Below are 59,079 nucleotides of genomic sequence, written 5' to 3' on the forward strand. Positions count from 1 at the left end.
ATAGTATGAACATTTGGTTGCTTATCTTGAACTACAGCTTGATTGGTTCTATTTTGCGAAAAACAGTTTTTGCTATGTTGTACATTTGTGAGATGGAGACAACACATTTTTCTAAATTAGCTCTGCAACGTGTTAAATTTTTAACAGATTGTTGATACAGCTAAACAATAATTTATTCCATTTCCAAAAATGTCTGATTGAAGTATTGAGAATTATCATAATTAAAGAAATAATTTGATTTTCATTTAACAAAAATAAAAACATAAACATTTTAAAAATAAGTTGTATTCATATTTAAAAACATATTTGTGAAACTACTATTATTATTATTATTATTATTATGATTAATGGACAATATTGTTTTATAAATTAAATATTAACATTCAATCCACACAAAATACTTTTGAATTAACTTCAGTTATTATCAATATTCATTAATTTATTTATATTGTAATTATTATATTAATATTTTTCATTAATAGGTTTGAAATAAAATTTTAAAAGAACTTTTATTTTGAATTTATCTATTTGATAATAGATTGACTGCTCACAAAAATGTTATTATTGCAGCAACAGAGTTATTACTTATTCGAGTATATTGTAAAGATAATATAAATCATATTTAATGCAAATTAATGAACTTAAACATAGTATGAAAATATTTAATTAATACTAATAAAACAAATAACACTATTATAAGAATGTGCATCTATAAAATCAAACATGTATTTCTGTACAAGTTCAGTTCAATTATTTATGTAGAACACATTTCACACTAATTAGAATTTTTAAATTCATCATAATTGTAATGTTTGATTGGAAGATCAAATTTAATAAATCCCCAATCTTTGGCTTTTTTAACGGCAACTATCAAATTTTCATGTTGTTTCTGGCAAATTCCTGTTAATCTGTAAAATAAAATATTATATTATACAAATTAGTAAGAAAATGATCAGTTAGCCATTATTATTTAAAAAACAGTTATCATATATAATATATTGGGATATTTTTACTTGTATAATATAAACAAAAAATAATTTTATGCATAGGGGTATTTTAGGCCAATATAGTGATCTACTCCATACATATACTTGTAAGTATCATAGAATAGTGTTTAATACTTTATTTTCTCATATCTATAAAATGTTAATGAAGCATACCAAAAATCTAATATTAATATACAATAATTGCAGTCGGGTACATAGATATTTGGAATTTTATAAAAAATTATATGTATGTAATAATAATATATACTCTCAAGAAACGTAGATAGCGACCAATTTTTGTTGGATTGCAGTCAAGCGTGTCTTACAAAGTTACAAACACATGTCATAGCAAATTTTTGTTCAGCAAAACCAAGTTAGTTAGCAGGTTTCTAAATTAGCTTTAATATTAGAATTAATTGACCTAATGAATTATGGACCTATCATCAAACTTAAAGTAGTTAATACATTGATTTTTTTATATTTTTATTTGAAAGCAAGTTGTGAAACATTTTTACATGCCCATAACAGTCATCTCAAATAAAACTATTGAAATAACTGCTGTAAGACCCCCCCCCCTCCCACATACAAACACAGACAATGTTCTCAAAAGGATGCTAGTATTTTTGTCTCTTTTTTATACAAGTGCGTAACATAGCAAATTTTAATCTCAGCAGATCCTTTAGCTCCGTTAGTTTAAATATTAGAGTAAATTGACTTCTTATAACATTTAAAGTTACAATTATCTAAGCTTAGACATCTAATAAGCTTTTTATGATATTTGAATTTTAAAGCAAGTTTTGAATATTTTGAATAGGACAGACAATTTACCATTGTAAAATATTGAAAACTTGGGTTGAAATTCAAATATAACAAAAAGCCTATTAGAAGCTCTAGATAATCTTACCTTTAAATTTTATAAGAAGACAAATCACTCTAATTTAGAAATTTAGAAACTAAAGGAGTACAACGTGATCTACTGAGTGTAAAATTTGCTATGTAATGTGTTTGTAAGACGGAGACCGAGCTTGTAGGTGTAGCATTCTCTTAAAAAAAAATTAATAGCAATAATTTATAATAATCCTTTCAACTTTTATTATTAAAATAATGAAAGTTGTAAAAAAGATCAAATGGATTTTTTTTTTAATGTAAATTCAAATTATTATACGTACTTATAGGATAATAGTTTTCCAGAATGAGGAGATATGAATTGTTTGAGCAAATCCACATTTCTGTAGTCGAGTATGAGATATTCGTCACGACATACTGGACATGGATTACCAGTTGCAATCATATCAGATCTCTAAGTATGAACATATATGAATATAATTTATAACATAGACTATATAAATATCAACTTAGTATTAAATTTATTTTACAACTCACAATACACGTTTTCCTAGTTTTGTTGGGTGGAATACTTCCTTTGTGATTACGGCGATATTCTTTCCATACAGGATTATCTCCATAAGTGGATTTGTATGCTATAAAAAATAAAAAAAATTATACTAATTCATTTAAAATGTAACAACAAAAAATATGATGAACAAAATTCCAATAGACTATTGTAATAAAATTAATACTTAAAAGACTATTTCAGTACTAGAATCTATTGTTCCGTAAATAATATTAAATACTTTTCACTTATTATTAATTGTAATGTATTTGTAACCATGAAATAAGTATATTAAAAATTAAATAATCCAATAACATAATTACAGGAATGAATATTTTTTTGAAATGATATCATAAAGAGGAAAAATTTTTCAAAACCACTTAGAAAAGGTACTGTACAGGAAAAGTATTTTCTCGGATTGATATTTACAGGAATCTTAAAAAACTAGGATGAACTAGGATAATATTACTCAGGAATACAAAAATCAGGATCAATATTAAATAAGGATCTTATTTTAGTTTTAATCCTGCTAATTAGTATCCAATTTTTAGACACCCGAATATTAATGTATATATAAAAGATATATATCATTAATACTATTCCTAACCGATATAATTCTTGAAATTTATTTTACATTTTTTCGATTCTAGTAAATACCAGTTAAAGAAAATACTATTCCTGTATTATTCATTCCTAAATTAACTTTGAAAATTATATTCCATACTAAAAATGTTCCAAATATTTTATTCTTATTTATAAGTTATTCATTTATAGAGGGCTTTATAACTTACCAAATAAAAATTATTAGAAAGAATTTTTTTTTTAAGTAGTCTGTTTTAAAATGTACTAATACCCAACTAAGATGCTTTTGTTGTTATTAAAAATTTAAGATTTAAGGCAGTAATGTTAAATGTATTAAGTTTTTCTAGTAAAACTAAACCAACATTGAATATAGTTAAATAATTAAATTAGAAACAATAATGGTATTGAATGTCTTTCTTAAGGAAAACTGTTAGTTAACATATAAATCCTAAAAATATTTATTAAAAGTAAACTTATATAAATAATAACACAAGTTTATAACTTGTTTATCTAGAAAAAAAAATGTTTCTTGTAGATTACTGTCATTAATTTAATAACTTAGAAGCAGCACTTTTTGATTAAAAATATGAAAAAATCAACTTAGCGATAGAATTAATAGATTAGATAGAGATATTTATTTATTTTAGAAAAATAATAATAGTTTCATACCATCACTTTTTAGATATTCAATACTAGTTTCAGCCGGAATCACAGTAGACCTATCTTTTGGCGAATCTCGTTCCACTTCGTCTTTAGTTGACAATTCATTATATTTGACCACACTTGTGTACACATTTCTTCCATTTTTCTAATTAGAAAAATCGATAAGAACAAAGCTCAATTTAATACCACGTATATAATTTATTGAAAAATAATTAATATAATGTATGGATGTAAACTTACAGGCACAATATGGTTACCAGTTGATAGACCACTTGATACTTTGAAAAGTGAAGACGACAATGTACGAATAGTATTCAAAAACATTTTTATAGTGTACTTAAAACCTAGTAGCTCAAGTAATAAATTAAATAGAAAATATATAACAAAAAATTGTAAAATGTGTTTCTGGCTTACTCGTCGTCTCTTATCTGTCATAAGTTCCTAATAGATAAGGTAGAAATTTGTTATGAACAACATTTTGTTTGAGACGACATTTTCGCTAAACACATATTTTCCCAAAACCTCAATCTACCACTATACGGGTGTTCGTTAACAGTAAAATTTAAAAGAGACAATTCTTCGCGTTCGCGTTTATTATGTTTCTGAGCAGTACTTTTGCATTGATTAAAAAATGTAACAAATAATGTCTACAGCCCTACAGCCTACAGGGCATGGCTTAATAACTATTTAATAAATAAAGCTTAGAAACAATAGGCAATGGCAATGACTAATGAAGAATCTATACGACTATAAAATGCTGCAGTGTTGTTTGAATTTTGTTTTAAACTTAAAAGTATTGATTGATTACAATTTTCATTTATTTGCAAATCCAAACAAATAAATTTTGATTAATTGCTTCAAACCACCTATATAAAACTTTTTCTGAAAGAGATTGGTTTTCTCTTATTTTTCGAACTATCCGTATCCTTTTCATTGAACATTTTTACAATTTGTTCAGCTTGTCTTTTCATATCATCTCTAGTTAAGATGTATTCAGATTTTTTTGGCATATCTGCCGCTTTACTTTTTTTTATTAAAAGGGAGAATTTCATTTTTTTCATCATTAACTCTGCCTGTATGAATTCTTGAACTTTATACACATACATCGCACGAGCAAAATTCAATTGTTTGGAATCAAATTCATCCGGAATTATCAAATTACACCATCTAAATTTTCCATTAATTACGACGATCATAGATTTTATATCTTCTATTGATGTCATTAATTCTTCAGTAGCAGTATCTATTGTATTTTCTTGTGAAGTAAGATTTTTGATAAATTCTAATTGTTTAGAATCGTCAATTGTAACCTAAAATATCGATAGCATTAAACTGTTAGACATTTTAAAAATATTGAAATACAATGAAACACTTACATCAAGTTTTTTAAGTATGATTTTAATATTGTCCAAGTAGAAATACAAATCATTAAACAATTTCAAATAGTGAGCTTTGATATTTTCAAGATCAGACATTTTTTTATTTTGGTCACCAATGTATGTTTTGAAACTCTCCACTTGTTTAGTAAATTCAATATCTTTGATAGTCAAAAGTTTCAATTTATCTATAGTTTCTTTTTTACACAACCTTTCCTTCAATAATAAATTCCGTAAAGTTGTTCTTAAAGCTGACAATTTGCTTAAGTTCATTAAATCATTTTTGGTACACTCAACATATTTTACTAAATCTTCTATATTATTATATTCTGATTGATGTAATATGTAATCGGCGGCTAATTCATCATTTGTTGGTTGAATATCACTAAGAGTTACATAATTAAAGATATTTTCAGGAAACTTATAGTCGATGGATGAAGCATTTATATCATTTTTTAAATTGTTCAAAAATTTAGTTTTGTCATCTGGATGGACATAGTACATTATTCCAAATTGTGAAATATTACTACACCAATTACTGTTATTATTTTTTGTTTCTTTAGTTTTATCATTTTCAGCAATGGTATCAGCTTCATCAGTTGTATCAATTGTCCACGGAAGTTCTGAATAAAATCTTTCTTCAATTTTTGTGGCTGGTTTTTCTTGCATTAATGACTTTCTAAATTAAATAACAAATTTAGTGACTTGATTCATTTGTTAATGATAAGTGACTACGAATTTAATTAATAATTAAAAAATCAATTTGTTTTTCGAATGATATTTCATAAAAAGTAAATGAAAAATTGTATTCAACAGTGGTATAATAGGTATATAGTAAATAGTAATACTGTATTTTACTAAACATATACAGTCAAAACTCTTTATAACGAAACTCTTTACAACGAAAAACTCTATATAACGTAAACATTACATAATAATGGTTGGTTTGCTATATAACCCATTAGACAATTCATTCTCTATAACGTATTAGTCACTCTCAATAACGAAACAATATTTTATGTTTCATAATACAATTTACGTGTTATCGTATCCATTACATATATAAACTATAAAAATAATCGGCAATAATGCCGAATAAAAAAGTCCAAACTAAGAAGACAGACTATTTTAAATAAAGTATAAATATGTATAGTATAAGAATTAAATTATATTTAATAAGTATGTATAATAATAATAATAATAATTTAATATAATACGTAAATATATATAAAATAATGTAAAAATAATGATGTGTTTGATAAATAATTAAAATTTTGTTTTTTTTTAAACCCTCTCTATTACGAAAACTCTCTATAACGAAAGAAATCTCTTGGTCCCTTCAGATTCGTTATAAAGAGTTTTGACTGTATTTATATTCGTATAATGATCGATTGTAGTTCATTTTAAAATCTTGGGTACCTACACTATTTTATAAACTTTAAAAATAAATATAATATAGTTTACCTACTGCGTTCCATTGAATCCATTATTGCATTTATTTTGTCTATGTAAGACGTGTTTGTATTGATGCATTTTTCATTTGCATCCTTCTCGGCAAAATAACTTTTAACATAATTTACTGAGTCTTGGTTAAAATTTGTACCAGTTTCAATTTCTTTCATAATAATCACGGCCATTGATTTAGCGTCGCTCTGTAATTGTTCTATTACTGTATCATACTTGATTAAATTTTGTTTAACACCATCCACCATTTTTTTGGTCGTTCTTTTGGTCGAGTCGACCAATGCAATTCTCTTAACTTTGTTTACAATTTTTCCCATTGTTGCTTCCATTTTATTTCTTTTGATGTGTTGCTGATCATCTTTCTTCGGATTCGGGTATCTATGTATATCCTCCAATTTTTCTAATGCTATTTTAAATCGCTTAACTCGTGCATTTGATGTATTAGCAATTGTGTGTATAGAGTTATTCATGCTCAATTTTATTTTATCTGGATGTAAATGTCTGTATCTTTCTAACAAAATCTTACTTCCAGTCCCTGATAAAATTAAATCTTTAAAGTCTCCATTTACCACTTTAAATTCTTCATAATATTTTCCAATATTTTTTTTCAAGTCTTGAAGATGATTATTTTCATTTAGCAATTTGATATCCATTTCTGCAAGACGATCATGTTGCTCTGCATCTCCCAATTTTGTAATATTCTCCATAACGTCACATTTCAAAATATTTGTCCATCTCTTATCTTCCATCATTTCCACTCGTTGGTATTCATTCATATTTTTTTTTTCAGAGAATTTTTTATATAAATTAAAATTATAAGCGCTTTTAAAAATATTTCATAGGCGTGTATTATTGAAAATTTGTTTATATAAGGTTTGTTGTGTAACTATAAAATATTATAATCAGATATAATATCTCGTAACCGTGAGATAAGTAAATACCTATTATAAACAGCTGAAACAAGTTTAGTCAAACCTCATTAAAATGTACTAACTAAACAAATATAATAATTATTATAGATATCGAAGACAATGGTAGGTATACAGACTACAAATACAAAGACACCACGACGGCACTGATATGCAATTTATATGGCAGTACGTCAAACACGCATCAATATTCTGAAGCTGAATAATAGAAGGATATATAAAAATGTTTATGTAACATATATGTAATTTCTATGTTTGATGAAAAATTTAAAACTTTTAAATTTAAAAATAATAAAGATACATAGATAATTTCTAATATTATTGAAAAAAAAATACAAATATACTTAGTTTGAGTAAAAATGAATAAAAATAAATTAATTAAAAAACTAAACATTAAACATTATATTATAAACCAATACTTAGTATATTGTAATGTTCCGTTATTTTTACAAAATGAAACCTATTTATTTCACCAGTAGTAAACTTGAGCTAATTTTTCTGAATGTAGTCAAGTTTTTGATGTACATAATATTACTATGTCACTACGGTACAAATATATTTTAAAACAAATTTCTATACAATATTTGAACATTTTAATTTAGAGACGTATACATTTTAAGATTAAAGTTAGAAAACAACTTGAGCTTTTAAGTATACCTACACCTTTTTCCAGTTTTATTGTTAAATAATATTGATGCGCTAATGATGTACTACCTTCTAAACAGTTGATGCGCAAACGATGTTTACCGAAAATCGAACGATGCGTAAATGCAGTCTCATAAAAAAATGTAAAAATTAACAATAGTGATGCGCAAACGACAACCGGTAATTTATATTTTGCTTTAGTAAATTTTTTTTGATATTATGATTTGATTAGCATTTATTACCGTATTTTATTAAAAATAGTATATTGTATAATATGTTATGCTGTATAAATGTATAATACATTAATATTAAAATGAGAAATTGAGAATTTGATTTCGTAAAAATAACCGAACATTACAATATACTAAGTATTGGTTTATAATATAATGTTTAGTTTTTTAATTTATTTATTTTTATTCATTTTTACTCAAACTTTAAGTATATTTGTACTTTTTTTAATAATATTAGAAATTATCTATGTTTATTTATTATATTTAAACTTAAAAGTCTTAAATTATTCGCTATCCATAAAAATTACGTATTTGTTATATATAACATTTTTATACAATTCTATTATTCAGGTTCAAAATATTGATGCGCATTTGATGTACTATATTTTGGCACAGCAGGCAAACAGACGATGCTCAAAAGATATACTGCCATATAAATTGCATATCAGCGCCGTCTTGGTGTCTTTGTATTTGAAATCTGTATACTTACCATTTTCCAAAACGACAATCAGTTTGTATTCAATTTCATTATTTGAAAGACTTGCTCTTTACCTAACCGGCATAGGTATTTTCAGTGTCTTATTTTAGATACTATTTAGTATTTAATTATTTACCCTATTATGATTATTATAGAGACGATTAGTAACTAATAACTATATTATTTATATATTCAGCAACCGTAGAAAATGTTTTAGGTTTGTATCAGGTATGTACACTATTCACTTTAAAAGGGTTATCGAGTTAAGGGCCGGCTATACACATGATCCTTAGCAACAAAGTGCACTACGCATTTACGACATATTAATGCCATTACAGAGACGATATATTATTTCGTCGATGTTTTTGAAACTTGATCTACAACTACTACGATGTATTGGAAGCCCGACCAGAAGAGGTCAGGCAATGTTAAAAATTAATTTTCTACACTCCTTCAATTGCTCCCCTCCACGGAAATCTTTAGTAAAAGGCGAAAGATTTTTTCGATTTGAAGGGGAACCGGAGTTATGGATTATCCGGCGTTTGGTTCCCTATATGCAATCGGACAGGTCACCCCGCCGTGCAGTGGGCCAGATTTCATACAACACCGTTTTCCTTATCGGCAAGTTCAGGAAGGGTCTGTGCGCTTGCGGACCGCGGGCCGGTGCAAACTTTCGAAGTCGGTGCGACGGTCGACAGCGAAAACTTGTGGTATTGACTCGGTCGAAACGCTGTGCTACCAGCAAGTTACCACGTAGGCTAACAACAGCGTTCACAAACGCCATCTATCGAATGTTTTCCGATCAAATCCTTGCCGTATTATTTTATGTTAAAAAGTATGACGAAATAATTGAATGGGTCCGTTCTTTTATGCTCTCCGGCGGTGGTGGCAAGTTCAAACAATGGATCGTACGTAGTTATTCTTGATAAAAAGTTTTTTATTTGGCTCCCGTAAAATAATTCTCATTTTGACTAATTTTCGAGTCGATCAGCATTCAGCGTATACTAAGTATCATTTTTTTTTTTTTTTTTTTTATTATAGCTTCAAGTTTACAACAAACTAAGTATCATTATATAGTGATATTTCGCTCTTTAGCCGATGTACCACACTGTTCTTTGATTTCTATCCGAAAACGTTAAATTATACATAAACTGAATTTAGTGCCGGACCGTAGAATTCCAAAAGCCGCCGTCCTTTACATATGTCGTATAAATACATGATAATAAAATTGTGGACCGATCGAACACGTAGTCTAGGTAGGTAATATTATTTTTTTACGTGACGTATATATTAGTTTTATGACGACGGAAGACGAACTATACATTTTTTGTTTAAACATTTATTTGAATAGGTACCTATATGGCTATATACAATCTGCGATGATAGATAGAATGACCATACGAGTGGAATTATAAAAGTTGGCCGTGAATGGGTGAAGGCCGGAGGAAGCAGCTACCCAGCAGTAGCACTCGACCGAACTATACATGAACATTAAACTATTAAAGTGTAGTTATTTGTACAACAATATTACAAAGATCATTATAATAGTGTACATACATATATGTAAATTACATATTATTGTTATTATTAACTAGGCAACTTTATGCCCATACAAACTCACTGTAGAATGGTTTTTTATTCCAGTAATTCAGTAAATAAACTCATGAATTATAAAGAATCTTGTATCAAATGTTCAAGTACCTACACTCGTATAGTGTACTTATGACTAATTAAAAATAATTTACCAATATTTAGCTATTATTTATAATTTATAATTATAATACCTACTGTACAATATTCTTAAATATAAGCTGTTATATAGTCTAAATTTTCAAAATATTTAGTTTAATTTTAAGCTATGGACTATTTATATTTTGTACGGTATATTGCCTACTGCATGTTTGTACTACTTTTAGTAAAATAAGTTATTATGATGGCAATATAATATGTTTAAAAGAAACAAATATGTTTAGTAATACAGGCCGGCGGACCGTCTAGTCGCTCAAAACCTCAACCAGCAAAGTAACTTCCGGTTTTTTTGTCTTATTTTTTTTTTAAATTATAATGAGCCACAGCTATATTGTAATTTTAAAAAGAATAATGTTTTTTGAATTTTGAGTTTCTCACATTATGCTATACGGAAATATATCCGACAGAAAAATATAGCGCAAACATCGGACGATCACTACAATGACTACAAGGGGGCGCTACCAATAGGTACACGATCGTAGCCCACGATGTAGATAAAATTACAGTAGGTATAATATTATTATAACCGACAGCTGCCGAAGTCGAATAATTATTGTATCTACCTGTGCTCAGGGTCTCAGACGACGTTTGTTGTAGTACCTATTCTAAGTAACGACGATACTGATCGGATCTATTAAAAAACGGTTAGTTGCAAATTCGTACGTACTACATACGCACCTACTGCGTAATACGTGTACTGTAAAACAAAAGCAAAAAATAAATACTTGCGTGAAATAGACAACAGAATAGCCTGTTATCAACAGAATAATGTTTTTTTCATGAAAAATATTTGTTTTTGAGTTTTCAATATTGCTTCGTGCTCAGATCACTTCGACTTTTACATAATTATAACATTTAAAACATATCTTGTCATAGTCAAACTGCAGATCATGGGTATAAATAATAACTAAAGACCGGATTTTGCATAAAATGCATGTTGCTATTTTCAACATCATAGACATGCAATCAATGAGTCTCCATAAATCATTACTTAATTGATTAAATATCAAATTTTTATAGTGCATATTTTTGCATATTCTGACGTTGTGCATGTTTTGCATATTTTTGCATATTTCATCAAACAAATAAACACCTAACGATCAAAAAATATGTTGAACAAACATAAAAAAGAGATTATAGGTACGTTTATATAATATTAGAATAATATGGAAATATTACGATAATATTTCAATAAAAATATGAAATATTTTACATCTCAAAGAATAGTCGGGCGCTAAAAATAGGTTAGATTATTGTTTTTCCAATTAACATACTACATTAAATTTTTCGTACTTGTTTCCTATTTATATAACTATATCACCAATGTATCTATTATTTAATTTTTTTACAATATATCAATGATTAAAAATTAAATTACAATTTAACAAATTATATTGTTGTATTACATATTTGTTAAATTATACATCTTACTTTTTGATTATGAAAATGTATATAAAACTAATAAATAACTATTACTATAAAATTAAAATCAAATAAAACATATAATATGAAATTTAATTTTGCATATTTTGCATCTTTTTCTTGCATATTTTGCCTTTTTTTAGTGCATGTTTGCATGCATATTTTAAAATTTTAAATGCATATATCTGGTCTTTAGTAATAACCGTTGGATTTTAGCATAGACCACAAATGGCGAAAGGAACCAACTTTAGAGATTTACGATGAGAGGGTAAAAACGTAAAGTAGGTATACACATTGAGCCTTGGGTATAGTAAATCGCACTAGTCTAATTTGGCATTGTGACAGGCGACTAACGGAACCCCACAACGATCATAATATTACTGATTTTTTTTTTTTTTTTGAAATAGAAGAATTTTGTGTAAATATGAGACAAAGTATAAGAACATTTCTGCAAATAAAAAATGTATTCGGTAGTTGTCACCGTTTTTGTATTACGTGTTTACATTTTTTTTTTTATTTGACTTACATATTATTTCTATATTTCATAATCTCATGTTGTATCAACGGTGTGTCAGTCAAGCATACGTGTAAATAATATACAGATTATAATAATTTTAAAAAAAATGATAAAAATCGAAAATATCTCATGACTATAAAACTTGTTACTTCCAGGTAAATTTTTTTTTGTTTAAGGTACACCAACTTATGAGCAATCTTGCATTAATTGTCAAGCTTTTTTACCCAATGTAAAATTGTAATTATTAAGAATAAGTTTATAAGATTTGAAAATATCTCAAGGCTTTAAATAGTTCAAAAATATTCAAAATGAATTTTAACATTTCATGAAAATTTCAAATGTCCATGGTTATTCACTTTTGAGTTACAACGAAGTATAAAAAATCGATTGATTGAAATTCGTTAAATATTTAATATCTTAAAAATTTTAAATTAAAACGCTTATGAAAAATAAATATTAATGTCCAGTAATTTTTTTTTAACGAGAAAAGCTTGTGCGTAATCTACTATTAAATTTTCCAATGCCTTCCCCCCTCCCATCATTACAGCTCAAACCATCCTTGTCACTGGTATTACGAATAGTAAAAATCGTTTTTCGTATACCTGCAATGATTTATCATTGAGTTCAAACTGTACGCATACATTACAGTGACTTGCTCTAGGAGACTCGACACCTATCGTACATCAGAGTAGTTACCTACTTTTCCCGTTCACCTTTTTAAACTTAAAACTGTTTACATTTTTCCTAAAAATTCTCGCGATCATCTGAACTTATCGCACGGGCCACAGACCTGTGGTGACGTAGTGACGTGTAGCACCAAAAGCAACTGCCGACGCAGTGTCGCAATCCCAAAAGACGATAATAACGACAATAATTAATTGTTGCTGTTGTTGTTGTTATTATCATCTATCGGTAATTGTTGCGGTATTCGCGGACAAAACGATTTTGGGCGGGTCAGCAGGTGTGTTTCCGCTGAAGTCTGAGCGAGTAGTCTGTTCGAAAGTAAGCAAATAATAAAAATTCAAATTATTATCATTATTTTATATTATTTATTCAGTGTTCATTTTCTTCCTGCCGTTGTCGCCTAGGCAGTGGATGTTCGTTGATAGGCATTTTTTTTCGTGAGTAGTCATTAGGTTTTTTACTGTTAGTTTAGGTATTTTGGTCTGATCGTCGACGAAACAAAAATGAACTACGGCAGCAAGACAACGTTCATCGGTTTTGACACGGACAAACGCAAATTGCCGCTGTCCAAGAGGTTTGTGATGTATGCCTACGATAAGGACACTGGAGAAATATTTGGTCGCACGCCGTCCAGTTGGGGTAAGAGTAGTCTCTTCTTTCCTTTTATGTCTTTTGCTCTCTAAAATGACTAATCGTTTAATAGGACAGTATTGATCTGTTCAATCGGTTCAAATAGACCATTGTGCTATGATGTGTTTGGCTCACACAAACAATTGAAATCCTGGTATAGAGTGATAAACAAGTGATGATAGGATTTTTTTTTTTAAGTTGTATTAAAATATATTAGCTGGTTGTTAATATAAAACTTAAAAATGATAATAATGTGCAAATGCCTTATCACTTATTGATGCAGGAATTAGAGGGTCGTTCTTTTTAATTGGAATAGAAAAATACTGAAATTTATGTGGGTCAAAACTAACCATATTTAAAATAAATAAGCAAACATGGTTTGATAACCAGTACTTTGTGAGTGTATCATTTTAGTACTAAAAAATATTTAGAACAAAAATTAAATTGAAACATTCAATGATACAGTGGTCGATTTGCTATCCCCTATATTATATCAGTATGTAAATATTTTAACTTATGTGTGACGGCCAAGTTTCTGATGTATATTTAACTATATGAGTTACATTGCATATTTTGAGTGTTGTAAAAAATACTTTTAAAAAGTGATTAAGTAATCACTTAAATACTGAAATACCTACTTTTAAAAGTATTTAAAATACCATCCAAATACATAGCATATATCTATTTATACTATTGGACAAGCAATGAGTGTATTAAAACTATAACAACATAGAGGGCGCTTTTTGATTACTCGATTACTCTTACGCACGGTAGTGCAGAATAGTAGGGTGAGTTCATTGATATTTAGATTATTATATATTGTCGTATTGACAGGCTTCATCACTCTGCAAGATGTTGTTACCCTGCTCGTAATGCTGTTGTTAAACACAGTGCTTGTCTAGTAGCATAGATTCTAAAATTAGTAAATAGTAAAGTATTTAAGCAATACTCTATTACTTTTTAAAAGCAGGTGTTTGATATAATTTTCATACAAAAATAAAAATCCATTTAGTCTGAAATAATTTATTTTAATCAAATTTTATTGCAATTTATAAACATGATTTGTTCATAAATAAAAATACTGATCAGTAAGGTCTGAACCTGTTGACCTAAAAGTCTTGAAAAATATATAAAATTACATTAACATGTTTAAAAATGAAGTACATTTTTTATTTAATTTGAAAAAAAATATAAATTCATTAATACCATCAAAAAATTACCTTGAACTCAATATTTGATTTAGATTAAAAATATCACACAAATATAATAGCTTAAAATAAATATTCTTTCATTTTGGGTTTTTTTCTTGTTTCTTATTTTTTTTACTAATTAAACTGAAAAAAAATAGAGGAAGTTAAATTAGTACTTAACAAATGAATATTATAATGTTTTCTTACCATTTCCTAAATGATTAAATGTGTTATATTAGACAGTTGAAGTATGCGCATAATATTTCATGCATACTGCCGGATTTATGTACAATTATAGCTCAAACTTTAAACCAAAAAATGCAAATATACCTACATTAGGTTTAAAAATGCATACAATGCTCCAAAATTTATAAAAAAAAAAAAGATGCAAATTCATCAAATTCTGGTCCTATTGATAGATTGATCAGTCATGTTAGGTCTTTTTTTTAGTGAAAGTTGCATCACCAACACTAAACACTCTACAGAGAGTGTACCATACCATCATGGATCGTTATAAACAATAATGATAATTAATAACTATTTTCTTGGTAAATAGGTTGTATTAATAAGTAATAATATTTTTGTATAATAAATCATAAAGTATAATATATCAAAGTCATAAAAAAAGTATTCAATAAAATAGTAGTAGAAAATAGAAGTATTTCAATACATTTAAGACAATTATTATAACAGTAAACATTTTATAAGTTTTTGATCAAAATGTATTTAAATGTAATTTGTGAATTTTAAGAAATAAATGTTTTTGTTTTCCTAAGACAAGTGAATTATTGTTTTTTTAATTTAGAGAAAATATTTCATGTAATGATTGCCAAATTAAAATAAGTTGTAAGAAATAGAAAAATAAATTCTATTTAAATACTTTCAGTAAAAATATATTTAATGCATAGTACAAAAATTGTTCAGTAAGACTATTAAAGGTACCCGTAGTAAATAAATGTCGAAAATATTCAACAGAATACTTCTTCCTCATGAATAGGGTTTGGATGTTCATGCACTAAAAAATGCTAAATATGGTTATAAAAATCGAAAAAAAATGTATTCAACATTTTTATTTTTTAAATATTTAATCAACATTTAAGAAGGTGTTTAAAAACAATAGATAATTATTAATTTATTACAATTTCAAGTTCCTACATATAAATTTCAAAGTTATCGCAGTTGAAAGACAGATAATATGATTGTTTGAATTGATGAGTTCTACCGGACTTTCTATGTATAGCTATATATCTGCAAATAGTAATTTCCTATTCCCAACAATAAATAAGCAATATTTTTATAAAATTTTTATAAAATACTCATATTATATAAACATTGATTCGGTTTTAGTGAAATACTTATTTTTTTTATTTTGTATTAAAAACCAGAAAAAAAGCCAAAATATGCACTTTTATAATAAATAAAATTGTGATATTTGAATCTATAATCTGTTCAAAATAAGATCATGACCTGGTGGCCGAGTTTTACGCATAAACATGGCTTTGTTCCAAAGTACTGGTCTTGCACCTCAACTTGGTAGGGGAAGTGTCTAACAATGCTCCTGACACCCGGCGAAAACCGGTCGCGGCTGGGTCATGATCTTATTTTGAACAGAGTGTAGACATCATCAAACAAATTTCTATATAAGAATACTTGAAATAGAACAACCTATAAAAAAAACACGCAATCTAAACCTACTGATAATATTATTAAATTTAAAATTTGTCCCAAACAATGTTATGTATATTTTTTATAAATTAATAAATAAAAATAATTTGATAATGATTTAATATTAAATAACATTTTGCAAAACAATTCAAATGACTCCACTCTATTTACATTGAGAAGCAACCTTGTTAAGCAGCAATTCAGACTACACCTGTTTGTTGCCTCAACCAAGTAAACTATCTTTACACTTGCCATGTATTAAAGCCACATCATTATGCACAAGTTATCTGCCTAATATGAATTGAGTATAAAATACAATTTTAATTTTTGTCTTTTTACATTTCAGCCAAAATTGGATTATTTTATACAGCGTTTTATTTATCGCTTGTTGCTATGTTTGGAGTAGTTTTGTGGTTTTTTTTCCAAACTCTTGATCCTCGTACTCCAACTAGACAACTTGAACATTCACTAATTGGAACAAATCCAGGTACTTTCATAAGATCTTAATTCTTTAAGTTAATATTAAAATATTAATATTTTATTGTGTATGTTCCCCCTAGGTTTGGGATTTAGACCTATGTCTAATGAAACTCACAGCACTTTAATTCATATCAATAGTAAATCTGTTCAAGATTATTCAGTGTGGACAGAAAGACTCGTCAAATTTTTAGATGGTAAAATTATTTTTATTAAACATGTTAATTTATTGATTTTATTTTTATTTTTAAATGATTTAGTGTACAAGAAACCAGGTTTGACACCAGGAAGAGGTCAAAATATCGCAACTTGTAATTACGATAAACCTCCTGGAAAAGGAAAGGTCTGTGATATTGATGTGAAAGCATTTAATTCTTGCACGGAAGAAAATCGGTTCAATTTTCATCGCCAAGGACCTTGTATTTTTCTTAAGCTGAATAAAGTAAGAGATCCAAAAGTTATAAGAGAAAATATATTGTTCAAATAATATTTAGAACTTATTATCAAAATAAAGCTGGCTTATAGTAAAAATATTTCATTTTTACCTTCGTCTCATATCTTAACCACATATCTCAAAATCTCAATATATTCTCATTAATCATTATCAATTAGCTATCCAAATTTAAATAATTAAATTATGAATTAATATTTGTAATATTTTAATAGTTAAAAAAAAAGGATTTATATTTTGGAATTTGTTTCTACATTGCCTACACTATATTTATTTTTATTTAACTATTCAAAAGAATATTATTAACATAATCTTTTGGGTGTACCAGCTTATGGCTATGGATGAAAATAACTGTTTAATTTTAATGAATGATTATTTATTTAATAATAGAATCTAAAAGGGTTGATAAATTGATATGATTACCAACATTATTCAGGCATATGAATTTTTATAGCTGTATAATAATAATTTTAATTACTATAAGTTATACAATATTTGGTTATAATTTTGCTTCAAAATGAAAAAGTTATTTTGTTTTAAACCAATAGAATTTAATTGTTTAAGTTAAATAGTCAACAACATTTTTAAATCTTATTTTCTAGATTTATGGTTGGAATCCTATATTTTATGATAATCCAAATGACCTACCACACGATATGCCAAAAAGTTTGAAAGACCACATCAAAAAAATAACCAATCCAGAGGAAGTTAGTATTTTTAATGTAAAACTAAAATATCCTTGGATAACAAGCCATGAGTTTTTTTTGTTATAAAATAAAATAATAATTGTTAAATTTCTTCTAATTTGTTTTCAGTTGAGAACTGTATGGGTATCATGTGAAGGAGAAACTGTGTCAGACAAAGAACTCATTGGGCCAATGGCATATTGGCCCATTCCTGGATTTCCTGGTTACTTCTTTCCATTCGAAAACTCTGAAGGATACCTAAGCCCTTTGGTTGCAATTCATTTCAAAAGTCCAGCAAGTGAGTGGATTTATATTTAAAGACTATATATTTATGATTTTTAATACCTTTTTTTTACTTACTTGAATTTAGAAAGTATTGTAATCAACATTTTGTGCAAAGCATGGGCAAAAAATATTGTTCATAAAAAAAATGGCATAAACAGAGGATCTGTGCATTTTGAATTGATGATGGATTAACATATCATCATACATTTTATAATTTTTAAGTACCAAATTTATTTTTAAACAATGTTACAAGATTTGCTTGCTTTGATTAAAAGTTGGACTTATTGTTTATTTATTACTTTATTCTCTACAACGATGGTGTAACAAAAATTCTTTGTTTGGAATTATTGTATATTAAGTATTCCATGTAGTTTTGCTGGTTACCAGTCTTACAATTACAACTCTTAAGTTACATCATTGTTGATGATAAATTATGAATTATTAATTGTCTTTTACATTATTTTTTTACATGTCAAACTATGCACATATCAATGATAAAAACTTCGGTTTTAAGTACATTATTTCATTAATTTTATTCTATAACTTTTATCATATGTTTAAACTATATTTTTTTTAACCATGTTATATTTATGATTCGTCCAATGTATACCAATATTATTAATTATTATGTATCTCGTCATAACACAAAATCCAACACATATTGAAGACTGATTTTTTAACAAGACATCTTTTAAACTAATAAAAATACTCCTCCAAGATTCATATGTAATAATAAGTTATTTTTTTTACAATTACACATGTGTTGTCAAATTATAAATACTATTGTGTGTGCTAGAATAATAATTAACAATTTGTGTTCAATAAGTCTAGAAGTTAAGCAATTATGATCTGACTATTAAATTATGCTTTTCTAAGCATTATTTAGAATTAAGTATAACATTGTTTAATGCATGGAAATAATTGACATAATTTAAAAACAAAGAATTTTTGGAGAGCTATTAACCAATCTGAAACAATACATTTTATGTGTCTAAATATATTATAGTAGTATCATTTAGGAAAAAATACTTGAAGATAAAAATTAATTGTATTGTGTAATACATAATACCATATGATATAATGTTTAATAGTTATAAATACTCTGATTTACATAAATATTTACTTTTATTGAGGTATATGATTAAACTATTATTACTGTATTACTTATTACTTATTGAAGCAACAATAATTATATTGAAACTATCCAGTATTAAATATTTAAATATTATTAAAAGGTTCAAAATACATATTATATTAAATTATTCGATATTATGTTAAAGTTTTTATGTGAACCATTTAATGTATTATTAATTTTTTAAATAACTAAATTTTGTTAGTTTTACGCAGTTATATTTTTTTTCATACATTTATACTATACTAAACACAATAAATGATTATCGATTTTAATGAATTTGTTATTTGATGAAATTTTACTAACTTTTGTCATCATTTTACATTAAAAGTATGTCAACTCACTGTTTTTTTTATGGTTTTGAGTAATCTAACACAATGTTTAACTTAAGAGTGAATTTATTTATTATCAAATGTATAAATAAACATTTTAGTCATTGATATAGGTTTTTTACATTTTAATCATTTTAAAACAATTTATAAGCATTTTAAAATACTCATAACCTGTTTTAAAATTAAAATGTAAAATAAATGGTTCAAATGTCATTGACTAGATCAGTAGTTCTCTACCGTTATGTCGCCAAATAAATAGTTGAATTACATTGAATGTGTTCAAAGTATAAATATTTGCCATTATTATGGCATTATGAATTGATTATAAAAACCACAGAAAAACAATTGTAAACATAGTCTCATTCTTAATTTACCTACAGATTATAATTGTTGTTTTTCAGAAATCCATTAACCACTAGAAGTATGTGGCCATTTTTAAGCATCTAAATTAGGGTGCTGTTGTAAAAAAATTGAGAAGCTTTGAACTAGATTATATTTTTACTTCTAAATTTGGTAATAGGTCAGTTAATTTTAAAATTAAACATATCAGAGTTAAATTAATTATTTAGAATGTGGTATTTGCTATGTTGTAAGACGGAGACAACGCATGCCATACTGGTATGGTATTGTTTTTATATTTGAGATTTGTTGACACACACAATTTGAATAACACCAATTATTCAAACTATTTCAATCTTCCGGTAAAGTGGTATAATCAAAAAAACAATAGTTTATGATTTTTGGCTATTTTTTTATTTATTTTTTTTAAAAGTAGTTATTATAAAGGAAGTTTCTCATTGCCTAAATGAAAAAAAAGTTTGATGTTTGTTCCTACCAAATCTAATTCTTTTAAATTCAAATTTAAACAAGATCCACCAGAAGGAGGTTGTTCTCGTTAACTCCCAACAATTATTTCAAATGTATTTCATTTTAATTTAGTCTTATGCTTTTATATTTGTCCGTCTTATAACAATTGTATTACTATAATTACTTAAGTTCTAACACAGGTACTATTTTCAAGAATTCCATACGAGTAATTGTTTTAGTTTTATACTTAGTTATTGCAGTTGAGAATATGTTAATTAATCTATTTTTTTTTTTATCTTTGGTTTGTGGATATTTAATTTACTATATATATTAAATATATTTAATTTATTTTTATTTATATAAACATAATTAATTTGAACTTTTGAAATTAACATTTTTATAAAAATACAGTATGCTCTTGATTATCCGCGTAATAGGGTGGCCCGGATCCATGGATAAGCAAATCCTGCAGATAATCTGCTAAATTCAATAATTATATTATTAAAACATTATAATTAAATCTAGTAATGCTATATATGTAGTATTTAAGGAAAATTAAATTAGAACACTTTATTTTATATAAAAATGCATATAATATGACATAAAATTTATTATTTATACTACATATTTATGTTTTGACAAAAAATCGGTAAAAGTGGTTGTTTTTTGTTTAAAATCACTTCTTATTAATCTGTGGGTGGGAACATACTATTTTTGGAAATATAATTTTCAGAATACCATAAAACAATAACGAGTTACAACATAATATAATCTCAATTATGTCAAGTGATTTTCCAAGCTCAAAAAAATAACTTTGGTAGAAAATAAGATCTAGCAGAAACAAAAATGGAACCTTAGTTCAGTTTTGCAGAAACAATGCACTCTAATAATAAATAGATAGTAAGTAACCTCTCTATTTTGAGTAGGAAAGAACATTTTTTTTAGTCATATCTCCCCTTTCAAAAAAAATTCTAAATACTGGCTGAGAAACAAACATTTTCAAAGTATAAGCGTATAAATCAAAAATTTATTTTAAGTATTACAATGTTCACAACTTTGATCTTATGATGAAACATAACTTAAAATGTAAGAGTAATAAAAAAAATTATATCTATTCAAAAACTAAAGGGGACTGTGCAAAACTGTGGGAACTGAGTTATCTATCTTGTTTAATATGCCACAAATGTTGTCTACTCTCAAAACTGCATCCACTACTTTTTCTGTACTATCAATTTTCAACCTTCAAAAACTGTATTATTATTTGTCTTATAGGTACCTAAACTATTTTTTTTTTTTTTATAGAAATATAATAAGACTTAAGAGTAGTTTAAACTAGTATAATATTAAATCTATAGTTTAGTTTTTCATCTGGAGAGTGTTGGATTTAATTTTAAGTAAAAAACATTTATGTTAAACTTGAACAATTAATTATTTTTTTTAATTAAAAAAAAAAACAGTGTTAACAATTACAAAATGTTGGACAAAAACAATTTAACTCCAAAAATTATGAGACTATTAGCTCACATTTAGAAGAAATTATAAAAATTAAATTAGTGAATACTAAATTTTTTTTTTATGGTCTCATATGTCGAAATATTTTTAACTTAATCAAGTCTAACTATAAATACAATAGTTTTATTTCTTGAAAGGTTTTGAACAAAGCCTGATAATGCACAGTCCCCTTCGTATTATAAGATAAATAATATTGATGATTTCATATGACTTAATTATATTAAATATTATGAATTTTTTCATACATAAACAAATTTAATGTTTGATTGATACAAATAGTTATTAAAAATTAATTTAATATATTCAAACATTGATGGTAAAAAAAAAACTTAAAAAAAGGATACAACTTATTTGCCTAGGTACTAAGAGTCAACTCGACTAATTAAATTAAGTAAGTATTTATCTTACAACTTATGGATGAACAAAATCAAAATGAAGTTTTTGTGAAAATAATCAATGTAGATGAATAAGTCATTTTAATAAAAACAATTTGTTATTTGATTAATTATTTGTAACTAACTCTAATGAATACATTTTGTTTTTAGAAGCATTCTAATGACTAAAAAGAAAAGGAATACATAACTTAACATAAAACTATTCTTATCATATTTTGAACACTTCTTCCATTACTTTTCCTTCAATTTTTCTACATCACTGTCGATAACGTTTACCTGAAGTGGTTGCAAATCATCATTGTCCAGTGAAGCAGTAGTGGTAGTAGGAGAGACGGATATTGCACTATTTCCTTGTTGTTGAGTATTAGAAGTTTGACTATTGGCATTCTTTGAGTTCTTTGATCGGATTTCAGCCATAACCTATTTAAATACATAAATTAGTTCTGTACTTAAGTTCAAAATTAGATTGAAACTTATTATAATAATTATAGTGATGAACATCGATATGAAGAGGATCATATAGTTTTGTAAAATTTTAAACGCTCATAATTTTCTTCAAAATTCATACATAAAAAAAAAATAGAAATGGATAATATTCTTTAATTTCTCTGATCAAAAATTTAAATTAGATAATATATCAATTCACTTTAATGTTAAAATTAACAGAGTGGAATGAATGGATTATTATGAACCAAAAATTGGTATCTTATGGATTAGTAAGATAGAGACAAAGAATAATGGGTTAGATTACTCTTTAAAAAATTTGATATCGCATAAAAATACACAAATTATTTTTTGTATTAATTTGTGTCAAACAATACTAAATTTAAGTTAGGTTTTAAGTCATCCATAAAATGAATAAATCGATATTAAAATACCTGATCATGCAAATTCTGGAAATCTGAAAGCTGGTCTTTCAATGATTTGTTTTCCTCTAGTAATGAATGAATTTGGACTTTCAGCTTAAACATTTGCTTAGCATCCTTCTAAAAATGGACATATTTTATTAATACGAAACTTTAAAAATTTTTAAAAATGGAATTACAATGAGTAGCTTACTTCATCAAAATTGAAGTCATCTGTGAATACTGTTCGATTTTGCAAAAGCTGTTTTTCAAGATCGGCAAGTTTCTTGTAAAGTGATACACGGTATTTGTTTGTAATATCTTCTGCAGATGTAGTACCTAAAATGTAATATTATAAATAGAGACATTAGTGTTTATGAGAAAAAACATACAATCAAGTAATTTATTTCTTTTAATTTAATATATATTCATATTCTTATATTTATTTGTATTTAAATATATTATCATAACTCCCAGCTATAAATTTTGAAATCTATTCAAAAAACCGTTTTTTATTCATACATTTTCTTAAGATAAAAAATAAGTGGTAATTAGATTAAATTAATTATATTTATATTTGGTGAAAATAGCTTTTTAGCATTCAACAAATTCAGTTTTATATATTAAGTTAACTTTATGTATAACAAATATAATGCGACAATCATTTATCTTACATAATAAATTATAAAATTACGAAATAACTAATATTCGAAAATGAAGTTATTAGTTTAGCACTTATGAATACCTCAAAAGTATTTCTTTTAAAATCAAAATGTAATTCAAACTTTTAGCTGCACAAATAAAGTTATTTTTCTAACAAATTGAAATTTAGCACACAATAATATTTTGTCGGGTATTAAAATATATAAGTTAATGTTTTCGTAAAATAAAAACAATAAAAAAATGACCAAAGTACCTCTTCTGAAGTCCTAAGCAATAATCTATATGAATTATTTATGTACCATATTTACTATCCTTGTTCTATTAAGCACATTGACACCAATGACCATTCACCAAAATAGTATTTACAAAATAATGTACAATGGTGAATTTATACAATATTTGCATGAAAATTAGATTTTTAAAGTTATAACTATTGCATTTTCCAAAAATGTTAGAGTTTAAAATTTTTTATACTTGAATACAGAATTGTTTACAAGACATTTTTGGTCTTTTAAAATTAAGTGTTATAATATATTAATTTATGTTACATACATATTATATTGTAATTTGGTTAAATTCCTTATATAAAAAAAATAAGGATTTTTTCTGAAATTGTTTTTCAATATGTTGTACTTTGTAGGATTGCACATTTAATCATTCTTTTTATACCCCCCCCCCCCTCAAATAAACTGGATATATATAGTGTATTAGTATGCACATTGCTTGTATAGCAGTTTGTACTGCAACACTTTGAAACTCAACAACATTTTTGTTGTACTCATTTAAGACATTTACCTTTTGATTGATCCGAAGTTCCTACCATCAATCGCTGTTTCTTGGTAATTTCAAGCAACATATCATTGGTGTCGTTTAACCTTTTATTGTCCTTTTCCAATTTGGACTGCTGCTGTTCGAGTTGTTCTATTGCTTGACTCATGGTGGTGGACAGCTATAATAAATAATAATACACAATTTTAAACATCAGTTGGGTAGTTAATAATAAATAATTATAAAGTGAATGATTATTATACTGGTAATATTATAGTCATGTATACAATATTGGTTTAAATATAAAATATACGTAACGCTTGAAATAATATGCGCAACTCACATCCTTGAGTGTTTCAAAATTTTCCTCTATTATCTTATGAGAGTTGGACATGATGTCGCCACCGCCGTCCGCGACCGAACTAAATACTAAAATTTTACTCGTACGTTTTCTAACTTTACACAAACGTGTATAATATTTATAAATGTAAACTCTAGCTTTATTAAATAATACTTATAAACACTGTAAATCTAATAAGGCTGACTATAATATATTGGAAACAAAATAATAATATTACCTACACGAAATAATATACTGTTGCAACAACACTACCTGTTTGATACACTAGGCAGTCACCTACAATATGCCGATGCACCGCGCACGTCCAAACGAGACAGTCGCACGAGCGATAATAACAAAAATAATAATATATACAATGTCCGCGGCGGCCGTAGTAGGTACGTTACATAGGCCTAAGCATATATTATTATTATTTGAAAACATTTCATGGTGTTTTTCCCCTCCGTGCGCCTACCCATCTACCCGCCACGCAGTTCAAATATTCGTCTATTGCCCGCGCCGTAGGTACCGCTGTTATAACATAATATACCTATATAGACGTAGCCATCTATATTACTCTTCGCAGCACGCCGGTTACCGCGTCCCCTCGCCACACTGCGATCTCCTACCCAACATCCGTGTGCCCCGCCGTGCAGTGACCGTTCTATAATATTATTTTGAATTAAACAATAGTTGGCGCATAAAAAGCCTACTGCTATATACCTATACGTGATATTACATATAATATATGCCTATGACTATGCACTCGCGTTTTAAGTTATAACCGCGGAGCCGTAGAGTATATAGAAATAGACAATACTGTTAGGTACGAACGCAACGAATATATTATATATTATATACATGCACGTAGCGATCCAGTGACGAAGTCTCCGCCTCTCATACGGTAGATCCAGCTATATGTACGCGTCGTGTATAATTCGATTTTAACCCCGCCAGATGAGCCCGCAGGAGGTGTAAAAATTTGTTTTTTAAATTATATAATAATATATTCACTTCAAAACAGCGATTACATCATAACATAATGTTATATACATGTATGCTATAAAACTGTTCAACTATAACCGATAGTGTTGTTATTTGTTGGTAAATAGGTAGTTATTATAAAATCATAATATTGGTACGCATACGTTTAACGTATGTTGAAACAGTCGTGTAATTTACTTAGGGTGCCATTTAAAAGTTGACAATTTAATGTACTGTATTATTATTTATTAGTTATTACTATAATACTTAAGAGCTGTACAATTTATACAAAGGCTGAGCATTAAGAGGACCCGCATGCTTTTTGTCAGTCATACAAACACATAGGTAACATACCAAATTGAACGAACTAAACAATTCATTCAACTCGGTTATATTATTATAGTTAATCTTAGAGTGAATTGACCTAATGTCAAATTTAGAAATAAGAATATTATCTAGATGATGACATAAGTTTTTATGAAACTTCAATATTTTAAAGCGAGTTATGAGAATGAAAAGTTAAAGTTAATTTTTTTTAATACATAGACCACTCAAAATTTGAAACAAATTTTGTTTTATAAATTGAAAAAAAAAATGTTGTGAACAAGTTGCTGGATCAGCTACAAATTCGAATCACAACCTAACAAGTTCAAAATTAAAATTGTAATAATTAAAAATAAAACTGTAATTTACTGCATAATTATGATTTCCTTTTACATACAATATTTCATGAAGATTTTGAACTGAGCATAATATTTGTTGACAATTTTTTCCACATGAAAACGTATTTGATAATTGTAATAGAAACGTCGCCAATATAAAATAAAAACCTGTTTAAAATTAGACAGTACAATAATATTATGTAATTTACGTTCCCATAATACATTGGAGTTTGGGTTAATTTAAATTGTTATATTCTCGAATACGCCACCGGATCTGTAGAAATATCATGTTTATTTACGGAATCATTCGGTAATAAATAATAATTACAAGTATTCGTGATATAATTTGATGAATTATTTTATATTTTCCCACTTCAAAATTGTATAGTATGAGCTGTCTTTCAGCACAAGGTTTAGATTCCTAAATGATTTAAGGCCGTTTTTATTTCGAGTATTCACTTAGGTTATCCTTCTCCCCTTCTTTTAAATATTATTTCTACCAAAATTTTTTTTTGAAACGTAAAAACAAATAATGCATATTTAGAGCATATTTCAATAGATTTATATGCTCTGCAACTTATGTGTATATAAATAGGGACCTACTAAATTGTACCGTCGAAGTGTTTAGCGCTTTTTCTAGATTCTATAATACTGGTCAAAATAACGTACCTATATAAATATAAATGTATATTTTTTCAAAATATGGGAAACACTGAAAATAATAAATAAGGTGTACTATTATTAAGTATACAGTCTAGTAAATAGTAATAATGTAAGTTATAATTAAATTACTCGGGTCGTTTAAATATGATTATTATTATCATCGTCGTCCGAGAATTAATACATCGAAACTATGAACTACGCGGTTTTCTTGTCGTTCATCCGGTCATGGCAAGTATAAGTTCTCTGTGCGTTACTCTGTGTTACGCCTTAAACATACATAATATTATATATATATATACATATATGAATATAGTAAATATAGTACATACTACATAAACATAATATATATATAGTGCATATGTAACTGTCTATCGTTCGCAACGATTGTCCCGATGTATTATTGGTCGGTATTATGGGTATATCCGATATAGTTATTATTATGTATTGTTGAAATATTAAAACGAAGTATAACCTGCGGGCTGTGGCAGCCTATATGTATAAATGGATAATTTTATATTTTGTACGCCTGTCGAGACGCGACCGTAGTTGAAAATCAGTTCAGTGGGTGCCAAATAATTATTATCTGAACCTGTATCATGCTAACACGCTCTCCTCTGTAATTACAAATCACTCCTCCGAGGACAACACAATATTTTTTATTAATATTTTGAGTATTTACTAGCTATACTTACATAGAATAATATAGGAATGGGTATTAAATAATTTATAAACTTTACGTTTTTGCTACCAAAATATTCATTTGAGCTTCAAAAAGATCTCGGTCGATGATATATCCACAGTACAGCGTTGTAATTCCGCATACTCATTATATTATTATAATATTATGAGTATAGTAAAATGTTGGTAAATGGAATCTATTCGTTTGTCATTTAAATTTTTAAAATATTGAAAACCTGTTTATAATCCACGCACATAGTTTAATGTCAAAATTATAATACTTGCAGAGTTGCAGCCTATACCCTATAGATATATAAACATTACTATTTCAATATAAAAACGGGTATGAGTGACGACGAGAGTGGTCTACTGGCCACTGCCGAGTATAAAATGTGCCATTTACGAGTATAATGTAGATTATATAGCGAGTTCAAACAATTTGGAAAAGATGGTTTTCTTTTAAGGTCATGAAATGTCTAGATACTACTTTTTGGCGTTTTTGCACATTAACAAGAAAAATATTTTTAAAAAAATTAAAAATTCCCTTTTCCGTGGGGAGAAGGAAGGTATCACTTTTGATTTTGACATGGCGATATTTTATTTTTATATTTTAAATCAGTTAAAATAAGTAGAAAAATAAAAAATGTTCAGTAACTTTTGAAATAGTCGTAAAAAACAAGAAAAATGTACGTAAAACAAGTTTTTAACAAAATCGTTTACGTTTTTATTTGTTGTACTTAATTCAAATATTAACAAATATTATATTTTCACAAAATATTCATAATAGCATTAGGTAATATGAAACATTATCAAAGTATTTTGATTGTTTTTGAGTTATTTCTATAAAATAAATGTATTTTATCTATATATTTGAAATTGTTAACTTTTTTGATTCTTCATTGATTGATGCACAACACTTTTATTTGTGAGTTTATTTTTTTAAATCTAAGTTCAAATTTTTACAAAATTCAACAAAATTACGATATGTTGCTAAGTATTTTGCAGTTTAGTATTCATAAAATGTTTTATTTTATCATCAAACAGGTTCCTACGTTTCATATGATATGATATAATTTATATAATTCTTCATAAGTTTACTTGTTGATTCCAACTCTTAATTCTCATGTCTACAGTTAATGTAATTAAATTAAATATTAGTGATTCAATAATTTTCATAATTATTATGGCATTGAATTTACCACTACAAACTACCAACAACAAAGTATTTAAGCTTAACCATTGAAAATGAAACAGATTATTATGATATTTTAAACTCTTTAAATCTATTCAACAAACATAAATGTATTATACTATATTAATATGTATATCATTACTAAAACTTCAAATGTTCATAAAGAAATTTCAAATTACAAAAGGTTTCAATAGTTGGTGGAATTGAAAAATATAATATTGAAAATTCTTGATTACAATTATAATGCAAATTAAATCATATTAAAAATTAGTACATTTCATCACAATATTAACTTAAAGAATGTTTTAAAACTATTGACAATTTACATAATATTTCATTGGGAGAAACAGTGAATCTTAAATAAATAAATTGCTTCTCAGTTTACTACTGATAATGTACATACTATGTATACATATTGTCTTTAAAAAAAGCATATCATCTAACAATCTATGTCAAGTACGGGCAACTCCAACCTACTAAAGAACAAATTTTTAAAAATGTAAAGTATAATTTTTTTTATAAAAAATTGAATACAAATTGTAAATTGCAGTACGGACTGAAAAAAAATAGTATAAGAAACCAGCTACAGTCTACAAGTTATCTATTTTTATTTTCAGCCTATTCTCTAATCTAATAAATCATATTTCAATTTTTTAAGATTACGATAAGACAAAATTTGTTGCTTAGTTAGCAACAAAATTAATTGGATGAACAGAAAACCACTTGCAACATGCAACAAATTCTATTCATATAACCTATTTGTCTTAACTATACATACATATATACCTAGGTACATTAATAAGAAACAAAATAAAATGAAATATGTCTAAGCTAGTCAGTACTATGGCTTAGATTTGTAAGTATTTAAAACTACAAAACATATAACATATTATAAGTAATAGACAATTGATAAAAATGTAATAACAGTTATGATTTAAAGATAATTAAACATTTCTGAACGATCTATCCATTTTAAAAATGCAAAATACGAAGATTAGGTACCTACTTAAATTATTAAAAACATTAAAAAAATACTTGTTTTGGTGACAAAAATGTTTTAAATAATATTATATTATTTATAATACTTAATGATCCTTATTTCAATTGCAACATAAATGTGGTATCTAGAAAGTTCTGGATGAATCCACTACAGCCACAAAAGAACAAATTATATCATTGATTGGTAAAAACGATGTTGAACAGGACATACGGTAGATATTTTTCTCGTCCATAAAGAACTGGCAAGTTTAAAACCATAATTTACTTTTGTGCAACCAAAAAAGTTCTAGAATTCTTCAGATTATCCTTTTTTTAAGGTACAGCAGTGAAAACATATGTTTTACAGCTATTTCTACAGTGGCGTATATACAAATTATTTTCACTATGGGCCGATTTATCAATTATCACTAGTCAAGCAGCATAGCCATAATTATACATTTTTAAGGGAGCAGCTGTTATATAATTAAGAATTATGACATATTATACAGTTCAAATAAAAATTGCGCAATTCAATTTTATAATTATTATGTAAAATTAATTTTTTGTTTCTTTTTTTAAAAATATTGACAGTGTCGTTTGTATATTTTAATGTTATCTTACTATGAATTTAACATCAAAGTCAATAAGTCATTAAAGCAAGTCCCGTCAATATATCTAACATTTCCTTGTAGATTACTCAAAATGATTTTAATCAACCGGCTAACTTAATCATGGTGAAAAACTGTTAACAGTGTAAATATACATGCAATGCTTTAATTAAACCTGCAATTTCACTATGGGCTCTGGCCTAGGGGGCCTCCCCCCTATATACGCCACTGGCTTAGAATCAAAACACACTCTAAGATCAACAATAATCACTGAATGTTTTCAATAAACCTAGAGTAATATTGTCAATTGAAAGACAAATGAGTGTCCATCGATCAACAATCTTAATAATATGATTGACTAGTATGTAAACACAAAAGAAACAGATAAATATATTTTACTCAGTAAAATGTTTAGACACTGTAGCTTTTTTTTTTCAATTACAACAATTATTTTATGAGGTATTTTGGTATTTAATCAATATTGTTTTCATCCATACAGTTCATCTTGATACTCAGCAACCATTGCAATTAAAAAAAAAAAAAAAACAATGGACAAAAACTATATTATACGGAAAACAATATAGTTTTTGAATCACATTTTTTTTTAAAATTGTAACGGTTGCTGAGTGCCAAAAAAATATACGGATTATATTAGAAAAGAATATTTAATTTTTTTAAAAATGAAGTATCTTAAAGAAAGTACAAAAATCACAAGATGTAAAACTACTCTATCATAACGTTAAAACGTCATAAACGTTAAAATGTCATGACGTTTTACCGACCATAATACAATGGGACCACTCAAATATTTATTTTGAACTAGACACCAGAGATGACATTGTGCAATGAGTTGCAAAAGAGTTATGGACATTGTTAGGCTCTTAAAAAAGATAAGCCTACAGTGTTAAATTCCCTCAAAATTAAACAACCAGGTTAATAATGATTTGCTCACATATTATAAATCAACCATTTAGTTTAAAGTTCAAGTGTTTAAACACAAAATAAGAGTCTTTACTACATAAAACCAAACAAAAATGTAGAAAAGTAGCGAAGTAAGTACAGTTTATAGGTTAACCAATCATTGGCCGTCAAATATTATATTATTTTATTCACAATTTTTTTGAAATGTATTTTCATATTATACATCGGAGCCCTAATTGTAGGTACCACCTACAATTATTAAATACTGGCACGAATCCAAAACATGAAATGCATAACAATAACTTTGAAAAATAATAAAATTTATTAGATACTTACATTCCGGCAATTATTGAATCCAAAGGTCTAAATCCCGTTTTCTTTGTCTTGTGCAGTCGTGCAGTATTCGTGATATTTGATTGTTATGTTATTCGTAATTACCGTAATTAATGATTTAACTATACAAACTTAACACGCTCGAGCGCTCAACCGTGATATTGACACAAGAATCAGTTTAGCTCATAAATCAATATCATAGACGGTACGCGATACCCTGATACGCAGTAAATATGTTTAATTATGTCTGGGTCTACGATAAATACGCGACGGTGTACAACAGTTTACGCATGTGCATTCGATCTCTGGTGGTCATTTAATCAGTGACTCGTCGTTTAAATATAATATAGCATCAAACACTAAAGTACCTCCATCATTTGACCTCCAAGAAACCGCGACCGTATAAACGACATTCAGAGGTGATAACAATTTGCTTATAACACTGCATAAGCTCGGCCAGAAGTTAGTAACGAGTGACGACTAACGATTTGTTCCACCCATTGAACTATATTATTATAATCTAAATACCTACCTACTATTATATAAAATTGTAAGGGGTTTTCTACGACCGCGTTTACCGAGAAAACTACAGAACCGATTAGGCTGAATTTTTTTACTGTTATACTCGACACTCTGTTGAAGGTTTTAGTACCAATTTTCTTCGATACAAAATAAGTATCAAGTTATTATCAATTAAAATAAACTTGTAAATTGTATGCCATAACTTTTTTAAATAACAATCAAACTTGACAACCACAGATGCTTCTAGGCATGTCGGTATCGACGTGGAATAATAAACAATAAATTGGTATAATTATTTAGTTTAGCAAAAAAAAAAAAAACAATTAATTTTATCTGAATATCTATTATTAGTATTTATAATCAACGGTGTTACATTAGTTACCTATTGGTAAAAAATACCTAACTAATAACTAATCGAATTTTCACAAATTGCTTGCTAAAATGGTTGAGTTGTAATTACAGCAAAAGAAAGCGACTTCATTTTATATAGTAGTATAGATTTACCTAGCATGGGATACGATACTACGATGATAATAGTATAATATAATATAAAATCCTACCTGATAATATGTTGCTTGCATTATAACAAGCGAATCTTATGTATAAATTTGGCATTTTCAACGGGCAACAAAGTGCACCGGATCAGCTAGGTAGTAATATATAATTTAGTTATTATAGTTCAATGGTTCCCACCTTGCTACTTTATTTATATCATAGACCTATGTAGACTTTACGCTTAGTTTTAATTACTAAGCTGATATTTTTGTTGAAGATTTTGATGTATCCAAATCAAAATTCGAATGGGCCTTGAGTTAATATAAAATAACTTTGTGTGCTAAGGACAATATGTCTATGGTAATCGCCAATGAGTTAGGACTTAGGTAGATAACTTAACGGGGCTTAGACGATTTAAAAAAAAAAATAGTAATTACTATTGATTTATCAATAAAAATACTATAAAGTTTGTGAAAATTATCCAAATATAATAAATACTACATCAACTATAAAAAAAATAGTCATCTAATATTACAATATTATGCATTTTACATTTTTATAAAACCATTTTTTAAGGATTAGTATCCTTAGTATAAACACTTGAATAACTCAGAAACTACTCTAGAATTGTTATTTGGATACATCAGAATTTTCAAAAAAATCATCCGCTAAATAATTTTCAGTAAAAAAGTTGGGTTTTCATTTGAAAAATACAAGTTTATGTCGTTATAGGACACTCCTTAAGAAGTACCTACAAAATATATCAGAAATTTGAAAATATATTTCTTAGGTATACATACAAATTCTAAAAATTAGAATTTTAATTAATGTACTAAAGACAAAAAGTGGAAGTGAGGATGCTTAAAAAATTACCCTGTATATTACAAAAAATTCTTACTGTAAATATTTATGGGTTGTATTTTAAAAAAAAAATGCATTGTACAGTTTTAGTTATATTTCGACTCATTTATTTATATTTCTTACATAATTTACTCATAAATCATATTAGGTACGAGGTACCTTAGTACCTACTTATAAATGTACAGGTATGGACCGGAATCAGGATTAGAATGAAAAATACGTGTTTTGTTATCTGAGTGATCGCTGTGTCTGAAATCTGCATAAAGTACCATTTTTTTTACTTCAATAACACAATCGATTTGTCATCATAGAATTTAAATAATTAAATGTGAAACTTTTGTTTTTCATTTTACGTCGTCTTTCATCTTTATAATAGATTGTATTATTGTGATAATCTTAGGTAAGTATAGGTATATTTCCCCTGAAATGTTATTCGTTCAAAGTGCATATTATTAATTATTTATGCATTTCATGAATGTGGCCGGTTGTATTCTATATATAAACCGAACCTACAGAAAAATGTGAAAAAAATATGGATTTCAATTCAAAATGGTACTTTTCTTTATTTGAAGAGAATAATGTTTCGTAATAATATGATAATAATATTATGTACAACCCGTGTCCTTATCGGTCGTTGTTTGTTCTGGTTGTAGGTACACTTTTTGTTATTTTTGGTTTAGTCTATAGATATTGTATTTTATTAAATTACAATATATTATACCTACAAGTTATACAATATACCTACAACTGGCGATGTAGTTTCAATGTAAATAGTTAACCGGAAAGAATTCACTAGTCCCTGAGTTTTACGACCAAAATAAATTAATTGATCATTAATTGCTATCCAGGTAAAGTGTAGAAGCATCGAGATCGAGCGTATTTCCACACGTGTAACTAATTTCAACTTTAGCTATTTACCATGCGTAGCTTTTCCGTTTCCACGAGTGTGAATGACCTGGACAATATGTACCCATACAACAAATTTAGAATGAAAGTACCAATGCTTAAGCTGTTTGTCATTATTATTATAATTAGTTATTACAATCGGTTGGTACCATTTTTTCATGCTCCTTAAACTACCAAACAGTATTATTTTATTTCACTCATTATTTAAAAAATTTAGATGATCAAATTGAAGACTAGTCTAGTTGAAAAATTATGAATACTTCTGATATATTAGTAGGTAGCTAGGTAGGTACTAGTAATCTTAAAAAATATGTGTAAAATCGTATACTAAACAAATACCTAGGTACCTAGGTGTCTACCGTAATAAATAGATAGGTATATGGAAGGGCTCGGAACTTAATGCACTTAAAAAGTACTGAATATGCATGCAGCATGCTCTTATGCGCTTAAAAAAGTACAAACATGCAATTATTTTTTTACACAAAATTTTCATTTGCAGAAATATTTTATAAAATTATGAATATGGAAAAAGCAAAGTAATAAAAATATTTTTTATTTTTAATCATAATTTAAACAACAAAAAAATTATATGCCTATATAAAATGCCTCCAAAATGTTCTTTGAATAAAATAAATACGTATAAATCGAAAGTGACCATAATATCTAGGCAGTAAGTCAATTAATGCCATCAGCCCATCAACAATTATCATTTAATTATTTCCCCACAAAAGTATTTATAGAAAATCATCGTATTTCTATTGTTGCTGTCTCTATTTTATATTTATTCAATATTTATATAACATTCTATTTTAGATAAATCAAGCTGTAGTTATAATTTATAAATATTTATATATTATATTAATCAATAGAGGAAAAACATTGTTTTTGATGCCAAATGGAAATTTAAAAAATACGATACAAGAATATCTAATAAATTCTTTCAATATGAATAAATTAATTATTTCGTTTACGAATCTTCATGTATAATAAAATACTCTAAAAAAATGTAAAATTAAGGAATATGCTTTAAACTCTAAAAATCATTAAATATGCAAAAATATGCACTATAAACTTTTGATATGTTTTTCATAGTGTCTTAGAATAAATTTCTAGCTCACTTAGCAATAAATCTAACGGTCCAAAAAAAAAACATGCAAATGCAACAACTTCCGAGCCCTAGATCTATGTTATCATGCTTTTTTTACTGGAGTTTGTAATTTACACCATAATAAAGATATGTAATTTGCACCACTGCAGATAACCGAAAATAGTGTTTATAATTTGCACCAAAATAAGTATCTATTGACTAATTTAGTGATGGGCACTATCGATAGTTAAAATTATCGAATAATTTAAAGGACTATTCGAATAATAATCTTTTTTGACGTCGTAATAGCGTTACATCGCGTTATAAGTTATAACCAGGGTTCGTGACTGAAAGTATTTACTTATTTTTATGGATTGACTTAAAATGTAGCAGATCGCTATGGAAGTGTATGTCATGTTACAACACGTTCAATTATGAAATTTGGAATTGCTTTTTTTTTTTTGCTTTTTTCAGCGATTTTTTAAAAAAATGCTCATTTCCAGTTTTTATGATTATTTTCTCTTTTTTGATCAGTTTTCTAGTTTTTTATGGCTTTCTCCTGCAAAGTGGTTTTTGATAGAATTAAAATTAAAAATAATTCTTATCTACGTTGCAGCGTATTTAATTAATTGAAATCCCGCCTATTATCACAATCGACACAATTTCGCAAAAAAGCTAAAACGCCTCAAACCTTAACAGGTTGCTTAATAATTATCAATGTGTATTCTGGATTCTAAACATAATGTGTATTTTAAATAAAAATGATAACATTTCTTTGTACTAACCAACTTTTAATTTTTTAAATTTTTAATAATGATATTAAGTGTTCAAATTCTCAAAATAGTATACAATCATTTTATATGAAAATATTGTTTTTTTCAGGGTTGTTTTAATAGATATACCTTAGTGGGCCGATTTTTTGTTACATTCCCGGTAGAAACTTTTGACCCAGTCAGGCTCTATACTATTACATTATCCATCAATTTATTATTTCTACCAAATATTAACTTATCCTTTAGTCTTTCCGCTTCATCATAATAGATAATATCTTCCCGTGCAGTGAATTTTTCATGTAGAGAAGTTTTTTCACATTATGGTAGTTAAAATAGTAAAAAATAATCGTAGGGAAGATATGTTAGAGTACAATAATTATACTTTTTATGTTGTATATAAAACGAATAGTACGGAGAACGGACATAATTCGTTGGCGAAGTACCTACACGGGCTACACGAAGAAAATTGACGAGTGGTGAAAATGAAAGTTCACACATCAATCACGATGAGAAAAACTTATATATTCTTAAATTACAAAAAACATAATATTTATAATTACATACAAAGACAAAAAACCTGTAAGTATCAAAACAGTGAATTATAAAAATATGCAAGTTAACTTTTTTTAAACAAAACCTTATTATTTCCAATAATTACAGTTCCTAAGATAAAATCCTATCAATGCAACACAAATTTATTTTTTTTTTTTTAAATTTATACTTATGTATTTTTAAATGACTTTAATAGACTAACTTTTTTATAATATTTATTTAATTCTGGTGCACTGTACGGTGTAGGTAATTAATAATTACTAATTATTATGTAAGTGAAATAACCATTCAAAATCTATAAACAGAATATTCTGTGTCTTTAACATCTCATATATCAATATATAATACTATCAAAACTTCTTCGGTTATTCTTTTAATAGTACTCTTAGTACTTGAGATGGTGCAAATTACATATCTTTATTTTGACGTAAATTACAAACGCTATTTATTAATGTTGGTGCAAATTACACTTGTTCTAAATATTTAGGGTAAATTTTGGTGCAAATTAACTACACCCTATTTTAGAAGATATCTTCTGGTCTGTGTCTTTTTTATTTTAGATACTATTTAATTATGGTCAAAGACATAGCTTGGGGGGGGGGGCTTGGGTATTTAACCCCCCTGACATTTTGCTCCTAATAAATGTATTATTACGAAAACTAAATAATTTAGTTTAATTTATACTTAACCCTGCTCCCCACCATTTCATAAATATGGCTCTGGCACTGGTTATGGTAAGGTTTTGCATCGTCAAATAGTAGAACAGCACAGTGTTATGACCGGTAGTTGACGTTAGACGTTAAACTGTACATCACTACCTTAAAATAGTCCAGAATCCAGGACTCAGTCCTCAGAAGTTTTTGGAATTTATATTTGAAAGAAATTAGTACGTGATATGGTGCATATCAGGAGTTGACAAGTAAATTACTATAAATAGTAATAATTCTCATTCTGTGGTAAATAGCATACGACAATTTAGCCTATAACCTGGGTAAACGTTTTAATGAAAAAAAATGTTATTATCTAATAGCCAATAGGTTTATGTCTATACTGGTAAGAACAGAAATCGTCCTATGTAGATCCTAATTACAAAACTATTTATAAAAATTGCAGGAAAGAAAATGTATATTAAATATTGTATTGTGTAATACTAATATCATTATTTTAAAATTTATATAAATAATTTACACGGTTTTTATGCACTCAAAAGTAGTAGTACAAATTGTAAAAATATAAAAATATATAAAAAACATCCATACAGTTAAATCGTTTATTAGATACTTACAAATAAATTTGGTATAAAAATAATTTAAAATACATTTAACAGTGTAATTAGGTACTCAGTAGAAAACATAATAATTGTAGTGAAATTACAAGATAATGAACAAGTTCAACTCCTGATATTAATGATTAAGTTGATATTAGTGTACCAAAAAACAATATGTTTACAGTTATTCTTCATATTATTTCACAATATTATGATTATAGACTAAAATGTATTATTGGAATTTTCTACTCTACAAAATAATATTTTACACCTGTATTAGGTTCAGAAATTTAGGTCTATGGTTTAATTATCACTTCAATATGCAATTAATACTAAAATTTGTCTAAATATGCAAAATTATGCCAACAAATGTTTTATCATTCATTTGAAGCTATAACGATTCGTAAAGATTATTAACAAATATCCAAAAATGTACAATAGCATAAAATTCCATATTTTAAAAATAGTGACAATAATAAAATATTTTTATTTTAATATTATTTTTAAAAATAACTAGGTACATAATTGTTTTGAACTTTTAACGTAAACAAAAATAATTTGATCAAAATTGATTGTTAGTTTCAACAGCTATAAAATATTATCATCAATAATGTGAATATGTATAGATAAGGGATATTTTTTTTTACTTTTTTAATTTCAAAAATTTAGATTTAGAATTTATAGAATTTTCAAAAAAAAAAAAATGTTCAGAATTTATGGTTACATCTTATACAAATAATCAAATTATTATATCAGTGTGTTTCTTTTGTATTTGTAAGACAAAAAAAATTTGTATTCTTTCTTCTTAAAATGTTTGAATTGTTACAATGTATTATAAGTGAGTAGTTTTGTATTCAATAGTATTCTTTTAATCGCTTAGAAATGTTTAATAGTAGTAATTAGAAACTAATGTTTTATTCAATAGTGAAATCAGTAAGCATATTGAAAATTAAACAACATATGTGAGAAATAATACAATACTAGTAAATAATATACATAAACAATATATATAAATACTTATAACCCATGACACTTAAATTAGAAAAATTATCTTTAGTATTACAAGTAAATTAATCAACAATATAGCTATAACTATTGAAAACATTTAATCATTAACACTAAATGAGTGTTTACTTGTTCTTTCGTAATTGAAATGCTTAAAACACGACCAAAAATTTTTTTGTACGTTAACCACTCTTTTTATTGTCTTCTGAGCGTTTTTACAAATAGGAAATTCTAGGTCTAAAGGTGGTAGAGGATCTCCTAGTAAAGCTTTTGTGCACATGGTCATACAATATGAAACTGCATCTATATTGTAACCTCCTTCTAAGGCAAGTATGACTTTACCATTGGCTAAAGATGACAGTAAATGTGTGAGATGTCCATAACACTCGGGCGTCACTTTACAACCTGGAAAAAATGTACAGACATAAATAATTATGTGTTTAATTTTAGGCATAAGTACATTTAATGGAATATTATTTATCTATTTATTTATTTATTTAATCCAATCAATGTCAATAGTCAATAAGAAAAAAGTAGAAATACAAATACTGAGCACTGTCTTGCTTTGAAGGAGCTCGTTTTTCTATTAAAGAGCGCAATTTATACATTTTTTGCAATTCTATAATACTTGAAAATTTAATTAAGTTTTTTAGTTATACTTATTTGATATAGTGTATTTTATCAAAATAATGACTCCATAAAAAGTCTCAGGCCTTGCAGAATTATTGGATTTGCCTAACTAAATCTACTTCAGTTTTATGTGTGTGACAATGACATTAATGTATATAATCAAACTAAAATGTTATACCGGTGAATCTTATGTAATTTTAACGATTATGGATTGATGTATGGGATTTCAAAACAACTAAAGACTTTACTTTTAATAGGACATTTTTTTAAAACAAATTCAAAATTTGTGAATACACTGTTGTACCAACAGCAAAATCAACTTTATTTTTTCTAACGGTAACAACTATATTTTTTAATGGATTTTGGTTAAGCTTTTTTTCTGAAAATGTTGATTGTTAAATCATCAACTTTGGTGCACTAGTTTATTAACCATTATTACCTTAACCACATATTTAAAATACAAATTTTTGCTATTGTAAGAAAAGTAACTGTGATGAAAAATATATAAACTAATTAATGAATTACAATAAAAATACTTATTTTTATGGTTGTATGTTAAAATAAAAATAATTAATTATGTTTGCCAATAATTGTATAGGCATTTATCCTAAAACTTTTTTTAGGAGTGTCTTATTAGATGACCGAATTTAGTGTATGCAAAGATAGTTGAAAGAAAAAATATTTAGCTCTTATAAATTATTTTAATTTAATGTAGTAATGCATTTACTAAACTTCAGAAGATCATAGTTAATAAACTAGTGAACCCAAGTTGATGATTTGACTATCTGACTGTCAAAATTTTCAGAAAAAAAACTTTATCAGAATCCATTAAAAGTATAGTTGTTACCATTTGCGAAATAAAGTAGATTTTGCTGTTGGTGCAACTTTGTGTCCAAATATTTTGAAATTGTTATAAAAAAATGTTCTGTTAACAAGAGACACGTCATTTTTGTTTTTTCTAATTCACATATCATCGACCGTTCGACCCGTTATCATTAAAATACCCTAAGTACAATGACATAAGATACACACAGTATAATATATAATTATAAATACAAAATTCAAACAATAAAAATATGATTTATTAACCTCCAAGTGGATCTCCTACAGCAGCGTCAAATCCAGCTGACACCAAGACGAGCTCAGGACAAAATTCATAGGCTACTGGTAAAATTATATTATGCATAACTGAAATGTACTCAGCATCACCCATGCCATTCTGAAAAATAAATAATAAATAATAATTTATTAACTAACTTTTCAATTAGAAAAATGCTTACTTTATTCCATGGGATATTAATGGTATATCCTTCTCCACTCCCTGAACCTGTCACCTTATGTGAGCCTTCTTCAGAGCATGGGAAGAATTTTGCGTTCTGGTAACGATGTATTGATATATACAACACTCTAGGATCTGAATTAAATGCTCTCATTGTGCCATTACCAAAATGTATGTCCCAGTCCAAAATCAAAATTCTAATTAAACATCCAAATATAGTGATAAGTAAATAATACGACTAAAATGCAATATTTTTATTGATTTACCTCTTGAGACCATACTTATTTAAAGCATAGCTTGCAGCAATAGCAACAGAGTTAAAGATACAGAATCCACAAGCTATATCAAGTTCTGCATGATGACCGGGAGGACGAATTACAGCCACCCCTGATGCACTTTCATTATTCATTACAGAATCAACAACCTGTAATTAAAACCATTTGATTTGGTTAATTTTTCATTACTAATACAACATATTTTGTAATAAGTAATAACAATAACTGATTTGTGTTAATACTTGCAACAAACACCCAGACGCCAGCGTCGAGACTTTGTACGTATCTGCAGTCAAATACACAGAATCATAACATTTTTCTTTTTCGCTCAATTCTGATAGCGACAATGTGTGTAAATTTGACATTTCATCTACATGTTCTCTAGAATGAGCAAGGAGTAATTCACTTTCTTCAGCTTCCCTTGACTAAATCAAATCATATACAATAAAATTACATTCAACCCTTAAAAATAATAATAAATATGCTCATACTGGTAAAATTAAAAGCCGATGTGTCAATTGAAACTCATTGTACATATTTAAAATTGCACTTATTCTCCCTGGGCATTCTGGATGTCCACTAAAACAATAAAATAAAATAAAATAATCACAATAAGTACTAAAAACTTGCAGTCATTAGATTTGTATATTTGAATAATTTGTTGTTAATAAACTTGTTACATTTACATAAGCTAAATATATACATATCTTATTAGTTTAAAACAGAATGAATGCTTGAAATTTGTTTATAAATTAACAAGTAATGTGTGATACTGTATAACACTACAAATACGTTTTGTGAAACATTAGAACTAGTTTATATTATAAAAATAACTGTCAAAAATGAAGATGCGGATGTTTTTTTTCTGTGTCATCAACATTTGGAGTAGTAAAAATGTCCTGATATCCAATATCAGCATTTTTTCTGATGAGGAAATGAATCTAGTCAATACTTCATCAAGGTCAAAATAAAAAATTTCCAGTAGTTTTGGAACACGTCAGGAAAAACAAAAAACATTTTTTTTTAAAATTGTTATGGTTAAGCAAAATCAATTTTTGAAAAAATGCATATTATTTTTTTGTGTAACTCAAAAACTATTAACCATCATAGACACTTGCTATTTTCATCAAATATTTTTATAGGAATCACACATGGTTTTTGAAATATTTTTCTTAAGCTATTTATAACATTGAGAAATTGTTTTCATAAAAAGCTTGAAAATTGAATGCAAGGGTTCTCATAATATGCTTTAATATTAGTTCAAAAATAATTAAAGATACATACAATGCACACATATTTATTAAATATAATACATTTAATTTGACAAAATTTATCAAAATCTATTTACAAATTATTTTTCAGTTAGTAATTCATAAGTTTTTATTTTCATAGCTAATATTGGAAATTTTAATACAAGATTCCCTCGCATGTTTTTCTAATTTCAACAACAACAAAAAAACCGGGAGAAAATTAAATTTTTTATGATATTTGAATTTTAGCCATAAATTAAAACAACTCCCATTTAGAAAATGTCTGAGCACTTATTGTTTTCTCTCTCTAGCCCTTGCACGACATAGGCAATAATCAATTACTACAACATTTTTTTACACGTTTTTCAATAATATTTTTCAAGGTAGATATATATCGATTTGTCTAAATGTTGTCTCAAATCAATTTAAAAATCATTCAAATTTGCAAAAAAAAAATGTTTATATTGAAAGTCGAATACAGAGTCAAATAATAATAAAATATAAAACTGGTATGTCATACTCCCAAAAATATTCTCCTTTATAACTTTTGGAAAAAATAATTTACCTAATATATAACCTAACTACTCAAAAATCATAACAAACGATATTAGGTATCTTTGTTATGCGTGGTGGGTCTGAGAGAAAACAAATAACCGTACAAACTTAAAACTTTCACTAAATATTTATACTATCATTTGTCATGCATTGTATGATTAATACATTCTAAATTATTTTGACTCTTTTTGAGATATTTATAGCCGTGAGAAAATTTTCAAACTTTTTTATTTATTTTCAGATAGAAAATCATAAAAAATTGTCTTTTCATAGCTAACATTAAAATTATTAGAAGATTCCCCAAAAATATATTTACATTTCACAAAAAAAATACTATTTTGACTCTTTGTTTCCATGAGAAATTATTATAATTTTGTAAATTATTGTTTAGTAAAAAATTCAGTTTTAATTTTTATTCCTAATTTAAAAAATGTTAATGGAAGATTCCCATAAAGTTTTTCTACCTTTTTTTAAAAAAATAGTTCACTTGAAAGTTATGTTATATAGAGCAATGAGTTATGTTTGATTTTTCTTTTTTTTTCTTTTATTATTTATACATGTGTGCTAGAATGACACTTCTAAGCTGAGAATCGTTTTTTCTTATACAATGATTTATCATTGAGTTCAAATATAACACATCGATTACAATGATCACTCAACAACTACTGTACAGCAGAACAGTACTCACTTGTCAGCAAAATCATTGTATAATACTATTAGTTTTATTATTTTATGTTAGTTGCATTTTATGATACATTTTAACTAGGTAAGCTATACTAGATAAGCAACAAGTTATACCTTTCACTGCTCTCATGTTTTTGGTCCATAATCAGATCAAACGAAACACAAACTTTATTATTTATGTTTAATAACTGAGTCTCTATAAATATAAATTTTTTAATTTAAATATTGGATGAAAATATTGAACACACTTATATTTATCCTCACCAGAAATTAAATGTTGAAGAACTGAAAATTCATCTATTTTTGAGATATCTTGAGTAGGATAACAGTCAGAAGTTGGAAACACACTCAATGGTTCCTCATCGTATGAATACATAGATACTGCCTTGAACGAATTACTTAACAAAAAGTCAACTTGAAAACATTTCCAATACTTCTGATGTGCAAAAATTACATTCCGTATTGTTTGCATTATACTAAAATTAAAATAATAATTAAAAAGGTGTTATTTAAAAAAAATTTTTTTTTATGTTATCTCAAAACAAAATATTTAAAAACTTTACCTAGCACATGGATTGCTAGTCATATCGAGCAATGGACATGGATCTCCGAGTAGTGATTTTAATGTTAATGCTGCACCTTCCGCTAATGATTTCAAACAATATCCCCCCTTAAAATATCTATGTTAGTACACATATTTTTGAATTGCTTAAAATAAGAGTAAGATATACCTCAAGTAAGACAGCAACTCTACCACAGGCAAAACCCATAAGAGAATGAACTAAATGAGCATAGCATGCAGGTGTAACTTCCATTTCTCCCTAAATATAGAAAATGATATAATTAAGTGTTTAACATAGATTATGATATTAATATAATTACCTCTGGACATCCTAGAGCAGCATCATATCCAGATGAAATTAATATAAGATCTGGTTGAAACTAAAATGAGGAGTATTATAATCAGACATACAAGAACAAAAAAAAAATCAATGTAACTTACTTCTGAAGCGACTGGTAATAGAATTTGATGAAAAATGGCGAGGTAATCAGTGTCTCGCATGCCAGTAGCATTAAGTGGTACATTTATATTAAACCCTTGGCCATCACCATTACCAGTATAGTCCCAATCACTTTCACGCAAATTGGGCCAAAACTGTCCATGTTCATAACGATGAATAGAAAAATACAATACTCTGTCAAAATTAAAACATTTCAGTCGAAATAAAAATTTAAATAGCAATAAAAATTTTAATCCTACCTTGGATCATCATAAAACATTTGTTGTGTGGCTTGTCCATGATGAACATCCCAATCTACAATTAAAATTTTAGAAACCGAATAGTGGCGAAGAACATATTCTGCAGTTATAGCTATATTGTTGAAAAAACAATAACCACAAAATTCTGATTTCATAGCATGATGTCCAGGAGGTCTTAAAAACAAATCAGACTTTTAACAACTTACAAAAAATAAATATAATTAAATAATTTTTACCTGATAAAAGCCATTCCATTTTGTATTTTGTTTTCACAAATTGCTTTAACAAGTTCTATTGAACTACCTGTAGCTAAGAGAGACTGCTTATACGTTGACTAAAATATAAACATAATTAATTACATGATTCATATTTCTAAAAAAATAAAATAAAATATCACAAAATATTGTTATTTTGAAGTTAGCTTACCGGGTGAAAGTAAATTGCATCAAATTTAGAGGACAACGTTTGTAAAAGATCAACTGATTGTGTATCATCAGTAGATTTCAATATGTCTATTATGCTTTGTGAATGTTTCATTAATAACTCGTCATTAGTAGCATTCCGGCATTGTATTTTAATACATCTTTCAATCAATCCTAGCTCATTACATCTGTTGAAGTTTTAAAACATTGCATATAAAACGGTTTTTACAAATATTCGACAGTTGAGATTACCTTTTGATGATTGATTCATATCGTTGAGGATTTTCTGGATAATTAACATCCCAAGCACACAAATGGTTAGCAAACTGATCATCATAGATGATCCCAGTACTTTTAATTGACTTGTCAATAAAACTTCTGGCCTGTAGAAAAAAAAATGGTTTATTATTTACTTTAGGTAGGTTACCTATTTATTATAAATAAACATTGTAAATAATACATTTAAATATTGTAAATGGTTGAGTGAGAAGAATTTATCTCAAATTAGAATTTTTCAGTATAATGTTAATGAATAATAATAATAATAATAATAATAAAATAATTACTTAGTAAAACTATTGTTTTTTTTAAGCACAGATATTTGTACTAAACCACTTCAAGAATAATATGGAATTATTGTTTAAAAAAATAAATATAAAAATAATTTATAAAATTATGTCTAACAAAAGCTTAACAGCAATAATGAATATTCTTACAAATACGTATTATATAGTAACAATTTATCAGAAATCCATACAAAATCAACATTCTTTTAATGATTCAAAAAATATTTTTTATACAATAAACAGAATTCTTGATCAAATTGATTTTTAACAAACATTTGAAACTAATATTTACTCCTTGCATAAGTAAGTGAATAAATAAATAGTAATAAATAAAAAACAAATCATTATTATAGTTAACATTAGTCATTAAAACTGAACATAGTTTTAGAAAAAATTGTTTAATATAAATAAACATATTTCTTGAACCATTTCAACTTATTTTGAAAATTCTATTTCAATTCATAAAATTTCAATAGTTGTTTTTAAATTATTGGGTGTATTTCTATATTAAATTATATTTTATATTTCTTTAGATATTTTAATGTTTTAAATATAAATGTACTGTTATTAAAAAGAAACATTTTTTACTTGTATGAACTTAAATCAATATTTATATTTTAGTAAAATGTTTTTAAAATTAAAATCATTGACACTAAAGATTTCTCCAGTAATTATTTAGTGTAATAAAAACATTTAAAACTACATTGACTACTTCTATTGATTGTATTTAACTGATTTTAAGCCACCAATTATCAACTAAATTGTTATGCAATCAGTTAACAAAATCATAGGAGTGCCCAGGCACAGCCTGTGATTTTTCATGGGCCAAAAGGCGCTATGCCTCAATGGTATTACTCATATATTTGTCATAAATATACCTAAATTACTAAGTTCAATTTTAAATAGTCTTTTTAAAGCGAATTTGAAAAAATTGATATTTCATTATGTGCATTGTGCACTCTGTAGTTTAATATTGTGTATATATAAAGCAGGGCTTCAAAGCGTTATCTTATTTATACAATTATAACAGAAAAAATTTCAAAAAATAAAATTTAGAAGTGTTGTATTTATTAAGTTATTGACTAGAGGGCCAATGATAAAATATGGCCACTCCCTGAGCCGAGTCTGCACACCCTTATGAACACAATACCAACACTTACAGTTGTATACTTTTCAAAACTACATAATTAAATATCAAAATAACTGCCAACATTAATTTAATATTTAAAAGCATCTGATAATTTATGTATAGTGATACATTGATCACTTTAGTATTTAAAAATGATAATTGATGACAATTGTCAACTATGAAAAATTATTATTTTACAATCAATAATATTCCTTTTTTTTTGTTTTTAAAAAATAGTTTCTATTCTGTAAAGCAGATTTACTAATATTTTTTGCGGGAAGTTTTTAATACATGAAGGTTTAAAAAATTGTGTGAACATGCTCATGGTTTATCAAAAGAATGTAAAGACAATAATAAAAAATACGTTTTTCATTTGTAAGCTAAATGGAGTTTGCCAGATGCGGCCTGCGGGTCACCATAGCCCTAATGTACTTGATTGTATTACGCATTGAAGTGAATATGGTTACAATTATATACCTAATATATATATTAATATTAGGTTTACTTTGAATCTTAAAAGTACTAGGACAACTCACATTTTTAAAATCATCTTGCACATGGTCATACATTTGACGACCTTTCATATTATTTGTTTCCAGAAATTCCTTTTTTCTTGCAGCTATTAAAGCACTTGTTGTGGGTTTTATTTTAATTTGATTTTCCTGGAATAAATGTAAAAATAATAAATAATAATAATAATAATAATAATAATAATAATAATAATAATAATAAATTCAATTCTTATGCCGGGTTACAAAAATTATTGATTAATTAATGATTCACCAAAATGTAATGCACCAATCTTGGGTCACTACTCACTAAATTATGTTTAGTGGACATAAGCTCACTATTGATTCGTTATATGTTTATAGAACTCAGCATCTCAGCATTAGAAATGTGCCTAACCTAACCTATCATCTAGAAATTGCAACGTTTATAAATTGTAATTCTTATACTAGCATACATCTGTAAATATACTGTGATAAGTTGTATACTAAAAAACTAAACTTTAAAAATATTTTTTTGAATTTGCAATTTATGTTAAGAGAGTCACAGAGATGAAAATTTACAAGACCTCAAGAGACATACAACATAGACCATAGTAACAAGTAATACCGAGTACCAACCAGGTGGACGTTGATAGGTAACAGCTACATATATTTTAGTGAGGTTGTGCATTTGAGAATCACCTATACTAACCCTAACAGCACCCTTACCATTAGTTAAGTCAGCCGAGAGTCAACACACGGTATAATGTCATTTGGTGATTCCGAGGAAATGATGAGACAGTAATAATTATACTGTAGTTAAAAACGTTCAATATAATTCACACAAACATGGTGCCTCAAGAATAAAATCGTCAAAAAAATAAAGAAAAAAACCAATCACATTTAAACTAAAAAATAAAAAGTGTTATAATTTAAACGCGACGACGCGATGTAATTATCACATACTCGAGCAGAGCAGACTAATCCCGAAAAATGAGTGCTCTACTGCTCTGCTTATCACCAACGATAGGCCGCGAAATTAATGGAAACAGGCAACAGGGTAGCCGATAACGGTCGAGATTCAGTGGTTCCAAAACGTACAAACAGTTATTGTTTCCGAGCAATTTGGCGGTAAAGCGTATATTTTTTATATGATTTTGATTATTTTGAAGCCCAAGCCCTATGGTAATGCTATAAATCAATAAATTAGGTACATGACACGAACTATGATAACCTTACACGTACATTTTAAACTAACTGCAGTGGTATGTAAACACGTCGAAAATATNATCTACATAATAATTGTATTGTACATACTACATTAGGGATCCCATACGTCCCGTATTTAACGGGATTGTCCCGTATTTGAATGAAGCGTCCCGGTGTCCCGGCAAAAGTTCAAAAATAACACTTTTGTCCCGTATTTTGGACAACCCGTCCCGTATGTACCTTATTTTAAAATTATATCAAAAATTAAATTTTTTCTCATAATTTAGTATTTTAAAATTTAAAATATTAACAACATATGATAATATCTAAATCAGATGATAATTATCTGATTATAATGATAACAAATTTTTTTGTTGGTTTTGTGGTTACACTGATTAGTGATTACTGATATTATATCGGCTATCAAATCGGCTGTCGGCACATTTAAAATACAAGTAGACTACTTAAAAGAATGTTTAATTGGAAGACAAGAAGGTAATTTTATCACATCAAAAGAAAAAACTCTGCTTAATAACTTAAGAGATGAAGGATTAATTACTGAAATACAATTTAGGAACTACAAAAATATATTTTATTCGACATGTTTAGAATATATTGATCAATGGGTGAGACCTACTTTAAACCAGTTTGACGGTATATCTTGGATAACATTGAAAAATATTCAAGAACACTTTAATTGGGATAATATGATAAAAAGTATTACCTTAATAAAGTCTATTGTACCTGACCGTCCTGACCTCAATTTAGATGAAGCAAAATTGTTTGATGAGATGACTTTATTGAAGAACAATTTAATGTACTACACTCCACCAACAAATAAGAAATTAGAATCCATGTGGGTGGATATTTTCAAAATAGAATCAGTTGGTGAAAATGTAGTCTTTCCAAACTTAAAAAAAATTGTGGAATTCTTTATGTGCATCCCAGGAACAAATGCAAGCGTTGAACGGGTATTTTCACATATGAACTGTTTGTGGACTGATGAGAAAAATAGACTAAATACAAAAACAGTAAAAGCTATGATAACAGTTAAACTATTTTTCCATGAAAACTGTGCTGAGTTTCATCATATACTCTCAGGAAATGAGAAACTACAAAAAGAAATTCATTCTAGTCAAAAATATGAAAAATAATGTATATTAATAAGTAAAACAAAAAACTACCTAAATGTTCCTACATTTCTTAAATTTTTGTTTATATAGTTATTAAATTTTTAATTTTTTTGTTATAAATTTGTTATAGAAAAGTTATATTTTTTGTTTATAATTTATTATAAATGTATCATGGGAAAGTCACCCTATTATAATGTTTAATTAATATATGCAGATAATAAATAATGCATAATAATAAGTAAAACTAAAATTACTAAAATGTATAAATGTTCCTACATTATTTAAATTTTGTTTAAATTGTTATTCAATTGTTGAATATTTTTGTTATAAATATATCATAGGAAAGTCACCTAATTATTTGTTTTTAATCTTCGTTATAATATACCTACTAAATAGGTATGATATAAAATGTCCCGTATTTAATAAAAATAAATCTGGGATCCCTACCCAAGCCCTATGGTAATGCTATAAATCAATAAATTAGGTACATGACACGAACTATGATAACCTTACACGTACATTTTAAACTAACTGCAGTGGTATGTAAACACGTCGAAAATATACGGGAAACAGAATTTTTAATTTTTTAAACATTTATACTGATATTAAACGTATAATATACGTCAACAGACAAACTAAGCCTACGTTTATTACACGTACATATTTATTTTAAAAATAGTTTAATTTGAATAAATTTTTGGATCAAAAGACGGATATTCCACGAATATTCTACGTTCATTAGACATTAACCTTATTTAGTTTATACGTGTATTGATCGTATAACCTACGTGTACATAATATTACATACAAGCAAAATATCATGTATATCTTTCGTAAAAAATTAGCATACATGTCAAATATTCAACGCGTTTATTCAATATTTATCGTGTTGGTATAATAATTGTTATAGATATAAATATTTCCTACGTATATTTTTGATATAAAATTAGTAGATAGGTATAGTCGTATAGATACATTTGTACTTACCAAGCTTATTTTGTTTCCATCAAATTATGTACCTATTATAATTTATAAATAAGTTTATTATATTATCAATAGAGGTACCTAATCATCATCTAAGTATCTAACCAATTTCATATTTTCATATGAACGTTCAAGTCATATACTTACATATATTATAGGTACCTACACATTATACAGTAGTATTAATATTATGATTGTGTATGATATACATTACAGTCTTACAGATATATGTATATTAATTATTAATATATAAAAACTTACTATATTACTACTTCTATATTATATTGTATCAAAATTGAAAACTTTTATTAAAGTATAAGAAAATAAAATATTTTTTCACTTTCTTCTTGGTGCTTGTTTTAACTAGTAGCTGATGTGGTTTTTTATGACTGTAGACCGTCAGAGATTCTTCAGGAAACAAATGTTTGATACTACTATACTAGGTATCTATAAAAAGTTATACATCAATACAAAACTAATATTGTAACTACTATTTTTTTTATAAATAGTTTGAATAGTAAGCATAAAAATATAAATACATTTTACAAATGCTTTGCAAAGAATGGTTTAACTTTCAATTTGATTTAATTATCTAATAAATAATTTTGGTACTTTGATACTTGAAATTTCTATCATATGTTTATTTTATCATTTTCTATACTAGATAAAATTTCAAATGATTTTGATTCATTTTGAGCAGTTTATAGACATTTTCAATTTTCAATTGTTGTAGTTTTCTTTTCTTTAAATGTCAATAAATGATATTTGTTGCATCAAAAAGCTTTAAAACTTAATAAGGGTTTTGATATATTGTTACATTAGCAGGTGAAAAATATTAAAAATACATAACCACCATTTTTTTAATAAGTGCTTAGACTTCAAGTTTTGACAAAATGGAATAAAATTGAGATTTTACAAATAATTTAATAGTTAAAAATGTTTAAAACGTTTAACTTTTATAGCTAAGGATTAAAATTTAAAACAGGGTTCCACTGAAGTATAAGGAGTATACTTAGTTCATTCTGTGACCAAAAAATCTAAAAAATATATTAACACATTTTTCTTGTATAGTATTTTTAAATTCAAATTTTGACGAAATTGAACAAAAAATAACAAAAAAAAAAGATTTTAGTTATATTGTTGCTATTTAAAAATATTATTGTTTGTACTAGAAACCTTTTAAGTATATTGTTATATACAAATATGATAATTTATGAATAATATTAATTTGACTGACCAGCAACAGTAGAAATAATAACGATATATAATAGGTATTATGTAGGTACATAATTTAAAATATCCTAGGCCGGCAAACCATATTTGCTATACAAATATAAAAGGTTATTGTAATACTTCCTAATCCAATATTAACTATGAAGGACAGAAAAATTTTATATCGGTACCCTATTACCTTCCCTAGGTATGTTTCAGTGAATAATGATTTATAGTAGGACAAAGTTAATTTCATTATGTTTTGACATATTTATAATGAATCAAGACGGTTACCTAATATAACTATTACCTCAGACTATTATTTTGTATATGATCTGTGCTAATATTACCTATTTAACTATTAACTATGATTATTAATACAATTAAAATTTACAAGTTAACATTAAAGTTTGAATTGAAAAATTGTCATCACTGCATCAGTTTCATTATAATGTTCTAATTCGATCACAATACAGAAAACTCCATAATTTGTTATCATAACTAAAAAGGTACTAATAATCAGGCTTATTATCTAACTATTTAGTTAAATGGTAAACTATATTTGGAATAATTTAATCTAAAATGTACTTACATATTAATACAAGTAGCTACTTGAGTAGCTTAGATGCTTAGTAGGTATAAACAATTAATAATACCTACATTTTGATATAAGATAAAAGTTTGAATTCAAAATGGTCAATATTGTAGAGCAATAACTAATAATACTTAAGTATGTATAGGTACTTGAAATTTAATCTAATGTTGATTTAAATAAAATAAAATATTTGAGACTATCTTTTGTAATGTCAAGGTACCTATACATTATATATTTTTTTTTTACTAAAATTTAGGAATATTATAATATTTAAGCTAATAGTTAAATGTAACATAGGTAATTCAATTTACCTGTCGTACATATGTAAGGAAGTATGTTACTTAATTTGTTTTTAGATTTCATATCAGGAACCTAAGCTACGAGAAAATACCATTCCCTCATTTTTTTCTGGACCACACAAACTGCCAATTTTACCTAATACTAGAACAATTTATTTGATAATTTTAATCGGAACTTGACATGACAAGGATTTAAAATGATGGATTTTAGGTAGCCATAAATAATAATAAAAATATTCAAAATACATACATATTAATAATATATGAATTTATTTTTATTATTTGGATTATTTTACAGACGGGGGAATAAGATGGGTAGAATTACACATAAATCCTAATGACTTTTTGTCGTTACAAACAGTTCAAGGACTACCTATAGAGTTACTTTACATTCTACAATAAATTGACCTTTCAATGTACTTTTAAGAAAAATGTAATTTTAACTATGTTATAACTGGGAAAATGTAGGTCCTGTCTTTAGAAGTATACATTAGCCTAACCACTTTATCCGATCTGCTCCAAAACTATACAAATAATTAGCAAGTAATAGCAAGTGGGTTTTAAAAATGAACGCTTCATTTTTATATTTTATATGATTATTTTTTAATCGACGATATTATATGAAACCTACTCGGTTGCACGTCGCATGAACTTGTCGAACGTAGGTACGCCGAAGGGAAAAGGGAAATCCGGGGCTGACAAGACGACGGACGGCACCCACTGGACATTTGTCACCGATAATGAAATTTATATAGTGTTGGTCGAATACTCGACTATTTATAATACTCCGCATTTGTTGAGTACTCAACTAGACTCGAAATAATAGAAACTCGGCTCGTAATAAAATCAATATTCGTCCAACACTAGACTATAACTGGTCTAGGTTTGAGCGCGGGGACAGCGGATATGCGAGCCTCGAACAATTATGCTTATGTCGTTTATGAGCATGTAAAAAAGTTTCACAGCTCGTTTTCAATTTAAAAATCAATGTATTAACTAGGATAATATACTTAACTTTTAGTTTGATAGTTATAGGTCTATATTAGGTCAATTCATTCTAATATTAAAGCTAACATGCAAACTTGCTAACTAACTTGGTTCTGCTGAACGAAAATTTGGAAAATACGGAGACCACGCTAATTGCATCAGCTCATAGAAGTAAATGGCAATATTTTTATCAATAACGACTACAGACTTAATTTATATCATGTATTTATGTACCTTCATAGGTACACCTAGGTACAACCGTACAACTAATGTAGACGTAGACCATCGCACGTTCGTATGACATCAATTCATAAGTAGCCGACTATTGTTGGTAGTACATTTTTAAAAAATAAAATGTTTGAAATATTATTTTGCAAATTGTCACATAAAATTAGGTAAAAAATAATGAGTATGCATCATTAAATGTACTTCTGTAAGGCATATATAAAACTTCTACAGTCATATGTAGGTATTCTATATACCTACCGTACATAATATTGGTACCTAAATGGTAGGGATAATATACCTAAATAACAATATTTATTACGTATTACGTGCAAACTGCATCGGTGGGCTATGGTTATTACTTATTATAATAAAATGTATACTGCTGTACGGTATCACGTACCTATAAATAATATGTTTGTTTGAAGTACATAACCACGAGGAGCAAATTTAACAGGAGAAAAAAAAATGTACCTTAAAATATTAAACTTTTATAGTTTTATCAATAAATAAAAAAGCCGAAAATGCAATAATTATTCCTGAATATGAACCAAAGATTTGTATTTTATCTTTTAGTTACCAACCGAATTTACAATAAGTCTGTAGTCTTTATAATATTAGTTTTATAATTTGATTTTATTTAACATATTTAAATAGTTATAAACTTATAGCTTATAGATAATATCAATACTAATCAAAATAAAACATCGTACCGTAAAGTTAGGCACATTACACTACATCGTCATATAGGTATCATTTATTGTATTATTATGCATAAAATATGTACTCACGGTATTAATACTGGTATATGCGCCATACGTGATATAGGGAGGGGAAAGTGTGGAACCGCTCCAAACAAGGAAATGACCAAGTAGGTCCGTCCCGGCGAGTGATATTTCCTTAACGGATTAAAGAAAACATAATAAGTGTAAAAAATACAAATTGAATTCGACTTGTTCCATATTCGCGTTATTTTATAATGATACATAATAATAATATACTAAAACACTTGTTTATTATTGTATATATTTTTTATTATATTAAGGTAATAACAATATTTTATACATGATTTTATATTAGTTATTAATAATAATAACTTATTAAGTTTATTAAAATATTATTATTCACTGTTGTATAAAAAATATTCATAATATATAGTAGTTTTAAAATAACTACTACTGCAGCAATTGACACCTATACAAACGAGAATTATTTAGTTTTTATTTAATATGTATAAATACTGCTGCAGAAAACCATTACACCCACCTGCGTCCTGCACTCCTGCTTAGTGCTTACAATAATGCATTATAATAAATTGATGTTTATTGTGTATAATGTAAATAAAACAATACCTTATATAGTCCATAGATGTGTATTTAAAGTTAATACAGTAGACTCTAGATAGTTATTAGTGGGGGTAATTATCATTTTTTTTCTATTTACTATACTTTTTATACTTGACTTTTAAAAAATTTGTTCATATTATTATATTTTATAAAATGATACAAATAAACAATTATGTACAAGCGAAATTATTGCAGACGCAGTACTCGGGAAAGCTTACAGTCTGATCAAATCGGAAGAGCTTAGAATTAACTCGTCTACCTACATAAGCTATGAGCAATATAGATCACCTCTTCAAAAAATATAATAGTATGTATAATATATAATATTATACCTAGCCACCTAGGGCCTAGGCGGTCCGGCAGTAATTGTAGTATATTTTATCTTAAAAAGTTTTTTACAAGCCTGCTAATTTATGCTTCCGTATTCTAGTACTGTCGGTACCTACCTACTTATAAATATATAATGTGATTTTATTTACAATTATACATGGTATCTACAACTGTTTTACAATCATTTACAACCACCCAATAATGGACGATATACGTTAGCATTTTGTATTACACAAATTTTGTCTTTACGACATTACAACAACATGCGAGAGCAATTCATATAATCGTTTTTATATTAACCTTTTCCCATTTTTTAATTTGAAATATTAAAATATTTTATATGTACAGTTAAAAATCGTTACTAGCTGTTTCATCCACACTATAGTTTTGATGACCTTACTTCGTGAAAATTATAATATATGTCTGGGACATGCGAACGTCAAGTCTATCTGTCGAGATTGATATCAATACTTCGATAGTTACATTTAAGTTCACAAGACCAAAACTAATACACTACCAAGTATAAACATTATACATATTATATATTTATATGCAACACTGTAACAGACTCACAATGTTATAAAATTTAAATTTGGATAAACTAAATGTGTAAGGACTGTTGCCTGTTTCTGTACTCGTAATGTGGGAAGTCACTCATTTTTGCACACCTATTCCGTAGGAAAAAGTTTAACAATATTATTTTTTTTCTTCTAATTTTGGTTTTGTAAATGCTGATCGTCTTATTTATAATGTCTTAAACTTCGTAGAATGTGGTGTGACTATTATAGAATAGTTATTGAATTTTAGATTCTTAGGGGAACGATGAATGTATTGCCGTATTGGTTTCACATTGATGTGTGTTTATTTTTATATCGCTCTTATAGGTGCAGCCTCAACTTTAAATGAGCTTTCTGGTAGAAAATAAGATTTATTTGGGAGTATTTTGATAGTCAAAAATAAAAGATCTCAATATTTTTTAAAATCGAGAAAACCGGTAGTTCAAAAACTCTAGGTTTTTCTCAATTTCCCAAGAATATTTATGCACTTTTTGGTATTTTGTTGCAATTCTAATGATGTAAAATTAATAACTGTAAGTCTGCAGATACTTGAAGTTTTCACCAAATAGTTATCGTAGACCAAATTTGTTTAGACATTTTTTAAGACCGTTTTATAAGTTTAAAATCTAACAACATTAAAAATTAAAAATTTTTGTTATTTATTGTTGTAATAATTATAATATTCTACTATTAAATTAGAGTTTTCATTTTCCCACCCATAATACATTTTCAAAATATTGAGACTAGTTCTAAGCTATTTATGCCACATGCGTATTCACATAAGTATTTCACTAAAGTTTTAAGTTAATAACAAAAACATATGATACAATATCATAACATTCACGATGTTTTAGCAAAACATTGTTCAACACTACTGTCTACTAATAGAAAAATAAATACTAATAGTATATAAGAAATAGAGCCATAGACCATCTCGGCTTATAATTATTTTTCGTATACAATTGTATAATTAATCATCGAATTCAAATTTAAAACATCCATAAATCTATTACCGCAGTGATCTGCTTAATGACGAAAAAGGTACACTGTAAAGTCGATATAGTATTTATAGTATGTACTTTACTACTATATATACATCAGAGTGACTTTTCCGGTTTTTTTTTTGTAGAACATGTAGGTTATAGTCTATAACCTATATATAGGTATGTAATTTAAACTTTCAAATATGAAATTGTTTTTATTCAGTACTAAAGTAACTATAGTAATAGTTAGTAAGTATAGCATCATATCGATGATAAACCTATATGTGTTAAACTACTATATTAGGTACATCTTTAAAATTTATCTGCTATCTAAATACTAATTTTGTATATAACATTATGATGTATTATGTGTTTTATTATAAATAGATCATAGATATCAATATATCATAATATCAATTCGTTGAGACCATAGTTCACAAAATACTGATCAGGGAACAGTATAACATTATATATAAGTAGGTATTATAAGAGTAGGTGCCAGAATAATAAAATCTGACTAATTAGTAATATTAAACTAATAACAAATAAATAAATAGTAATAGTTTGCTAAAAACTACATAGGTACAAAGTACATAATAAAATAGTTAATATTAAATTGATGAATAGGAAGGACACACCTGGATTCATTTTGTGGTCTCCGTTTCACAAGTGCGTAAAATAATATTAATGCAACACATACCATATATGCAATACCAAACTTATTCTCAACAGTTCACGTTTAACTTCGTTAATTAATTGATCTATAGATCATAGATATAGATGGTTTTATCATACTTAAAGGTACACGTAAACATGGTGGTCTGTGTTTTAACATGGTACGTCAGTTTATTTACCATATTTCAATGTTTAGCATAAGCGAGTTTTGAGTATTTTTAA

General features: G+C 26.8%; 5 protein-coding genes across 8 annotated transcripts; 1 reads left to right on the plus strand and 4 right to left on the minus strand.

Annotated features, from left to right (window-relative positions):
• Positions 1-775: 775 nt before the first annotated feature.
• On the minus strand, positions 776-3,948 carry LOC111035026 (28S ribosomal protein S18b, mitochondrial). The gene is made up of 5 exons (XM_022316513.1): positions 3,865-3,948; positions 3,631-3,769; positions 2,370-2,467; positions 2,156-2,286; positions 776-908 (listed from the first exon to the last, which is right to left on the minus strand). The coding sequence occupies exons 1-5, from the start codon at positions 3,946-3,948 to the stop codon at positions 776-778; spliced, it is 585 nt and encodes a 194-aa protein (XP_022172205.1).
• Positions 2,370-7,314, minus strand: LOC111035038. Its single transcript, XM_022316530.1, has 5 exons — positions 6,465-7,314; positions 5,001-5,679; positions 3,865-4,934; positions 3,631-3,769; positions 2,370-2,467 (listed from the first exon to the last, which is right to left on the minus strand). The coding sequence occupies exons 1-3, from the start codon at positions 7,238-7,240 to the stop codon at positions 4,491-4,493; spliced, it is 1,899 nt and encodes a 632-aa protein (XP_022172222.1). The 5' UTR covers positions 7,241-7,314; the 3' UTR covers positions 2,370-2,467; positions 3,631-3,769; positions 3,865-4,490.
• A 5,996-nt stretch (positions 7,315-13,310) lies between these two features.
• LOC111035036 (sodium/potassium-transporting ATPase subunit beta-2-like) lies at positions 13,311-19,440 on the plus strand. 2 transcript variants are annotated; one of them, XM_022316527.1, is made up of 8 exons: positions 13,311-13,436; positions 13,586-13,757; positions 16,950-17,090; positions 17,164-17,277; positions 17,341-17,522; positions 18,134-18,238; positions 18,347-18,515; positions 18,588-19,440. In XM_022316527.1, exons 2-8 carry the CDS (start codon positions 13,622-13,624, stop codon positions 18,692-18,694), a joined length of 954 nt encoding a protein of 317 aa, XP_022172219.1. In that variant the 5' UTR covers positions 13,311-13,436; positions 13,586-13,621; the 3' UTR covers positions 18,695-19,440. The 2 variants fall into 2 exon arrangements, with proteins under 2 accessions (XP_022172219.1, XP_022172220.1); XM_022316528.1 differs by having other exon boundaries at positions 13,317-13,436; positions 13,591-13,757.
• Positions 19,441-21,778: 2,338 nt separating this feature from the next.
• On the minus strand, positions 21,779-32,708 carry LOC111035035. 3 transcript variants are annotated; one of them, XM_022316524.1, is made up of 5 exons: positions 32,319-32,708; positions 24,984-25,137; positions 23,740-23,864; positions 23,559-23,666; positions 21,779-23,100 (listed from the first exon to the last, which is right to left on the minus strand). In XM_022316524.1, the coding sequence occupies exons 2-5, from the start codon at positions 25,123-25,125 to the stop codon at positions 22,912-22,914; spliced, it is 564 nt and encodes a 187-aa protein (XP_022172216.1). In that variant the 5' UTR covers positions 25,126-25,137; positions 32,319-32,708; the 3' UTR covers positions 21,779-22,911. The 3 variants fall into 3 exon arrangements, with proteins under 3 accessions (XP_022172216.1, XP_022172218.1, XP_022172215.1); XM_022316526.1 differs by lacking the exon at positions 32,319-32,708 and adding an exon at positions 25,539-25,557; XM_022316523.1 differs by lacking the exon at positions 32,319-32,708 and adding an exon at positions 25,300-25,524.
• Positions 32,709-39,528: 6,820 nt separating this feature from the next.
• Positions 39,529-49,345, minus strand: LOC111035033 (histone deacetylase 6). The gene is made up of 18 exons (XM_022316520.1): positions 49,052-49,345; positions 48,371-48,496; positions 46,392-46,522; positions 46,144-46,327; positions 45,954-46,051; positions 45,718-45,891; positions 45,460-45,652; positions 45,339-45,398; positions 45,188-45,277; positions 45,020-45,126; positions 44,721-44,932; positions 44,571-44,652; positions 42,459-42,546; positions 42,210-42,392; positions 41,959-42,116; positions 41,694-41,889; positions 41,503-41,632; positions 39,529-40,188 (listed from the first exon to the last, which is right to left on the minus strand). The coding sequence occupies exons 1-18, from the start codon at positions 49,052-49,054 to the stop codon at positions 39,884-39,886; spliced, it is 2,520 nt and encodes an 839-aa protein (XP_022172212.1). The 5' UTR covers positions 49,055-49,345; the 3' UTR covers positions 39,529-39,883.
• Between the last annotated feature and the right edge of the window lie 9,734 nt (positions 49,346-59,079).

This window comes from Myzus persicae, unplaced genomic scaffold (genome assembly GCF_001856785.1).
Source record: "Myzus persicae strain clone G006 unplaced genomic scaffold, MPER_G0061.0, whole genome shotgun sequence".
Taxonomy (NCBI): domain Eukaryota; kingdom Metazoa; phylum Arthropoda; class Insecta; order Hemiptera; family Aphididae; genus Myzus; species Myzus persicae.

What these genes read in the sequence shown, in the direction of transcription:
- LOC111035026 (XM_022316513.1), bottom strand. Translation starts at nt 3,948, where the DNA reads ATGTTTTTGAATACTATTCGTACATTGTCGTCTTCACTTTTCAAAGTA. An exon ending in TGAATATCTAAAAAGTGATG is followed by an intron (nt 2,468 to 3,630) that starts GTATGAAACTAT and finishes TATTTTTTATAG; the next exon opens with CATACAAATCCACTTATGGA. An exon ending in AAACTAGGAAAACGTGTATT is followed by an intron (nt 2,287 to 2,369) that starts GTGAGTTGTAAA and finishes GTTCATACTTAG; the next exon opens with AGATCTGATATGATTGCAAC.
- LOC111035038 (XM_022316530.1), bottom strand. Translation starts at nt 7,240, where the DNA reads ATGAATGAATACCAACGAGTGGAAATGATGGAAGATAAGAGATGGACA. An exon ending in GATTCAATGGAACGCAGTAG is followed by an intron (nt 5,680 to 6,464) that starts GTAAACTATATT and finishes TATTTAATTTAG; the next exon opens with AAAGTCATTAATGCAAGAAA. An exon ending in TCATACTTAAAAAACTTGAT is followed by an intron (nt 4,935 to 5,000) that starts GTAAGTGTTTCA and finishes TCGATATTTTAG; the next exon opens with GTTACAATTGACGATTCTAA.
- LOC111035036 (XM_022316527.1), top strand. Translation starts at nt 13,622, where the DNA reads ATGAACTACGGCAGCAAGACAACGTTCATCGGTTTTGACACGGACAAA. An exon ending in ACTCGTCAAATTTTTAGATG is followed by an intron (nt 17,278 to 17,340) that starts GTAAAATTATTT and finishes TAAATGATTTAG; the next exon opens with TGTACAAGAAACCAGGTTTG. An exon ending in TCATTTCAAAAGTCCAGCAA is followed by an intron (nt 18,516 to 18,587) that starts GTGAGTGGATTT and finishes ACTTGAATTTAG; the next exon opens with AAAGTATTGTAATCAACATT.
- LOC111035035 (XM_022316523.1), bottom strand. Translation starts at nt 25,350, where the DNA reads ATGTCCAACTCTCATAAGATAATAGAGGAAAATTTTGAAACACTCAAG. An exon ending in AACTTCGGATCAATCAAAAG is followed by an intron (nt 23,865 to 24,983) that starts GTAAATGTCTTA and finishes ATTACATTTTAG; the next exon opens with GTACTACATCTGCAGAAGAT. An exon ending in ATGACTTCAATTTTGATGAA is followed by an intron (nt 23,667 to 23,739) that starts GTAAGCTACTCA and finishes GTCCATTTTTAG; the next exon opens with AAGGATGCTAAGCAAATGTT.
- LOC111035033 (XM_022316520.1), bottom strand. An exon ending in TATGAATCAATCATCAAAAG is followed by an intron (nt 46,328 to 46,391) that starts GTAATCTCAACT and finishes AAACTTCAACAG; the next exon opens with ATGTAATGAGCTAGGATTGA. An exon ending in AAACATGAGAGCAGTGAAAG is followed by an intron (nt 42,547 to 44,570) that starts GTATAACTTGTT and finishes TTATTGTTTTAG; the next exon opens with TGGACATCCAGAATGCCCAG.